The sequence below is a fragment of the Vombatus ursinus genome, unplaced genomic scaffold (assembly GCF_900497805.2).
Source record: "Vombatus ursinus unplaced genomic scaffold, bare-nosed wombat genome assembly UNPS02015175.1, whole genome shotgun sequence".
NCBI classification, from domain to species: domain Eukaryota; kingdom Metazoa; phylum Chordata; class Mammalia; order Diprotodontia; family Vombatidae; genus Vombatus; species Vombatus ursinus.
In genome coordinates this window covers 7,948,593-8,020,681 of record NW_020954953.1, presented here as the reverse complement: position 1 = coordinate 8,020,681, position 72,089 = coordinate 7,948,593, and the positions used below count along the sequence as shown (strand labels likewise).

Sequence of the window (72,089 nt, the reverse complement as noted above, 5' to 3'; positions counted from 1 at the left end):
TGATACAATATTGCACCATCAAAATTTCAATGCAGGAAAAAACCCACAAATTTATAACAAATTATTAAATGTAAAATGTGTCATTTAAAAATATTTTATATTTTTTGAAATGATGCAAATTAAAAAAAAAGCTGTCAAAGCCAACATCTCCATGGCTTCTGTCTCTCCCTATTTAAAGATATCATACATATTTCTCTCAGATTAATCAGCCTACAGCACAACTTTCATCACATCACTCCTTTGCTGTCTATTTCATCCATTCCAAAAATCCTTTGTCTGGTTTCCAAAGTTCTCTCTAATTTTGTTTTATGCTAAATGTACAACTTTACTTAGCACATTACTTCTGAACACAAACCTTATACTGAAACGAGGAAATGCCACATGCATTACCCAATCTATGTTTTTTTTTGCCTGCTCTGGCAAATGAATGCATGAAAAGACATTCATAAAATCCTTACTGTGTGCCAAGCACTCTGCTAAACATTGAGGGTACAGATACAAAAGTGAAATAATTCCTGCGCTCAAGTAGCTCACATTCTAATAGAGGCAGACAACATATATGGGAGGGTGTGACAAGGAAAGTCACAGAGATGGTGAGTGTAGCCATAGGGCAATACATTGACACACCCCTTCCAGAGTCAGTGGAAGCATTGCTTTTATTGCAGTTCTCAGTAGGAGAGGAAGAAAAAGTGGGTTGGAGTTAGGCAGGCTGGGAAACGACCCAGGTGAAGATGAGTTTGTGTGGTGACAGAGAATTCATAGTTGAGTGGCTTACCTCCTCCCAGGCATGACCTGTGGATGTCTGGCGTGGAGGAACAGCAGAAACAGGGTAGAAGATGACTGAAGTGAAGATGAGGTTCCAAAGCCCCAGGGATTGATTTCCCTTTGTCTTGAATGCTCTTCCCATCCCTCTGTCCTCAACCAAAAGCTGTCTGTCCTTCTCAATTCTTTATTTCTGTCAATAGCAATATCATTGCTTCAGCCCCCTAACTTTGAAACTTCAAGTATTTTCGTTTCTCTTCTCTTCCTCATTCCTCAAAGTCAATCATTAGCCACGTCCTGTCAATTCTGTCTTCTAAAAGCTTAACACCCATTACCCCCTTTCTACTCATACTAACATTACTCTAGTTCAGGGGCTCATTACGTTTTACCTGGATTATTTTAACAACTTCCTAATTTATCCATATGCTGTCTCTTCTTCCACCAACATATTTTTCCCCTGGTGCTAAAACATCTATCTAACGCACAAGTCTGATCATATCCTTCCTTTGCAAAAACGAAGCCTAACCAAACCAAAACAAAAACACCTTCAATGCCTACAGCCGCCTGCAGGAAAAATATGAACTCTTGTATGCCATTTGAAGCCCTCCATAATCTGGGCTCTAACCTACATTTCCAGTCTTACTTACCTCCACTTAACACACTCTATACTCTGGTCAGATTGAGCCATTAGCTCTTCCATACATCCTCTTTTCTCTTGCTTCTGAATTTTTCCATGCAAGGTTGGATGCCTTCTATATAACTTCCTTTTAAACTCCTTCCTTTCCATGAAAGTCCAACTCAAATGGCACTTCCTTCGTGGTCTTCCCTGATTCCCCTACCTTGAAATGATACCTCTCTCTTCAAATCTTACATGTGTAGAAGGCCATTCCTGGATCAGGCTAGTCTGATAGTTCAGGTTTGAGATTGGAATAAGATAAGAAATTCATGGTCCATCCTATATTCATCAAAAAGGAGTTACTTTGCTATAACATGAAAAGAGCAGTCAGAGCAGGGAAAGGATATTCAAAAAGAATACAGAACTGATTCATTTGTGCATACGTTCTCTGCCTCTGTGTTACTCATGGTGGTCCACTGGTCAGAAGCCTGAGGGAGGAGGACCTTGGTTTTTTTTTTTTGTTGTTGTTGTTGTATCTAGAGAACCAAGAAACTGGTCAATGACCAGAGCCTCAGTTTCTTAGTTAGTTACAGCTTAAGGATGGTTCAAATGTCTTTTAAGGAAAAACTAGCCCAGCCTGCAAGGAGTAGGACTACAGAATATTATTGCTTCCACCACAACATGCTTCTCTATTTTGACTTTTCTTATGCACTTGACATATTATAATTTTGATACTTCGATACCTAATTTATATCACTCTTATTGCAATTAAGGATTGTACCAGCATGGTGCTGGGGCAGAGTGCTTAATGTGAAGTCAGAAACCTAGATTTGGATCCTAGCTTTCCCATTTACTTATTCTATGATACAGTTTTCTCATATGCAAAATGGGTATAATAATACTTGCACAAAATGTCCTATCCCAGGTTTTTGTAATGAAAATGCTTTGTAAAAGGCTATATAAATGTGAGTTGTTATTATTATCTTGTAAGAATTGTTTCCCCTGCAATTACTTTGTCTTTCCAACTAGATTGTAAGATACTAAAGGACATATATTATGCCTTATGTTTATTTGCATCCTCACAGAGCCTAGCATTTGCTGGGCAAACCTGGGCATTTAAATATGTGTGATTAATAGATTCAATCAATCAATCAACAAATGTTCAAGTATGTACTATATAGTGAACTATGTGTCAAACACTGTGCTAAGTACTAGGGCTACAAGGTGAAAAAAAAAAGAAACTGTTTTTACCTTTAAGGACCTTATACTCTGTCCTGGGGAGACAACATGTACATATAAAACTATAGGCGGTGGGAGGAGGAAAATTATCTTAATTATTGTAATCCTAGTAAGTCCAGATAACTCACTTGAATCAAGAAACCAACCAAGAGAGTAATAAATATTAAGAAATTTTCCCATAAATCCACAATAAATGTAATCATTAATGATTTAATGTGTCAACAAGACTGACTCTATGAAAGAAAAAAAGGACTTTCAAATACCAGGAATTCTGTATCCCTTTACTACACATATTTTCAATATATGTGTGTGTCCAACATTGTATCAAATTTGGATGTATTCTTTCCATGGATGCTGGGTATATTTGTGAGATAATGTGCCTTAGATTTTCATAGAGAATATTTGTATCAATTGTTTTTACTGTATCATTTTAATAAATGCCCTTCCAGAAATCAGATTAAGTATATTGCCTGATTGTTAAAGGGAATCACATCTGTGAGGGCTCAGAAGTTAGTACTAGAAGTCCTTAGAACTAAAAGTAATAGTAGTCACTGCCCTCTGTGTATGTAACCTGTGAGTGTGTGTGAGTTGGGGGAACATTCCAGAGGGATATGTATGTATATATGTATGTATGTATGTATGTATATATATATATATATGTATAAGCAGAAGTATGTGAAATAAATATGTAAATGCAAGATAAGAAGCTACTAGTACCTGGGAGGAATGACCTCATATAGAAAGTGATGTTTAGCTGAGCTTTGAAGGAAAAAAATAGAGATTCTAGAAGGTGGAGGTGAGGCTTTAAATGTCAAGTAAAGGCAATTGTATTTGACCCAAAAAGTAATGAGTAGCCACTGGAATTTGTTGAGTAGTGGAGTATCACGATTAGACTTGTACTTTAAGAAAATCTCTTTGGCAGCTGTATGAAGGATAGACTGGAATGGGAAAAGACTGGATTCTGGGGGAACAATTAGAGAGGATTGTAATAGCCAAGGAAAGAGGTAACAGTACTAAGAGAAGCTCATGGCTATTGTACTCATTTTTTTTGTTCCTCATTCATTTCTTTTTGAAAAGTCACTGAAATTTTCTTTTGAGGTATTGCCCTTGTCTATGGATGATTAATCTTTTGTTAGTCTAAAGGAGAAGTTTTGACAAAATCAGAAATGTCTTTGTCAAAACTTCCCCTTAGCCTGAACAAAAGATTCTGGGAAGATTTTTCTACATATTTTGCTGATATTGTTCCAGAAAGAAGGAGGCAGCATAATGAAGTGAAGAGAATGCTAGATTTGGAGTTAGGGGACCTGGGCGCTGCCACTTAACCATCTGTTTGATCTTGGGCAGGTTGATTGTACTAGAAGTATAGCAAACAGCAGGGTTGCCCTTAGAGTCAGATATAATATGGTCACCACCCTCTGTCTCTGTGCCCTGTGAATGTGTGTGGGTTGGGGGAATATTCCAGAAGGAGTACTACATAACTATGCAGAGTATATGAAATAAATATATAAATGCAAGATGAGAAGCCACTAGCATCTGGGGCGGGGGGGAAGTCAGGAATGGACTCATGTAGAAAGTGATATTTCAGCTGAGTTTTGAAGCAAAAATGAGAATTCTAAAAGGTGAAGGTGAGTCCTCTTTGGACCTTATTTTCCTAATTTGTAAGACAAAGGGGCTGGACTCAATGGCTTCTGTGATCCTTTTCAGCTCTAAATGGAACAACTCTACGGGCTCTTCTTAGTTATAATCGTCCAAGGGGAGGAATGCTGTAGATGGTTATTTGTCTCTTGCCTAAGAGCTTATCATCAGCCTCAGATGTGCAGGAGTCATCCACAAATATTTGTAGAGGTGGCAAGAGAATGCAGGCTGCTGTCTAATGAGCTGAAAGTCTGTGATATTTCTCTGACTTTAGATGGATTCTTGGCTCTTCCTTCCATGGCGCATTCCCAGGGCTTAGCTCTTCGTTGTATAGCTTTCCCTGGATGCCAGATGCTCTTACTGGGCTTTGAGGCCTCAGGGGATAACCCCTAGTTCTTGCTGAGGAGGCCCCAGGAGTGACTGAGAAAAACAGGACTGAACTTGTGGGTTCGCAGCGTAGGTTTGCTTAGTTTCCCCTTTGAAAATTCTGGGTGCCTTCTGCCTCAATTCCCATAGGTTTCCACCAATGCCTTTGGCTTCCTGGAATTCCCCCTTCTCCCTCCTGCACTGGGAGCTGCTGGGTTGGGAAGGAGACTGTTTTCTCCATTATGACTGGAAAGTAGTGCTAGCCAACGAGGTGTCAAAAGAAACCATAATTATGAAAAATACTCCAATACAGGGGAACAATCCTGTCTCTCATCACTTCCTGCTGATTTGTCCTCTGCTATACCTTGAAGATCTGCCCATTTCCACAACTAGACTTGTCTAGAACCTAATCCCCAAGAGTCAGGACCACTGTAATAGCCTCTTGGCCAGCTTTTTTGTCCTCTTGTCCAGTGGTCCCCTTACTATATTAACTATACATTTCTATCAGTTAAAAAAATTAGCAGCTATCTCAAATATGTATATATATAAATTATTTACATGTACTATGTTATACATATATAAATGTAATGTTATTTTCATGTATTTATACATATAATTACAAAAGATGCACAAAAGAAATTTTAAAGAATGAGATAAAAATAAAATAAACTATTTTTGAATGAATGGTACAAAAACCCTTTCAGAGAGTATGCCTATGTCCTGGGGGATGAAGCAGACTTGTAGATAATAACTGTTAATTAATTATTAAATTAATTTGAGCAGTGAAATTAGCCAAGGAGGCACATTATTTTCTTTTTTTTCTTTTTTCTTTCCTTCTTTTTTCTTTTTTTTTTTTTGACTAGGCAAGTAACTTGCCCAGGGTCACACAGCTAGTAATGTCAAGTGTCTGAGGTGGAATTTGAACTCAGATCCTCCTAACTCCAGAGCCAGTGCTCTATCCACTGCCCCCCCTTTTAAAGATCCTTTTTTTGGGGGGGGGTGGAAAAGAACCCAATGCAACAAGAAAGTTATAGGCTCAGCTAGGTAATGCAGTGAATAGAACACTGGGCATGGAGTCAGGAAGACCTGTGTTCAAATCTGGCCTCAGTGACTCTAGGCAAGTCAATTTGTTTGCCTCATTTCTTCATCTGTAAAATGGGGATAATAATAATGTCTACCAAGGTTGTTGTGAAGATCAAATGAGATAATAATTGTAAAGTGCTTAGCATAGTATCTGGTACACAGTAAGTGCTGTATAAATTTTAGCTATTATTAATAGATCACAACAGTCACTGAATATAATAGTATTTTTTTGGGGGGGGGATGAGGCAATTGGAGTTAAGTGACTTGCCCAGGGTCACACAGCTAGTAAGTGTCAAGTGTTTGGTCTGAGGCAGGATTTGAACTCAGGTCCTCCTGAATCCAGGGCCGGTGCTCTATCCACTACATCACTTAGCTGCCCCTATAATAGTATTTTCAATAGGTGTCATGTTTCTCTGCGTATAGATAGCCACCATTCACAATGCAAAAACAACAGGCAAAAGTGAATTCTCTCTAATTTCAATTTAGCAGAAAGTTATCAGTACAAATCCATTCCTTTATGTGATTTTTCTTAATGAATGTGATTGTACCTTAATTAATGTTTAGATCTTTTAGTTGTGTTTTTGTATGAATGAAAAGAACAGCATGAAGGTCAACTTGACTGGACTAGAGAATAGAGAAAAAAAAATTGTTGTTCTGTCATTTTAAAGTCATGTCCGACTTTTCGTGACTCCCATTTGGTGTTTTCTTGGTGGAGATAATGGAGTGGTTTGCCATTTCCTTCTATAGCTCATTTTACAGATGAGGAAACCGAGGCAAACAGGATTAAGTGAGTTGCCCAGAGTCATGCAGCTGGTAAGTATCTGAAGACAGATTTGAACTTAGGAAGATGAATCTTTTTGATTCCAGGCCTGGAGTTCTATATACTGCCCTGAAGGAAAGGGAGTAAGGTATAATTAGGCTGGAAAGGTAGAGTAGGGTCAGGTTGTAAAGAACTTTAAATACCAGAGAGGTTTATATTTTATCCTGAAGTAATAGGGAACCACTGCAGTTTATTGAGTAATAGGGTGACACTGTTAGATCTGTGCTTTAGGAAAACCTCTTTGGTGGTTGTATTGAGGTTGGATTGGAGCAAGGAGAGACTTGAGACAAGGAAACTGATTAGGAAGCTATTGAAATATTGGGGAGAAGGGAGGGGATGGAGGGAGAAAAAATTTGGAACTCAAAATCTTATAAAAGTGAATGTTGAAAACTAAAAAATAAAGAAAGAAAGAAATAAGTAAAATAAAAAAAAACTAAAAAAAAAGAACGAACATTTCCAAAAAAGCTATGAACCAAAGTATCTTAAATCAATCGATGTTTGCATGTTGTTTCCCCCATTAGATTATAAGCTCTTGGAGAGTAGAGACTTTATTTTGCCTCTTTTTGTGTCCCCAGCACTTTGCACAGTGCCTGGCACATAGCCATTGATTAATAAATACATATTGACTAGGTGATTTAAAAAGAGAAAAGGAAGCTATTTCAATTGTCCAGGCAGGAAGTAATGAGAGCCTTATCTTATGGCAGTTGTGGGAGCAGAGAGAAGGGGATGGATGTAAGATGTCATGGACATAGAAATGACAAGATTGGGCAATTGCTTAGGTATTTGGAACCAGGGAGGATTGGGAAGTTGAGGATGGCAATGAGGTTGCAAAACTGTGTGACTGAAAAACTGGTTTGGAAGAAGAGTAGGTTGACGAGGGAGAAGGGAAGAAAATGAGATGTACAATGAAGATCGAAACTTTCCCATGCCTGCCTATTCTGTTTGACTTACTCAGTTTGACACAAAATGAAAATGAACAGGACTGGGCTCTTTTTCACCAATCACTGCCCTGGAGCACAGAGCCCACTCTCCAAGAGGCTATTTCCAAGCCTAGGAGATACCTGTAGGGCAGGAGGTGGTCACTTTGGGGATGGGAGGAAGAGGATTTTTCTGTCCCAGCTGCTTCTGTCCGTACTGGTTAGGTTATAGCTGCATATCTTGCCTTCATTATTTTCCATAAAGCTTTTAAAAACACTTAAGCCCAGATATTTTTTGCCACATATACAAATCAGTTCTACACACATTTACATAGAGTACTAACTCTATGCAAAGCACTATGATAGTCTGGAGGCACAAAGATGAATAAGATATAGCCATATAAATGACTATAAGATATAGTCATATAAATGACATCTACAGAAGTGGGAAGGTTAAAAAATTGCAAAGGGGCCCGAGGGGATGGAGCAAAAGAGCACTGGGCTACAACGAGTGAAATGTATGAGTTGTATTGCAGATAAACATTTGGCTTTAAGAGGAAGATGAGATATGATCCATATTCCCATGGTTGATCACGCACTTTTTGGGGCTATGCTGCAGTACCCACTTTTGAGACCATTGTTCCAGCTTTTTCCCTCTGTCCTATCTCATCTTTCCAGTGCAGATCAGAAATCCAGCCTCCTACTCATGAGAACCCTATATCAACTGGTCCCAAGTTAACTTGATGTTGTTTTCTTCTGCTGGGCATTGGATTTTACTCTTGGATTTCTAACTCTTATATGAGGAGGCAGCTAGGTGGCACACTGGGCTTGGAACTAGGAAGACTCATCTTCATGAGTTCAAAGTCTGCCTTAGATGCTTACTAGCTGTATGATCTTGGGCAAGTCACTTAACTCTGTTTGCCTCAGTTTCTCATCTGTAAAATGATCCAGAGAAGGTAATAGCAAACCAATACAGTATTTTTGCCAAGAAAACTCCAAATGAGGTCATGGACTGAAATGACTGAAGAACAACAAATTCTAACTCTTATTATTATTTTTTTTTAGGCAGTTGGGGTTAAGTGACTTGCCCAGGGTCACACAGCTAGTAAGTGTCAAGTGTTTGGTCTGAGACCGGAGTTGAACTCAGGTCCTCCTGACTTCAGGGCCGGTGTTCTATCTGCTGTGCCACCTAGCTGCCCCCCTTTTTAAAATTTTTTTTAATTTTAATTTTTTTAAAAAATTCTAACTCTTACATGGCCTGTGTTTCTCAAAGTGTGATCTGAAGACTCCTGGGGTCTCCAATACTCTTTCAGGGGAATCCTTGAGGTTAAAAACTATTTTTGTAATAATACTTAGATATTTTAATTTAGAATACAGTAATATAGATAGATATATCCAATATAAATAAAAGTAGATATATCCCATATCAGCAAAAATTCTTGTGGGGGGGTCCTTAATAATTTTTAAGAGTGTTCTGACACCATAACGTTTGAGAACCACCTGCTTCTGCCTCGGAACCTTCAACCAGCATGAAATTTCTGTTGATAAACAGACTGTGTTCTTCCCCTCTCTCAAAAGTGTCCTGTTCTATGAGCTCTCCTATTTAGCCCCAGCTTGCCTACCTGCTTAAACCTCCTCACCCCAATACTCAGTATTTGCATACCTTATCTTTAAGCCGCTGTAATTTGTTGTATGTTGACTTGTGTTAAGTCTGTTAAGCTTTCCTTTAAACTCTCAGAGCACTTTGGTGGAACCTCTCTTAGGCACTTTCATACTCTAATTTCACTATATTTATTTGTAAAAGTGTCATATCTGGCTGTTCCATGAAAAAGACACTCCATCTTTCCACTCTGGGCATTTTCTCTGTCCTCCATGCCTGGAATGCTTTTCCTTCTCCATTCCAACTACTGACACCCCTGGCTTCTTTTAAGTTTCATCTAAAATGCCATCTTTTGCCAGAAGCCTTCCCCAACCCCACTTAATTCTAGTGCCTTCCTTCTATTGATTATTTCCTATTTATCCTGCATATAGCTTGCATTGTATATATTTGTTTGCGTGTAGTCTCCCCCATTAGATTGTAAGCTCCTTGAGGGCAAGGACTGTTTTTTTCCTCTTTTTATATTTCTAGCACTTAGCACAGTGCCTGGCTCATAGTAGGTATTTAATGAATGTTTATTAATTGATAGATTTTTAGCCCTTTGAGGCAAGAGGCTATATCTTACTCATCTTTGTGCCTCCAGACTACCATAGTGGTTTGCATAGAGTTAGTACTCAGTGAATGTGTGTAGAACTGATTTGTGTGTATTTGCGGCAAAAATGTCTGGCCTTAAGTATTTTAAGGAGTTTTATGGAAAACAATTAAGGCAAGATATGCAAGCTTTCCCCCAAAATGTATTTTATTTTTAAAATTTTATTATCTTGTTTTTTACATCACCTACATTTCTCAATCTATTTTTCCTTACAACAAAAAATTTTAAAAAAGATGGGGAAAACAGTTTAGCAAAACTAACCAACAAGAGGTGTATACTTTTAAGTGTGCTGATATGCACTTAAGTTACATGGCTTCAGTGAAAGGGGTCTTCCTTAAATGGTTTTGGGATCTCAAGTCACTCCCATAGAAAGAGAGTCACACACACCTCTAATATTCCTAAAGGATGTATTGATAACATTCACACCTTCAGTGGGACATTCACTCACAAAAAAGGATGCAAGGAGAGTTATGCTTCCCCTCTCTATCACCCTTGAGTTCTAGTTCTGAGAAATGAAGGCGGACACATAACCTTGCTGGTCAATTCTCTCCACCTCTTGGGAGAGGCATATCTATTATTGTCGGTCCAATGACTATTTGTCAAAGATGAGTCAAATTGAAAGCAAAGAGATTTATCAGCAAATTAAGGAATCTACTCTTGCTTGATACCAGATTCATATTTTGGGGTACAGTTTTGATTTTTATAACCTTTAGGCCTGCTTAAAGTACATAGCCAACCAGCAGTATTTTGCAGCAACTTAGGTTAGATAAGTTAAGTATTTCACAGGAAAGGGAAGGGTAGATAAAGATACAGAAAAGAGAGTTGGAACCTTGTATAAATGCACCAGTTGGGGTCAAGCAGGCCCCAGATACCTCCAAATACACAATTAATGAGTTGGTTAAATGAGGTTAAATATAGGCATAGATAGAATTCCTTTGGTGTCAAGGATTGTACTCCTGGATTCTTCAGTCGTTCTTGTTTCTATGTACCTGCTCCCTTCCTCCCTCTCTTTGTGAGTAAATAGCCCAAACTAACCAGCCAGCACCACCCCTGTAAGGAGGAATCTTTAGGCTTGGCTAGATGGGCTAATCACATGATGGTGGTGGTGTGTTGATAAGAGTTTTTAAGAGTTAAGAATTTAAATGCAATTCTGGATTCAGAAAGGGGCTGAGAGAAAGTAGAATAGCTTTCACAGAGGGTGAAGGGCTGAGGGAAAAGCTTGAAAAGGAAGGACACTAAACCTAACCCCCAATTATTCAGTTCTAAAAGGCTAAAAGTTATATGGGAGGGGATGGGGATATAGCAGCCAGAAAGTGTTAATGGAGATGTGACCTGTAGCACAAAGAAACTGAGAGGCAGTGAGGTGTAGTGGAAAGACCACTGGATTTGGAATCAGAAGGGAGTTCAAATTCTTTTTCTGCCACTGATATCCCATATGATGCCGGTCAATAATAATAATTAATAATGATAAAACTACTAATAATAGCTAATATTTATGTAATGTTTGTTATGTGCCAACCACTGTGCTAAGTGCTTTACAATTATTATGTCATGTGATCCTCACAACAACCCTGAGAGGTAGGTAAATTATCCTTATTTTATAGATGAGGAAACTGAAGCAAATAGGAGTAAAGTGACTTGCCCAAGGTCACACCTTGATTTTGTCATGGGCCTCATTGGCCTTCTGTTGCAGCCTATAGTTCTCTTCTCAGAAAAATACTTTTAAGTGCACAAAACAAAATGCAGAGGTTAACAAAGGAGACCAATTGTACTGAAAAAAAAAATTTTTTTTTTGGCAAGGCAATTGGTATTAAGTATCTTGCCCAGGGTCACACAGCTAGGAAGTGTCAAGTGTCTGAGGCGGTACTTGAACTCAAGTCTTCCTAACTCCAGGGCTCATGCTCTATCCACTGCGCCACCTAGCTGTCCCCCAAAATATTTTTAAAATAAGTTCATGGACCACAAGTTAATAACCTCTGCTCTAAAGAGACCTCCCATGCTGGATATTTTAAATATAGAATAAGACATAGCTGTCAGGTCCCTGAGGTATGCCTCCTTCTAAGACTGGGTGATCCAAAGTTTTTGAAACTGCATAAAACAATTCATTTGAATTCTAGTTCTTTATTTTGTAGAATCAAAAAATTCTAGAATTTTAGGACTACAGGGGATTTCAGTGAGTCAGCAGAGTACCCTGGATAGATTAAAGTTCTTGTATGGTGGGAGAAGGGCAGCAGGTTGGTGCATTGGATAGAGCAGCTGGCCCCTAGTCAGGAAGACCTAAGTTCAAATCTGGCCTCTGACACTGTGACCCTGTGCAAGTCACTTCACCTTGTTTGCCTCAGTTTCCTCATCTGTCAAATGAACTGGAGAAGGAGATGGCAAACCTCTCCAGTATCTTTGCCAAGAGAATCCCAAATGGGGTCATGAAGAGTCAGACTGAACAATGACAACAACACAAAAGATAGGAGAAGAGGCATGCACAAAGAGACCCATCCATTTTTTTGCCCAAACACAACCCATTCGCAACAGAACTTTTAATGTTCTCTGGTTTTGTCTTGTATCCAGATGCTCCTGGAGCATTGGAATAATCCCTTAGGACTCTACTTTCTGAGCTGAGTTTCAATGGGGCAGACTCCAAACATTGTCCTAACAGAAACTGGGGAGAGAGGCCCTTTAAAATGCAAAGCAGAGGGGGCAACTAGGTCGTGAAGTGGTTAGAGCACCAGTCCTCGAGTCAGGAGGACCTGAATTCAAATCAGGCCTCAGACACTTACTGGCTGTGTGACCGTGGGCAAGTCATTTAACCCCATTGCCTCTAAAAAATAAAAAATAAAAATGCAAAGCAGAGTACGAATTTTCTATTATGTCAACCGTTCTCACCAGGATGACCTTCTACCCGCAGCAAATCTGACTGAATCTTCTTGGTAAATTCGGAGGCCATGGCCTCTTTCTTTAGGTTCTGCCATTAACTGGAAATGAATTATCTGCGAAAGCAGAAAAGGAACCTTTTTTAGTACCTCTTACCCAACTGAAATAGCAATTAGCCTCCTTCCTTTTTTCTTTCTCTTTCCCATCCACAAAAGCACCCTCACCAGGGTTTTGCCTTCAGAAACAATTTATCTGTTCAATCAATGCACATTTACACATAAAGCGCTGAAGGGGATATAACGATGTGTTAGATCTAGTACTTGTCGCCAGCGAGCTGCCCCTGGAGCCTTTAACCAGTACCCCTTGTGATGAGGGAGCTGACCCTGTTTACATTTTTGTCAATGACTATTAGTTTGAGGCACTTGATGAAAGTGTACTTGAGTTCTTTATTTATTTTCAACAGTTCCTCATGCATAAATGAGCCTAAAATAAGGCCTGCATAATGCCAACCATATGCTAGAGAAATCAGTCAACCCACGGAAGTGCATGTACACCCTCACAGGTCCCACATCAAATCAGTCTGGCCTAATGCTTGGGATATGGAACATACTCCAACTTTGTAGATGAAGCGGATTGACAGAAAGTCCGTATATAAGTTCAAAGTTTCATCCACAAACTCAAATGCGCTAAGTGAAGCTAATGAAGTTGCCTTTGCTGATAACTGGACTATTTAGTGAAAATAGAAATATTGCCTGCATCATAATAATAGTTAGCATTTATACAATAATAGGTAGCATTTATACAGAGATTTAAAGTTTGTGAAGCACTTTACAAATATTTCTCTTTGTCTTCACAACCACTGTGGGAGATAGGTGCTATTATTCTTCCCATTTTGCAGATAAAGAAACTGAGGCAGTCAGAGGTTAAGTGATTTGGTCAGGGTCACACAGATAGTATCTGAAGCTGGATTTGAATGTATCTTCCTGACTCCAGGTCCAGGGCTCTATCCACTAGGCCACTTAGATACCTCAATGCTAGTATAATACCGTGTGATCTCATTAGCAATACAGCTATAACTTACACAGGTAGAATAGGACTCCACTCCAGGGTGCTCCCATCTGGTTTGAGTGGGGAGGGACCTTGCCTTGAGGTCCTCCAATGGCCACAACTACCCTGGCTGCCGTCATTAGCTACCTGTAACCATGGCGCCTCTTCTCTCAATGCTCTTGTCTTTTCTCCAACCCCCATTCCCATGGAGGTATGGGCCACATTCTGGGGAATGGGCAACCAAACCCAATGTTCTCTGTGATGCCATGCCCATGGACTCACTGTTAAACCATCCTCTGCACCATTATTACTTCTCAGTGTAAGACGTTGCTTTCAGTGGCATTGGTCATTTCCAGTTCAAGAAGTTATAAATTAAAATAGGAGAAGAGCAGGGCTTGAGGTAAGGACAATAAGGCCCTAGAATAACTTCACTTTAAAATAATAACTGACACTTACATAGCACTTTAAGGTTTGAATATTTGAGCCTCAAAACAATGGTGTGAGGTAGCTACCATAGGTATTATTATCCTTACTTTACAGATGAGGAAACTGAGGCTTAAAGAGGTTAAGACATTTGCTAATAGTCATGCAGCTAGTAAGTATCAGGGGTAGGATTTAAATTCACTAATAATGCATTAATTTAAACTCATCAATAAACTAATTAACAAATACATTGTGTTATTAACCTGACTTCAGGTTCAACACTTTTCCCACTATACCCTGTTGTTGAATTTTTGTTTCTTGGTCAAGTCTGATTCTATGTGACCCCATTTGGGGTTTTCTTGTCAAAGATGCTAGAGTGGTTTCTCATTTCCTTCTCGAACTCATTTTGTTGTTTGTCCTTCTTTCTCAAAGAGGACCATAACATCAGGGAAGTGATGTCACGACATGCAAGTGAATTAGATTTAAGTGAGGTAGAGCTGTGCCTCACTTTCTCCTCCAGAGCCTTCTGGGCCCAGTGGCAAGATATATATCAGGACAACAGGAGATGGCCCTGGATGCATTGGGAGACTTTTTAAGTTAAGGTCTTTAACAGGTCTCAGTATGACTGAGGCAACACCCAATCGGTGCTTATTTTATAGATAATGTCCCCCCAAAAGTGGTATTGAGATCTTGAAGAGAGCAATATAATAACTCACTTTTCTGGTGATTTCAGGTACCCATGACACAATTTAAAATGGGAAAGAAAGTAAACAAAAAAGATCTGGGGGCTTTCCAAATAATTTACAAAGTTACCACACTAAAAGCTCATTCATTTTACTTACAGGAAAATTCCTTAGATCTTGACTCTGTCCTCTTATTTGTTCTTACTTTAGACACTGTGGTAACAAGATGATTTATCAAATTTCTAACAAATAAAACATTAGAAACAATAAATTAGAAAATGGGAATGGAGTTAGCACTGTCAGGCACAGGTCCATTGACAGCAATAAGAAATTACACCCAAAGCCTGAGATAATTACTCAAAAAAACAGTCTGGCACCATTTTGTATGAGAGTACAGAACCTTATATACACATCTTAATAGGCCTTAAGGATGCCAATATAATAAAGCATAGCACAACCATATTTGTATTCCTGACTGTGAATTGGGGACTGCTATAGCATCCTACTTTGTCTCCTTGTCTGAAGCCTCTCCATTCTCTGATCCATTCTTATGAGACAATAATAATGATAATCATTATTGATGGCTGGCATTTATATAATGCTTTAAGTTTGCAAGGCACCTTAAAAATATTCCCTCATTTTATCCTCATAACGACCTGTGATGTAGGTGCTATTATTATCCCCATTTTATGCATGAGGAAACTGAGGCAGACAGAAGTTAAGTGATTTGCCTGGAATCACACAGATTGTAAGTGTCTGGAGCTGAATTTAAACTCAGGTCTTCCTGACTACAGAGTGCAAAGCTCTAACTGTTGTTCCACCTAAAACTGATCATCCTAAAGCATATCTGATCATGTTTCTCCTCTGCTCAAGAAATTCCACTATCACCTTACTCCCTCTTGGATAAATTCCTCTGTTTGGCACAAAGTATTTTACAATTTGACTCCAGGCTACCTTTTCTGGGATTATTGCATTTTACTCCACTTTATGACACTTATTAGCCAGATTGGACTAATTACCATTCCCTACACAGAGCATTCCAATTTCTCTCTTTTTGCCTTTGTATGGGCTGTCCTCTAAGACTCTCAACTCACTTCCATGTTCTAGAATCCCTTCCTTCAAAGCTCAGCTCAAGTGCTACTTACTACACTAGGCCTTTTCTGATCTAATCAGCTTCCAAGCATCCTTACCCTCCCTCTAGGTTATTTTGCATAGCACCTTCAGGCACCCTTTCCATCTTCTACTATATAGAGCAACCCAGAGAACACTACCCTAGGGTCAAGGTAGCCTAGGGGTCTTTCATTGTTGATGTTGAGCTGTTTTTTTTTTTAAGTCCTATCTGACTCTCTGTGACCCCATTTGGGGTTTTCTTGGCAAAGATACTGGAGTGGTCTGCCATTTCCTTCTCCAGCTCCTTTTACAGATGAAGAAACTGTGGCAAACAGGGTTAAGTGACTTACCCGGGATCACCCAACTAGTAAATGTCTGAGGCCAGATTTGAACTCGGGAAGATGAGTCTTCCTCCCTCCAGGCCCAGCACTCTAACCACTGTACTGCCTAAGTAGGTGCCCAGCCTATTCAGCTACATCCACGCAAAACCATAGTTCACAAATATCTATTAAGAGGCAGCTAAGTGGAGCAGTGATAGAGTGATGGGCCTGGAGTGAGGAACATTTGAGTTTAAATCTGACATTTACTAGCTGATTGACTCAGGCAAATCCCTTAACCTCTGCCTCAGTTTTCTCATCCATAAAATGGGGATAATAACACCTACCTGACAGGGCTGTTGTGAGAATCAAATGCTATAATATTTGTAAAGTACTTAGCATAGTTCCTTGAGCATAGAAGGTTCTTAATAAATGCTTATTACCTTCTCTACTGATGCGTTTATTTTTCATAGTCAGCCCAGAGGGTAGAATTAGGTCGAAGTAAAGCCATTTAATGAAACAAGGTAAGTAACAATAAAACATTTCTTCCATATTCTTTGGTCAAACTCTCTAACAAAAATACACACCTTCAGTAGGAAGAGTAGACACAGTAGGAAATGTAGCCAGGGTACAGGTACGAGGGGAATCTCATACCTCTAGTATTTCAGGGCCACTGATGTCTTCTGGTGACATTGTAGTTCTGCTCCTATAAGGCCTGATTGATCCCTGCTAATCTTTGTTGGAAATGTTATGGTCTGTGGTTGTATATTTTCCATCATATGCTACCATGCACAACCTCACTGGGTGGGAACATGGCTCTGGATTTTATTTCTACTTCCAGCTTCAGCTGAAGTCCTTGGATATGGTGTTATCTCTTATTTATGAGTATAATGAACTTGTGTTATATTCTTGTGTGTGTGTGTGTGTAAAAATGACTGTAGCTTATGAATCAGTGTAATTAAAATACATTTAAAAAATAAATTAAAAAATAAAAACAAATTTGTTGGTGTTCAGTCATTTCAGTCATGTCTGCCTCCATTACCCCATTTGGAGTTTTCTTGGCAAAGATACTGGAATGATTTGCCATTTCCTTCTCCAGCTCACTTTTACAGATGAAGAAACTGAGGCAGACAGTTAAGTGACTTGCCTAGGGTCACATAGCTAGTAAGTGTCTGAGGCCAGATTTGAATTCATGATGATGAGTTTTTCTGATTCCGAGCCTAGCATTCTATCCACTGAGTCATCTAGCTGCTTAAAAATAAATATATACATTAAAAAAATAAAAATAAATACAGTGTAAAAAAGTAATCAATTTTAGGACCATACATTTGAATAGATACCAATAATTTCAATTTTAGAGGCTAGGTTTATTGCAACTGTAAGAAAAATAAACTATTCTTTTGAAAATCCTTTGGAAGCCACTTTGAGGTTCTTTCTGTAGGGCCTTTGTGATTTACTTGATTACAACGGAAATATATGATTCAATTCAACCTTTCAGAGAAGACATTCCAACTTGCATGATCTCATCCGCCTGGAGAATATTGGAGGCAGTCACAGGTCAGGAGTGAAGAAGCTCTTTCTTTACATGATAATTGGTCCAAACGCCAGCTTCTGCCACAATAACCAGCTCATCTATCTTCAAATAGATACCAACAAGTTCTCCTGATTCTGAATTTTCAGCCTGTACCTTAACTAGTGTTTTTTGAACGTCAGAACCAGAGTTCTGAGCAAGAACCTTGGGAGTAATAAACAGTGCATCAAAAGCTTGGACTCCAAGATGGACCCTTTTACAGTGTGCTTATTGGGCTTAATAAGAGCTTTAGCTATGGCTGCTTCCGCTATGGCAGCACCTGGAGCCCCATAACCATCTTTAATAGCATTCTTGATAGCTCTCAGACCATCTCTTACTATGTCCTTGTTGTGGAAGTATGGGCTTATTTGGTCCCTTGTTAGCAATGTGACAGATTGAGGGTTGCCCTGTTTTTCAAGGTGAATTTCTCTTCTCCCAGCGTGTGTTCATAGACAAGTCTCATATGTCCCCGTTAATCAGAATTTCCAGTCAAGAGAATTCATAGCCTTTCTACCACGTGCAAGAGTTAGCTTCCATATTTCCTCTCTGCACAGTGCCATTATACCTTCTTTTGCAAGAGCATCTAAAGAAAACAAGTCCATTCCCTTTTGATTAATAACATATAATAATAATTTTATTATATTATTCTACAATGACTCTCCTTTCTACTTTTACTAGTTTTGCCATATTTTATTAAAAAAATCCAGAATTCACTTCTCTTTTTTCATATTCTAATGATACAAGGCAAATAAGGATGTAAGCATTTTCTACTCTTTTTTTTTCATATCAGGATATCAGGCACCATGGTCCAGAATTAATCCTCTGGTCAACATTATATCAGTTTTGATTTATGTTTCATCTTCACAATCCCTGCCATGAAAATATCAATAGGTTCACCTGGTTTTCTAATGGCCAAAACAGTCTACCACTACCTCTGTCAATAGGTCATTTAGTTCAGCATTAACTTTAGTATGCAGAGATGTTCTGACCACATCTGTAAGTATTTCTCTATTTCCTTGCTTATTTTGACTTGATCTAAATCTTCAAATACCTTTTTTCTTCGTAGCTTCAAATCCTTCTATCATTATTCAAGGGTACAGACTTTCAGAGATATAGAAATTCACTAGTTTCACCAGCTTTCTGATGATGAGAACATTTAAAGCAGCTCTATCACCAGTAATGGCATTCTGGGGTATAGCTATTTTTGCTGTCAAGGAGGCTGTTGGGTGATGAATTTGTATCTCATGTAATAGCATGTTGCCATTTTGGTAGGTGTGATGTCTCCAGCACCAGAAATAATCATCTTTACAGTCAACCAGTGCCACGAGGGCGCTACTGACCTTGGCTTCGGAGTTGAGCACTTTCATGCTCAACATGGATAGGGAAACCACAAAGGAGAAGAGGGCAGTGGAGGAGGAAATGAGTATGAGGGAAATAGCTAGGGAAAATATCACCTCATCTGGGGCCCCAAACTCAAGCACTGCATGAACTAGAAAGACTGCTCTACTTTTTTAGTTCAGTGCTTCAAGACTTTTTTTTGGATCTCTTTTAGAAAACCAAGAACCCGTGTCTCATCCGAAGAAGGAAAGAAGCAAACATTTACTATGAACCAGGACCTGTGCTAAGGGCTTAACAGATATCATCTCAGTTTATCCTCACACCAACCCTGGAGGATAGGTGCTTTGGTTATTTCCATTTACTAGTGGAAGAGACTGAAGCAGACAGAGTCGTGATGTGACTTGCCCAAGGTTACATAGGTAATAAGTGTTTGAGTCTGGATTTGAACTCAAGCCTTTTTGATTCCATGCTCAGTGCTCTATCCATTGGGATGCCCAGCTTCCTGCCCCCAGAGGTTTAAAAAAAAACAACTTGGCTTTTTCCCCTTCTTTATTCAGTGCCCCATCTATTCCTTTTAAGGGTCTTAGCTAGACAGCCTTCTATCTTGCTATTTCCTACCAGCTGAATCCTTGAGATCAGGGATTGTTTTATTTTTTGTTTTTGTATCTTCAGGGCCTAGTACAATGGCAAATACATAGTAGATGTTTAATAAAAGCTTGTTGAATGAATGAATGATCAAGAAAAATGAAAAAAAAGTTTAGTATCCTTAGTTTGAGAAGGCACAGGAGTGCATAATACATTTAGAAATATTTTCATCAGAACTGTGAAGTGATCCAACCATTTTAGAGAGCAATCTGGAATTGTGTCCAAAGAATTATAAAACTGTGTGCACCGTTTGACCCAGCAATACCACTATGAAAGAAGATGCTATCGACCTCCAGAGAAAGAACTGATAAATAGAAGTATATATAGTATGGTTTTACATATATATATATATATATATATATATATATATCTGTGTCTAATGGTGGCCTTCTGTAGTACAGGGTGGGGAGGGAGAGAAAAAAATTAAAAGTGCATAGCAGAGAACAAAGAAAACTCAGAAGGAAGCAAGCACAGAAAAACACAGTAGCTTTGAAAACAACGTATAGTATTTGTTTCATAGTTTTTTTCAAAATAAACAAATAGTGTGAAATGGAGATTTATGATTTAATATTGAATCCTCTTTCTGTGTTGTGGTATATACATGGAAATTTTTTTTTGTCTTTTTCTATTTGAGTTCAAAACGAATAAAAAAGAAAAAAGAAATATTTCTATCAAGATTAGTTCACTTTTTAACAAGTCTTAGCTCTTATGAAAATAAATGTGAAGGAAGGTGTCCTAGTTGTACCAGATCTCAAACAGTATTATAAAGTGGTAATCTCAAAACTTTCTGGTACTGGCTTCTTAAAGATGGTTATGGGGCTCCAGGTGCTGCCATAGCGGAAGCAGCCATAGCTAAATAATAGAGAGGTGGATCAGCGGAATAGATTAGACGTACAAGACACAGTAGTAAATGACCATAGTAATCTAGTATTTGATGAACCCAAAGATCCAAGCTTTTGGGAGAAGAACTTACTATTTGACAAAAAACAAAACAAAACAGGAAAACAGTATGGCAGAAACTAGGAATAGACAAACATCTTATACCATATGTTAAGAGAAGCTCAAAATGGGCACATGATTAAAACATAAAGGGTTATACTATAAATAAATCAGGAGAGTAAGCAATAGTTAACCTGTCAGACCTATGGAGAAGGGAAGAATTTATGACCAAACAAGAGATAGAGAGCATTATGAGATATAAAATGGATAATTTTTATTATATTAAATCTAAAAGTTTTTGCACAAACAAAACCAAAGCAGCCAAGATTAGAAGGAAAGCAGAAAGCTAGAAAACAATTTTTACAGCAAGTGTCTCTGATACAAGGTTTCTTTTCTCAAACATATAGAAAACTGAGTCAAATTTATAAAAATACAAGTCATTTCTGAATTGATAAGTGGTCAAAAGATTTGAACAGGCAATTTTCAGATGAAGAAATCAAAGTCATCTATAATAACATGAAAAAATGCCCCTAACTCAGCATTGATTAGAGAAATGCAAATTAAAGCAACTCAGAGGCACCATCTCACACCTATCAAATTGGCTAATATGACAGAAAAGGAAAAGGATAAATGTTGAAGGGGATGTGGTAAAATAGGGACATTAATGCACAGTTGGTGGAGTTATGAACTGATCCAACCATTCTGGAGAGCAATTTGGAATTATTCCCAAAGGACAGCCAAATTGTGCATACCCTTTGATACAGCAATACCACTACTAGGTCCTTTTAGCAGCCTTTCCTTGTCCACTAAAGGCAGTTTCAAAGCTTGACAGAGAACTAGCAGTTAGAGGAAGGACATTTCTGAGTTTGGTTTTAATAGCAACAACAAATAGAGAACAAAAAAGGGAAAAAGACCTATTCTTACAAAAAATATTTATAGCATCTCTTTTTGTAGTGGCAAAGAATTGGAAATTGCAAGGATGTCCATCAGTTGGGGAATGGCTGAACAAGTCATGGTATATGATTGTAATGGAATACTATTGTGCTATAAGAAATGACAAGCAGGATGATTTCAGAAAAACTTGTAAAGACTTATATGAACTGATGTAAAGTAAAGTGAGCAAAACCAGGAGAACACTGCACACAGTAACAGTGATATTGTTCAATAAAGAACTGTGAATGACTTAACTATTCTCAGCAATACAATGATCGAAGACAATTTCAAAGGATTCATGATGAAAAATGCTATCCAGAGAAAGAATGGTTGGAGTCTGAATGAAGATTGAAGCATACTATTTTTCACTTAATTTGTGTGTGTGTGTGTGTGTGTGTGTGTGTGTATGTGTGTGTGTGTTTTCCTTTGGGTCTGTATCTTCTTTCACATCATGACTACTATGCAAATATGTTTTGTATGATTGCCCATGTAGAATCTATATGAAATTGCTTACTGTCTCAGGAAGGGTAATAGGAAGGAGGAAGGGAGGGAGAAAATTTGGAACTCAAAATTTTAAAAAATGAATATTAAAATTGTCTTTACATGTAATTTGGGGAAAATAAAATATTATTTAAAAAAATAAAAAAAATAAAATTTGACTCTTAAAAGTGGCAAGCTTCAATGACCTGAAAAGTTCATTTACGTAGAACATTTCACTCCATGATGATGCCAGATAAATGAGATGTTACTCTAATCTGAAGGTAATAAAGTTATCCACACCATCTCATTCAAAGAATTTTTCAGAATTCTCAGTAGAAATGAGTGGAGAAATCTATTTCCTCTCCCACCTTTGTATACTCTATCTTGGAGAAAGGGACTGGACTACCCAGTAGTGAGATACATATTTGTTTTACAGGATGGTAAAGACTGGGCTATTCTCACATCTTTCCAGGATGCCATCCACGTGCAGATTCAGCACATCTGTGCAGGTGATGATTAAAAGCACTTCCCAACCCCCAACCCCTTTTCTGTGGTGGTTGCTATTAAAACCAAACTCAGAAATGTCCTTCCTCTAACTGCTAGTTCTCTGTCAAGCTTTGAAACTGCCTTTAGTGGACAAGGAAAGGCTGCTAAAAGGAAATAGATCATAATTAGCCCCAAGGACCTCAAGGCCCCCCTTCCTTTTTGTCACAGGTTGCTCACAATGTATTGGGAGGGAGCTTCCCATGTGCACTGGTAATGTTTGAGAACTGTTTTTGGAGTCAGGAAAGGAGAATTTGGAGATTCAGAAGCCAAGTAGGTAAGGCATACAGTAATAGATTATATATAAAATATTTTAAAATAAGAAAACCCAGCATTGCACTCAGTAGATTTAGCTTTTTGAATTAAAAAAAATGAACATTCATCTTCTTCTCTCCCCTCCGTCTTACCCAGAATCACAGATTTTTAAGGTTTGGGGGGCCCTTTTCTATGTAATTGTGAGGTTTGTGTAGGGAGGCAGCATGACATAGGGGATTTAGGCTATTTATCGCACCCTGGTGAGATAGAGGTAAATGGTACATGGCAGAAGATGTTTATGAATGTTGATAATGACGTTAGGATCAGGACAACAAGCATGTGTAAAACCGTCCCTTTCTAACTTTCTTGACTCTTTTCATTTAGAGAGGGTGGTTATGAGAAGTTTATTTTCTGGGTACTAATTCAAGATTATTACATTTACTTAGAACTGAGTTCACATTCTAGGGGAAGAATAACTATATACCACCACCTCTACCTTTACCCCTATAGCTATAACATTCCAAGCACTAAAAAGAACATCTGAGACTGTCAGGAAGAAAATGGGCTACTTTTTAATTCTCAGAGGTTTGTTCGCTTCTTCATCAGTGGTGGTGAATTTCCAATCACCAGCTCTTGGAAGACTTGTATCGTCTTCTAGGCTGTAAAATTGACTTTTAATTGAAGAAAAGGTTAAAAAAAAAGAATATATCTTACAGTTCCAAATGTAATACGTGACCTAGAAACATGAGGAGACTCGACTCATCTCCTTTAAAACTGTAAGGGAAGAGGGTCAAGCTAGGAGTGAGATGGTGTTCTCAGACCTGGGGAATGAGTTGCTGGATGCCAGGAAAATGCTGGTCCACTGCTTGTGCATGCACGTCGCTCGCTGTGCAGCTGCAGACCTATTCCCTTTGAGTTGTCTGACATCTGAGCCCTGCTGGAATCCTTTCCTGCAGGAATCTTCTTGAACTTACAGGCTCAGCTTGCTTATTTGTCCTCAGAGCTTTGGATTCCTGTGGTGTCTCTGTTACGTGGCTCCCATAACATAAAGATCAAAGGTTGTCTTTGCTAATACTGTGTCTAATTTTGAAATCCAGTCTCCTGAAATTGAGGCAAGTGGAAGAATATGCCCAGAGAATAGTGATGAACTTATCTGAAGACTAGTGGGAAGCATGGCCGTTGCACACATTTGTCATTTTTCTTTTTTGCTGAGGTTGATTTTTTGTATTTCTGTTGGCCTGGGAATGAGGCAAAGAGTACAGAAATGTAGCACAAAAATACTAAGTGAGGAATTTTTCAATTTCATCTTTTAGTATTTCATGTCTGTCTCTTTGCTCTGTATATGCTTTGAAGGATTTGTTTTTGAAAAAAATGTAGTTAATTACTGAAAGGTATCAACTCTTTTTGACCCTCTCCTCTCCTCTCCTCTCCTCCCCTCTCCTCTCCTCCCCTCCCCTTCCCTCCCCTCCCCTCCCCTCCCCTGTCTTTTCCTTTCCTTTCCTTCTCTCTCTCTCTCTCTCTCTCTCTCTCTCTCTTCCTTCCTTCCTTCCTTTCTTCTGGCTGCCTGCCTGCCTTTATTAAGTACCCATCATGATTCTGAGAAGATACTAGGTTCTGGGAATGCAAAGACAAAAACCTTCCCTGAAGGAGTTTATATTCTATTGGGGGCATAAATATAAAATATATAGAGGGTAGATGCAAAGTAATTTCTGGAGGGGAGGAAGGGCACTAGAAATTGGACTTTCCTAGGGAAGTTTCCTACAGGAGATGATCCTTGACGTGAGCTTTGAAGGAAGCTAGAGGTCTTAAGATACAAAGGGTGAGGAGAGAGTGTTCAAAGGCACTGTACACCTTAACTACTACTTGTGGTTGGTCATCAGCCTGAAACAAAATAGTCTGATAAAAGTTGCTGGTCATTTTAATTTTTACACATTTAACTGAAATGCAGAGTTATTGTACTGAGTGGGATCAACAGATGTTAGAATCACTAATTTTTGTAATGGAACCTCACAACAATACTTCTCAGTAGAGCAGAATCTCAAATGAGGGGTTTGCTTAGAAATGGCCAGCTGGATAAACCACTTATTAAGCACTTACCATGTGTCAGGAGATGGAGCAATCAGGGGACTTAGTTGATCTGGGAGTGGAATGAATGATGGTGAAGTTCCTCACAAAATAGGATCCTAGACAGCAACTCACCAAGCATGAGAGCAGATTCCAAGGCAAGGAAAATTGCCAGGTGCACAAGGAGGTTTAGTCATTCAATACTCAAAAGGCTTCAGTATATGGGAGCATTGCCTTTTGGGAGATTTCATGCCTTGAGTTCAAGACTAGAGGAAATGCTTTAGAATCAAACTGACATGGATAATAGTTGAATTACCTTCCTTACAGTGCTGTTGGAAGGCTCAAATGAAATACTATATATAATTTTTCCTTTTTAAACAAACTTTTAAAAGCAACACATGTCAATTGTCATTGTAATTATGACTATTATTAGATTAAAAATTAATGTCTATGACCTTTAATGGGAATGACAGAATAAGTCTTATATTTCAGAAGATTATTAGGGATAGATGGTCCTTGACCATGACTAGAATGGAGCAGTTCCTTCCAAAGCTGTGGCAAGAGGTGACTCTGAATGATTCTTTTGCCACTTTGGCAGCCCAAGATGGTGGCGTCTGGGTGTTGAACCTTAAAGCTGATGTTTGAACAGAGTGTGCTGGAATCCAATAGCTTAGGGAGGGGTCTGCCAGAAAAGCTACACAAAATCAGTTTTTGGACACTGGGCTGGAAATTGTGATTGGCTAAGGCAGTAAGAGCTGTGCTTTCCAACATCTCCATCAAAATAGAGTTCTCTGGGGCCTGAGCATATTGGTACATTCATATATTTTCATATTTTAGCCATCCTTCTCCACTTCCTTTCATTTCTCTTGCTAAATGAGAAAATAACGTTCTCTAGGGGTTAAATGCTTCCCAACTGCTTGGAAATTGTGATGATGACCTATAATACATGAATTATAAGGGAATTTTATGGAGCAGGGTGAGGATTGAAAGAAAAAAGTGCAGACCCTTGTCAACAGACCAAGTAGTTCTAGAAAAACTATTTTTTCTGGTATTTGGAACACTATTACTATATTTATATTTTAGTAATGCCTTCCCTACCCAAGAATTTTCTCCTGTATGCAAGGGTAGAGGACTTCATATTATAATATGCATGAGCAACCATATGTTAACTTTTAATACCACTTTTCATTGGGGAAGTAGCTACCATTATTTATGTTTTTTCTCAAAATGAGTAAGGTTGGAAGCATCACCCTCATTTTTTTTGTAAAAGGAAACAATGTTGTCACTTACCATCCCTAAGATCCCTTGAAAAGTTAGTGGCAAAGATAGGGTTATCACTCCCACCTCAGCAGTTCACTTGCTATACACCTTATCTACTTTTTCCAAAAGAGTTTACATTTCTCCTGAGGTTCTGAAGAAGATTATAGAAGCAGTTGGACTTCTACTGAACTTGGTTATTTCTGAGGGATGGAAAAAACACAGTATGGATTGTGTCCACGTCCAAGTTACTGATATTGGCAAGTCTAATAAATATTCTTGGTAGAAAATATGTCTCCCTTACAAAATAATAATTAAAAAGATAAAACTTTGGGCTGACTTTTTCTTATTTTGGGAGATCATAGAAAAATGGAACCCATAATGCTCATCATCAGTAGTTTTATCTTCTAATATGAAATATAATACCTATATTATTCCTACTTATACTTACTTATCTGTAGACATTTACATAGTACTTCAAGGTTTACAAAGTGTTTTCCTAGCAAGGTCTACATGATGTAGGTAGCACAAGTATTTGTTATTTATAAATAATATATATTCTTATATTATGTGATAGATTATATTTATAAAAATATATTATTATACCCACTTAAAAGATGAGGAAATAGAGGCTTAAAGAGGTAATGTGACTTACTCAAGAACATGTATCTAGTAAATGTTGGAGGTAGGACTCCAGCCCAGGTTTTCTGAATCTAAGCCAGTATTCTTTATACCATCAACCATGCTGTCTTTGCGCATGCACATGTATATGTGTTTGACTCATAATAAAGCGAAAAATTCAGGTTGATGTCTGAAACACAGATAAGTTCCATGGGATAGGGACTTTGTTTTATTTACATTTTCATCTTTAACCTTGTCAAGTTTAGTGCACTGTAGTCACAACACCCAAGGCGGCTACATGCTTCTCAAATTCACCAGACAAATGATGTTGTATGAGTATGATTTTTGCTTTTATCTTCATCACCAACTAATACAAGTTTGAATTGAACTTGGGCAATTATGATGATGATTCTTCTAGAAGGATCTCTGTCCCTGCCTGACAGAAGCCTTTATTTTCTTAAAAAATATTTTGTAATTATATTTATATAAGTTCTGAGTATATCTTGGTAGTTTCACTTCCAGATATATGATGAATTTTATAATTATTTTGAAAAGATTTCTCTTTCCATCTTCTCCAATTGGATTTTTATTAGTAATATTCAGGCTGCTGATGACTTTTATGGATTTACTCTGCTATTTTATAAGTAATCGATTATATTAGATTAATTTTTCATTGAATCTCTGGGATTTTCTATTTAAAATACATATCATTTACAAATAAGAATAATTTTGTCTCAATTTCTCAATTTCTTCTTCTTAATTTATTGGTACAGTTACTTTTTTATACCTATATCTTCTAATGTTGGAGATAATAGAAAACCTTGCTTTATTCTTGATTAGGGAAACTTCTAATGTTTCTTCCTTACCAATAATATTTTTGGTAACTTTAAGGCGGTGTATTTTTACTACTTTGTTTTAGTGCTTTTAACAGAAGTTGCTGCTATAGTTTATTAAAGGATATTTCTATGTTTTTTGATACAATCATATAATTTTTATAGGTAATATGATATATTATGTTTATGTTTTTCCTATGAACCTCCTCTGAATTCTTGGCATAAACCACCCCTGATTGTTGAAGAATACTATAACAATTTATTGAATATAGCCTCTTTGTAGCCTCTTTGTCAATATTTTATTCACTATTTTTATATTAATTTTCACTTTCAATGTTCTGTAGTTTCCTTCTTGACTTTTCTTTCTCCCTATTTTGGTATTAGGGCCATATTTGTTTCATAGCAGGAATTTTGCCGTTTTGTGACCTGTATGTTTTAGTACCAGTATATATAGTAAAATTGATTACTCTTTAAATGTTTCAAAGAATTCACTTAGAAATCCATCTTGACCCAGGTCTCTCTTTCTCCTTCTGTGACCTTCATACTGTTGGAAGGTCATTTAGGGCTTGATCCATTTTCTTTCTGTTTTCAGTTTGCTTAGATTCTGTATTTTCTGTTCTGTTAATCTGGATATTTTACACTTTTGAAAATAGACATTCATTTCATTTAAAATTTTAGTTTTGTTGCCACATAACTAGATGTAATACTTTCTGACAATTTCCTTTAATTTCTTTCCATTCATTATAAATTCTCCCTTTTTAAGTTTTTATTTTGACAATTTTCTCCCTTTAAAAAAGGTTCTTTCATTTTGCTCTTTTAAAGATAACCTTTTAAAAATTTAGCATCTCAATGATATTTGTGTTTTCAATTTTGATTATCTGTTCTTTGATTTTTTGGGGGGGTTTCTTTTTTATTTATTTGGAGTTACCCATCTGTTGATTTTTGAGTTTTTTGGTGCATATTCAATTCATTTATCTTTTTTCTCATCTTGATTTAATTGTTTAGAGCAGTAATGTCAAACTTGAATAGAAACAGTCACAATTAAACTGTACATATGGATCCCTATGGGCAGCATGTTGACTTAGAAAACCATGTATTAATATTATCTTTGTATTTTTATTTATTTTGTTAAATAATTCTCAATTATATTATAATCTAGCTTGGGCCTTACTTGAAAGTGTTTTGGGCCACAAGCAGCCCATGGACGCAGGTTTGACAACTTTGGTTTAGAGGTAATTAGTTCCCCTAAATTTTCTTAAATTTTGTATATTATCTCATTGTTTATAATTTTATTAAATTGCTTCCTCTATAGTTTATTCTTTGACCTATTAATTCTTTAGTGTTATCTTTAGTATTAGTATTTAGGTTCCATTTAAGGAGTCAGTGTGGTATGGGGGAAAGATCACTGGTTCTAGAATCAGAGAACCCAGGTCAAATCCTCATTGTGACATTTGTTACCTATGTGATGTGGGACAAGTCATTTAATTTTTGTGGGCCTCAATTTTCTCATATGGAAGTTGAGGAGGTTGCATTAGATAACATGCTTCTGTGGTCCCTTACAGCTTTAGATCTATAAGTATGAATCATTTATTCTAATTTCCCTTATTGCTTAAAATTTTGTATTGCTGTAGTCTATAGAAGATGTGTTCAATGTTGCTGACTTTTCAAATTTGAGTACTTTATGATCTAGTAAATGATTACAGCAATTGTAAAAGTGACATATAATGCTAAATATATGTACACTTCTTAAGATTCCCATTTAGTAATCCCATGCAGTAATCCCATTCAATAATCCAAGAGCCATCAAATCTCTTCTCTCTGCACCGCCCCCTTCCCCAGTATTTTTTTTAGTCCCTAAGGTTATTTATTATTTATCTTTCTGTTAGATCACAGTCAGAAAGAAGCATGTCAAAGTATTGAACAATTATTATCTCTTAGTTCAGGTAGCTTTTATTTCCTCTTTCCTTAGATGCTATGCTATTTTATTCACATATGTTTAATATCGATATTGTTTCATTACATTTTATTCACATATGTTTAATATCGATATTGTTTCATTACATTACTAAATTTAAAGAATAATGTAGTTTTCCTGTTTATTTCTCAACCATCTGTGTTTTTACAATTGCCTGAGATATGATTGCCATTCCTATTTATTGGCTTCAAGTAAGGCATAATAAATTCTATTCCAATCTTTCAATTTAATTCTATATGAATTTTTGTATTTGAAATATGTTTCTTAAGAACAATAAGCTTTTGTGATTGCTTCCCAAGTAATCCTGTCACCCTCCTCTGTTTTATGGACAAATTGCACTCTATCAAATCATGTTATAATATTTATTCTCCCCACCCCCACCTCCCATATTCTACCCTTAGAAGAAAAAACAATGGGAGGAAGGGAATGAAATCAGCAGTAGGTATCTAGTTTATATCACTTGGAATGTTATAATCCCAAACTTCTCCTTTCTACCCTAACACTAGTTCTTGCCCTACTCCCCCTTTCTTTTTTTAATTAATTAATTTATTTTTAGTTTTTGACATTCACTTCCATAAGCTTTTGAGTTTTAAATTTTCTCCTCCTCTCTTCTACTTCCCTCCCCAAGATGGTGTGCAACCTGATATAGACTCTACATATACATTTCTATTAAACATATTTTCACATTAGTCATGTTGTAAAGAAGAATTAGAACCAATAGGAGAAACCACAAGGAAGAGGAAACAAAACAAAACAGAAGAAAAAAAAGAGCAAATGGTATCTGCATTCAGATTCCATAGTTCTTTCTCTAGATGTGGATAGCATTTTCCATTGTGAGTCTTTTGGAGATTTCTTAGATCTTGCATTGCTGAGAAGAGCTAAATCTATCAAAGTTAGTCATCGCACAATGTGATTGTTACTGTGTATAACATTCTCCCAGTTCTGCTCATTTCACTCAGTATCAGTTCATATAAGTCTTTCCAGGCTTTTCTGAAATCTGCTTACTCATTATTTCTTATAGCACAATAGTACTCCATTATATTCATGTACCACAACTTGTTCAGTCATTCCTCAATTGAGGCATCCCCTCAATTTCCAATTCTTTGCCACCACAGAAAGAGCTGCTATAAATATTTTTGTACATGTGGATCCTTTTCCCATTTTTATGATTTCTCTGAGACACAGTCCTAGAAGTGGTATTGCTGGGTCATCAGTTCTCTCTCAGGAGGTGAAGAGCATTTTTCATCATGGGTCTTTTGGATCATTTGTCATGGTTTTAGATCATTGTCTTGCTCAGAGTAGCTAAATTTTTCCCTGTTGATCATCCTTACAATAGTGCTGTTATAGTGTACAATGTTCTCCTGGTTCTGCTCACTTTACTTTGCATCAGTTCACATAAGTCTTCCCAGGTTTTTCTGAAACCATCCTGCTCATCATTTCCTATAGCACAAAGTATTCTCTCACAATCATATACCACAACTTGTTCAGCCATTCCCCAACAGATGGGCATCCCCTCAATTTCCAATTCTTTGTCCCCACAAAAAGAGCTGCTATAAATATTTCTGTACAAATAAGTCCTTTTACTTTTCTTTGATCTCTTTGGGATATAGACCTAGTAGTGGCTCAAGTTTTATGTTAACAGCTATTTTTACTCCTCAAATCACAGATGTAGACCAAAATAAAATAAAACAAAACAAAACAAAACAAAACCTCTCTCAATTTCTCTTATTAGACATTCCAATTTCTTAAAATCCTTGTGGAAAATGTATTTTCTTTTGGGAGGAATCTTCTTGGAGTTGCTGTGGAATTATTATCTTCTGTAGTTTTATCAAACAGTCAACAAGCATTTATTTGGCACTTAGTATGTTCCAGGCATTGTGCTAGAAGCTACAGATATGAAGAAAAAGCAACCCTAATCCTTTCTCTCAATGAGCTTACATTCTAATGGTGGAGGCAATATGTAAATAACTAGGTAATGCATGATATGTACAGAGCAGATGGAAAATAGCTTTAGAGAGAAAGGCTAGCATCTGAGGGAACTGAAAAAGGCCTCTTGCAGGAGGTAATACTTGAACTTAAAAGAAATCAGGGATTCTAAGGTCAGAGGTTAGCAGGAAGAACATTCTTAGCATGTGGGACAGTCAGTGCCAAGACATAGATAAGAGAAATGTAATATCATGTATATGGAACATCAAATAAGCCAACTATGATGGGCCCATTGAACATATGGAAAGGAATAGTGAGTAAGAAGTTTGGAGAACTATGAAGAGGCCAGGTTGTAAAGAGGTTCAAATGCCCAAAAGAGAATTTTATATTTGATCCTAGAGGTAATAGGGAGTCACTGAAATTGGCATGGTCAGACATACACTTTAGGACAATCACTTTGCCAGCTGAGTGGTGGATGGATTCGAGTGAGAAGAGACTAGAGGTAGGCAGACTGGCCAGAAGCGTTTGATAGCCCAGGCATAAGGTGATGAAGATTAATATTAGAGTGGCAGTTGTGTGAGAGATATTGTAAAGGTAGAAACAAGTTGACAACAAATTGGATATTTGGGGTAAATGCTAATGACAAGTCAACACTGAGGTTAGGAGCCTAGGTGACTGGGAGGATGGTAGTATCCTAAACCCTACTATTACTACTAGTGGTGGGAAAATTCTGAAGAGGGGAGAGTTTGGGATGGAAAGACAATTTCAGACACGTTAAATTTGAGAGGCCCACAGGATATCCAATTCCTGCCAAAAGACAGGTTGGTGATGTAGGACTGGCGTTCAGGAAGAAGACTAGGATAGTAAATATAGATCTGGGAAGTTAAACCAAGTAAATGAAAAACAAATGAAGGCCTCAGAGAATAGATAATTACATTATAAATTGGAAATTTATTTAAATTATAATTTATTTAAATTATAATTGGAAAATTGACCTGGTAAAACTTGATTTGTAAGTAGAACTTCTGAACTAGATGGCAGATCACTGATGTCTGACAAAAGTATTTCATTGCTAATGAGCCTACTGAGAGCTGAGGAGTGACAGGAAAAATTGTCTTGAGGAGAGGGGGGAGGGGAGAAAGTTGGATTTAGGAAATACTAGCAATTAGATTGAAGAAGTTGAGTAAGAAAAGGATAAATGGATAGGTGATTAGGTTAATGGCAGGTTAGAAATGCAATAAAAGAAAATGGGAAGAAGGGAGAAGAAAAAACACTCTTGTGTTTGTGAAAACTTTGGGAATTTTCCCAAATGTTTCGTGCTATATGCAGAGAGTGCTTAGGTTTCTGGAGGGTCTAGTGGGTGACCAGCCCATATTGAACAATAAACCCTGTAGGGTTTTGCCCTCTTGTTTAATACTTTGGCTTAAGAAAGACAAAGGGAAAGAATGACAAAAAAAAATTCACTGACTCAGTCACCACAACAGCATCAACATGTGAATTCCATGAAACTCTAGACAACTCCTAGAACTTGGGAAACTTTAGTGAAGCATTCCATTGCCTTGACTAAAGGGAACATACAGCACACTATAAACAGACTTCCAATTTACAGTGTCAAGAGAAATAGCTGTAGGCATAAATACTGCTCAGGGCAGCCCCTGGACTCTGAGGGGCCCCCAGGAAAAGAGAATCCTTCGCCCCTTCACAACTGGAGATCTGTGTACTTTTTCACAATTAATATGAAATTTCTTTTGGTAATTGCTTCCTGGCTCAGAATTTAAACCCATACCCTGGAATCAGTCAACATTGGCAGGCCTGCGCTATTGTTTTTGTTGTTTGTCCTTCTTTCTCGAAGAGGACCAATGACATCAGAAGGGTGATGTCTTGACTTGGAAGTGAATTGGGTTTATGTGAAGGAGGGCTGTGCAAAGTCACCAGCCTCACTCTCTCCTCCAGGAACATCAAAGTCCAGTGGCGAGACACGTGGCAAGGTCAGGATGATGGGCGACGGCCCTAGGTGCAGTGGGAGCCCTTGCCCTTTTTAAGCTAAGGTCTTTGCCAGGTCTTAGTTTGTCTGAGGTAGAACCCATTCAGTGATTAAAGGCTAGGTTAGAATTGAGGCAGAAGATGGTCTAGTTTGCCTTCTCAAAAGAATCAATCTGAGAGGGTCGACTCTTAGGTTTTCTGGCCAGAACAGAAACAATTGCTATTTATACTCACTCTGAGCCATCAAAACCCAAACAATGAGTAAGTGAGGCTTGGGCTGGGGCCTATTATTGTCTAATCAGTGAGAGCCAGAGTGATTTGGGTTTAAAGGAATAGTCAAGTAGCTCCACTTGAATCCAGATGGGCTTTATCATGCCTGGTTTACCAGAACTATGTTTCAAGAAATCATAAATGAAAACTACATGAGATAAAAGAATTAATTGTCCCAGTTTTTAAAACAAACAAACAATGATAAAATAAATAAATAGGGAAGAAAAAAATCTAGCCCCCAAACCCCAAGATATCTTGTGAAGTAAAATTGATTAAAATTGATATTCCTTTGGACAGAGCACCCACATGTAAGGGTATAACTCCCCATGTGGTCAGAGAGAGACAAGGAGCCCTGCTCTACTAGTTTTCTGATGTCTGGTCAGTTACCTAAGACTTATCAAAGCTAGAGGAAGTCTCAAAAAAGTCACCAGGTCTGTCCTTCCATATCTGGATAAGCGTGTTCCTAAAAGATAGTAACTACTCATTTTAAAATGTGTTTAGAGGAGGAGTTGCTCATCCTTTCCTGGGATTCATTCCATCATCTAAATATCTATCCTTATGTGCTACTTACTACCTATGTGTCAATCACTACCTTTCTGGGCCTCAGTTTTGCTGTCTATAGACAGCAGGAGGGAAGGAAACAAACATTTATCAAGCAGGCTCTGTGTTGTGTTTTACAAATATGCTCACCTTTAATCCTCACAGCAACCCTGGGAAGTAGGTACTTATTATTATTTCCATTTTAGAGTTGGGGAAACTGAAGCAGACAACAGTTGTGACTTGCCTAGGGTCACATAGCTAGGAAGTGTCTGAGGCTGGATTTGAACTCAGGTCTTCCTGACTCCAGGTGGCCCAGAGTCGCCTGGACTTGATAATGATGATTGACATTTATATACCACTTTAAGGTTTGCAAAGCCCTTTATATACATTATCTTATTTATGCTTCACAACAAACCAAATGGGGTGACCACGATTGCCTCAGATTTACAGATGAAGAAACCAAAGTTCCAAAGAAACCAGAGCTACTTACTGACACCCTGTCTCTCCTCAATTTTCCTTTTTTCCTACAAAACTTACCACATTTGAATCATTTTAGTTGTTTCCTTTGGGGTGCTCTTTGCCATCTTTGCCTCTGGCTTCCATTGTGGGCCCAGATGAACACTGTACTCTGTTTTGGGCTCTTCTAGTCCTGTTGTAGGGACTATGTGTTGAAAGCATTCCAGAGAGTATAAGGCACTGGACAGGCAGCAAGGTGGATAGAGTGCCAGGCCTGGAGTCAGGAAGCCCTGAGTTCAAATCTGACCTTAGACCCTTACTAGCTATGTGACCCTGGGCAAGACACTTCACCCTGTTTGCCTCAGTTTCCTCATCTGTAAAATGAGCTGGAGAAAGAAATGGCAAACCACTCCAGTATCTTTGCCAAGAAAACCCCAAAATGAGATCATGAAGACTTGTCCATGATTGGAAAATGACTAAACAATGAAGCACTGGACAAGTGTAAGATATAAGGGAATAAAGACTAGATCTGTGATTTCATTGAGATAGAGAACTTGCAGATGAGGAAACTCCCCCGACTAAAGTAGGTTGCTACCTTTCTTCAACCTTAATGAGCTGTTTATAGCATTGGGAGGTCAAGTGCCTTGTCCAGGGTCACAGAGCCAGTGTGTGTCAGAGGTAAGACTTGAACTCAGATCTTCTTGGTTCCAAGGCCAGCTTTCTAGTCACTGTGTCACATTGCCTCAAGATATTAGCAATGATATTATCATCAATAATTATCATCAACAAATTGCTCTTGAGTGCTCTAAAGATATGTGAAATAATATAGGACCATACTTTCTTCTCAGTTGGGTCATAGATGTATATTGCTTAATGATACTTGGGTTAGCAGGTGAAACTATCAGGGCTTGAATTTTTGAAATTGGAGATTGGTTTCAATAGGAAAAGCTGCAGGTGGGGAGATGAGAATATTAGAATTTAGAATAGAAACCTATATCAGATTGCTTGCCATCCTGGGGAGGGGGGAAGGGAGGAAGGAGAAAAATTTGAAACTCAAAATCTTTCAAAAGATTAAGGTTGAAATTGTCTTTACATGTAATTGGAAAAAAATACTATTAAATTTAAAAAATGTTAAAAAAATAAAATAGATAACAATGAGAAAAGAGTAACACCAGATATGGGGATTTTGGACTCCAAGAATTATGGGCCCCCTAAAAATATAAGCATCTGTTAAGGAGTGGGGAGACCTTCCATACATACTTTGTATGCCTAGGTATACATTGCATACCTGGATAGGGCAGTGGCCCCAAGGGCCCTGGAAAAGAGGGATTGAAAATGTGCTCACCCTTATTTTTTTCATTTTAGTTTTTCAATCGATCAACAAATATTTATTAAGCTCTCATTATTTGGGGTTCTGATACCATGGTTCATAAGCCCCCACCAATATGTTGACCCCGAATCATTTAACTAGCTGATATCTTCCCAATATTAATTCACCAATTAGCTTTTACAAAGGGATAGTCTCTTATAAGATAAAGCAAGGACCAAAGTGTCCCCAAAGTCTGGGACACATTCTCACAAAAGTATATATGGAGCTCAGGGCAATGTGGGCTCAAACTTAGAGAACAAAGGTGACAAAGGAGTGACTCGCTGCTCCTGGCTGACTGGAGATCCTACTCTTCTTTCATGGAGTTCTCATGAAATTCCCCTTTTATTTAGCTTTCTCTCAGGCTCCTTGTAAAATCCTAAAGCATCCTTTCTACGAGGGATCCAGATTGTCCTTGGCTCCCAATTTTAATGATTCCCTGAGCCATTGCTACTTGGAAGGCCTGGTAGGAAGTCTAAATCTTTTGACTTTTCAAAGTTCACAAGACCATCCTCTGGTCAAGGGTGGGATGAGGAGACAGAGACTCCACATGCTCACCTCCAAGTAGTTGTCTCTCAGAGCCTTGGCTGAAGCTACTTCACAACTAGGCTGATCTGCTATTAGAATGCTGGATCCCAACTGGCTTTCTGTTCGTACCCAAGTGCCAAGATGTGACCAATGCTTCTTAACCAAACACAAGACATTTCCTGTGAAGCATTATTTTCTTTTATCTAATGTCTCAAAAGCACTTTGCTTCTCCTTTGACTGATTGGATGCATCTAATTTATGCCTCTAATTGATGGATTCAGTAGAGAAATTTGGACTCTGCAATTAATGAGGTAGGGGCATGAAATACCCTTCTGATATAAATAATATAAAGTGTTTTTAACTGCTGTTTGAACTGAAGTTATCCTGACTCAAAATCCAGCTACCTCTTATGATTATGGGTACAGGCAACTAGTTCAGTCCACATTAAATGAAGATTTACTTCATTGTTCAAGCGTGTCTAGGCAATGACCCTTTTGAAGTCTATGGTTTGGATGCATATAATAAGAGCTTTTTTTTTTCTTTTTTTTTGCTTTTTTGTTGAGGTTATTGAGATTAAGTGACTAGCCCAGGGCCACACAGCTAGTAAGTGTCAAGTGTCTGAGGCCAGATTTGAACTCAGATCCTCCTGACTCCAAGGCTGGAGCTCTATCCACTGTACCACCTATCTGCCCCTAATAAGAACTTTTATTAATCCTGGCTATACCTATCTGAATCTTTCATATAATTCTCACTGATGAAACATGCTAAATATTTGGTGGAAATATATATGATTTTAAGTATATATTTTATAAACATTAAATCATTTTCTGAAATGTTAACTCGATAAAGTAAACTACAACTTTATTTTATTTTTTCTATAAGTTTATGTTAGAATATTATGAAGGCAAAAAGTGCACACAGATAATACATCATAGCAGTTTCCTTGATTTTAATAATATCAAATGAGATAATGTATTTGAAATATAAGAGCTATTATTATTTCTGGTGTTGCCCAATGGTGGAATTGGTTAGCTTTCAATTTAGCTTGATCTTTGAAGCTTTCAGGTTTTTAAAGGGCTAATGACTTTCACATTAGGCAGAGCCTTCATCATGACCAGATTGTGGCAGAGACTTCTCCAGAAATTAGAGTTAGAGAGCTCTGAGGGCCTGGTGGTGGAAGTAGCATCCTCAGGGCAAGGAGAGTTGTCTGGCTACCTATGGCCAATGAGGAAGCTAATACGCTGGTCTAAGAGAGTCATATCAAGGCCTAACTTATTTAGTGGCAGTCAGAATGGAAAGGACAAGTATGAAAGAAAAATCAACAAGATCTGGTAACCAGATATGGGAGAGCTGGGAGTGAGAAGAGAGATAAGTCAAGGAAGACTGAAGTTTTGAGCCTGAATAATGAGAATAATGGTACCCTTAGTAGAAATTAAGGATTAGAAAAGACTGAGAAGGGGGAGGAGAGAGAGAGAGAGAGAGAGTGAGAGAGAGAGGAAGAAGAAGAAGAGAAGGAGGGAGAGAAGGAAGAGAGAAGGGAAGGGAGGAGGAGAGAGAAAGGGAGGGAGAGAGAGAGGAAAGGATGGAAGAGAGAGGAGAGGAGAGGAAAGAATAGGAGTGGAATAGAGGGGAAGAAGGAGAGAGGAGGAAGAGAAGGTGGAGAAAGAAATGGGCGGAAGGAGAGAGAAGAAAAAGAAGAGGGAGAAGGAAGAGGAAGAGAGGGGGGAGGGAAGGAGAGAGAAGAAGGAGGAAAAGGAAGGAGAGAAGGGAGGAGGGAGAAACAGACGGGGAAGGAAGGAGAAAGGAGAAGAAAAGGATAAAAAGAAGAAGAAAAGAGTTTGGTTTTAATTATATTAATAGCTAGCATTTACATATCACTTTAAAGTTTACAAAGTACTTTTTTGTGTTATCTCATGTGATCCTCCACAGCAACCCTGTGAAGTATTATCCCTGTTTCAGAGACGAGGAAATTGAGGCTGAGAGAGACTACCAAGGAAGCCAATTTTGGACCTAGCATCCAAATACTGACTCTAGTCTAAAAAAAAAGGTAGAGAAACAGACTAAATTCCATTATCTGAGAGCCCTGAGAATTTTAAGATAGGAGAGACAGGATGTTCTAAGATATTATTTCTTCCAAGATACTACCTTTACAGCAGGTTAGTTGCTGAGGCACATACCGTCTTAATAGATGAATATAAAACACTATCTTCTCAGGTAGGTGATGTTCTCCTTGTGCCTTAGGAATTGTAGGGTCCAGGGACAGCTAAGTGGCACAGTGGATAGAGCACTGGCTCTGGAGTCTGGAGGACCTGAGTTCAAATCTGACCTCAGACACTTGACACTCACTAGCTGTGTGACTCTGTCACTTAACCCCAACTGCCTTGCCAGAAAAAAACCAAAGAATTGTAGGGTCCTTTGAACACAGCTTTCTGGATACAGAGCTCCTTTTCTTCTATTCCTTTGCTCATTTTCACACAAGGATCTCCTCTTTGTGCATCTGGTCAATAGTTTATGTTTAAGAATGTGAAGTCATCTTAAGCCAGACAACTTCAGACCTTGGTATTTGGTCTTTAACTCCATAGAAGTGTCTGGTTTCATTGTATTCACTGATGACAAGGGAAACATCTCCAAAAGACCACCCACCTATGGACCAAGAGGAGATTGTATCTGTCTTTTTTTTATTTTTTAATTTTATTTTAGTATTTTTTTGTGAGGCAATTGGGGTTAAGTGACTTGCCCAGAGTCACACAGCTAGGAAGTATTATGTGTCTGAGGCTGGATTTGAACTCAGGTCCTCCTGACTCCAGGGCTGGTGCTCTATACTAGGTGAGTCACCTAGTTGCCCCATTTGTATCTGTCTTAAGGAGCCATGTATAAGGAATCCTTGCACGTACTGAAGAATTGTATCTCTCAACCCCCTCCAGAGAGTGCTTCGCATGTCTTCCTTTGTCTGGCCATCCCCATCTCTCACCATACTTAAATTCCCCAGTTCTTGGTGCTTAGGCTCCACCTCGGTCTACTCCCAGGCATGGGGGCATTTAAAAATGCCTTCAATTGTGTAATTGAGAACAACTCCTTAAACACATTTTTAAAGTCTTCAGTTTGAGTCCTCTCTAACATCTCAGACCAGCACTCTGCCTATAGCCATAGGAATGCCTTAGTCCTAATTCTGGCTATATAACCTTTGCTTGGTAAATACAGTCTTGGCTTGTTTTGTGTGAAAACAGTAGGCAATCGTGGTAGCATAACCCAGTCAACAAGCTTTTGTTAAGCACCTCCTATATGCAGGGTGGGCAGCTAGGTGGCACAGCGGATAGACTGCCTGAGTCAGAAAGACTCATCTTTGTGAGTTCAAATCCTGCCTCAGACACTTACTAGCTATGTGACCCTGGGCAAGTCACTTAACCTGGTTTGCCTCAGTTTCCTCATCTGTAAAATAAACCAGAGTAGGATGGTAAATTACTTCAGAATCTTTGCCAAGAAAACCCTATATAGGGTCATAAAGAGTTGGACATGACCAAGAAAGGACTGAACAACAATATGCAAGGCACTGGAGAGTCAAAGACGAAAGTAAAACTGTCCCTGCCTTCAAGAGGTTTCCATTCTATTAGGGGAGGCAATAAGTACATATTTAAATAGATACAAATAATGGGAAGGGGGCAAGAAAGCACTACCTAGCCTTAATCACTGAATGGGTGTTGCCTCACATAAACTGAGACTTGGGAAAAACCTTAACTTAAAAAGGCCAAGGTCTCCCACTGCATCCAAGGCCATCTCCAGTCCTCCTGATCTATGTCTTGCTACTGCACCCAGATGGCTCCAGAGGAGATAGTGCGGCTGGTGACTTCGCAGAGCCCTGCCTCACTTAAATCCAATTCACTTACAAGTCAAGACGTCACCTTCCTGATGTCATGGTCCACTTTGAAAAAGACAGACAAACAACAACCATAATAGCTGGGGAAATTAGAAGAGGTCTTGCCAATTAAATGGTAAGCTGCTCCATGGCTTTTATTTCTGTCTCTTCTCTCTGAGATTATTTTCCAATTACATTGTGTATGTCTTGTATGTATATAGTTATTTACAATATGTATATGTAAGCTTCTTGAGAGTAGGGACTGTGTTTTTGCCATATGTATGTATTTATTTCTGTGTATGTGTATATATATATGTATGTGTATATATACATGTATACATATACACACATACACATATGCATATTTACATAGCACTTAATAGCATGTTTAAAAATGCTCATTCATTGATTTGTATTCTTTCTAACATATAACTCTGATCACATCACTCCCCTGAATAAAAAAGTTCAGTGACTCCATCATCTACCAAAGTTCCAATTCTCCAGCCTGGCCCTTAAGAGCCTTCATTTTCCAGTTCCAAATTTCACACTACTTCCTTCTTCTTTCTCTACACTCTGGCCAAATCGGTCTCCAGAATGCCTTCCCCACAATATCTCTGCTAATTGATATTCCATAATCAGATGCTACCTCCTCCGTGCAGCCTTCATTGATTACCTCTCACCAGAATATCTCCATATTTTAAACTCTCATAGTATTTTGTTTATAGTTCTCAAGCATCTTTATATTCTTTTTCATAGCAGAGTCATTTGTATATATGTGGTCCTGGGAAAATAGTAGTTTATAAAATGTCCTTCAAATTCTTGGCCAGCCTATAGAGCTATGCCTCGGATGCCTACTTGGAATCATGCCTAGTCAACAAAAATTTTAGCCACCAAAAGTTGCAATTTAGACTTTTCCATGGAAATTGTTGTTGCATACTCAGGGTCAGCATTTCTCACAACTGATTTCATGAATGAAACATTTAAGAGCTCCTCACAGGCCCAACTCACTTGACTAACTTTGAACAAATAAATCCTAATCTTCTTTGCATCTCCAAAGCCAAATGTAATTAACCGTGGGACCAATGGGTCTTCCTCAGAGCCCTTTGGGCTAAACTTGTCAGGAGGAAGAGCTTTTCAGAGACTCTCCTCCAGAGTCCAGCTCTCTGGCCTCCTGAAGATGGTGAAAAACCTAGGTTTGTTTGGCATTTTAACTGAGTGACCTTAGAGATTTTGGGTCTTTATCTGTAGGGACCCTGATAGGTATCTGTTAGTTTTATTATGAATTCGTTTTGCCTCGGTGAATGCTGCCCTATAATGCCTTGATGAAACTTTTTTATCTCAATTAAAATGGAAAGAAAGGACTCCTTAAGTTGTGTGCATCATAAATAGCATTGAGTGCTAGGGAACTGGAGAAGAAACAGAGCTATTTTGGGTAGCATTTTTTATTTTGCCCAAGGAATTTTTAGTTCCACAATCTCTACCAGTTCACTTTGGCTGACTGGCCTGATTCATCTGCCATTGGAAAAGCTGAAAAAAAAAAAGCTGTAAAAGCTAGAGGATTGGGTCCAGAAAAGACCAAGACGAGGGCAGTGTGATTTAAAATGGAATCCATACTTGTTACTTCAGGCTTACAGCCTGAATGCTCACAACCTGAAACTTCCAGAAGGGGCCTCCTGGTTCTGGGACTGAGAAATATACTTGGGGCCAGACTCCAAATCCAGCCTTGAATTACAGAGAAATTCTTATCAGCTTGTGTGTGGATAGGCAAAAGTAGGAGAGCCCACTAGGTACAGGGTTCATATATTTTTGTGGAGAACGGTTTAAGCAGAAAGATTGGGTCTAATTCATAGTTTGGAGATAATCCAAGGGAAGGTAAGAACTATATTAAGGGAAGAGGGAGACAGAAATATTAAGGGAGGGGAGGGAGAAAGATTAAGGGGGACATGGAGAAGAAGGGAGGAGGAGATAATGAAGAAAGATTGAAGGAAAGAGGAAGAGAGAAAAAAAAGAGATTGAGGGAAAGAAGTAAAGGGAGAGAGATATTTTCTAACTCTGAGATTTCTACGATCATGTGATCATGCTCCTAGCCCAGTCCATTATGGATGGAATATACTGTGCTGAATTACTATAATCAGAGGAAGTGCCCTGGGGGTATCTCAATAGCAGAAAGAGTCCAAATAGTAAACGCTAGATAGACTCCTGGAACTGTTCTCCCCTCCTGCCCTTAACCCCACCTTTCAAAAGCTGGATCATTAGGCCTATTATTCTCTGGCAAACCCAACTTCCTAATTTAAACTACCGCAGTTGCAAACTGTTATGCATCATGGTAGGATCCACGGCAGTGTGAGATAAGATCACAAAACCACAGGGCTAGAGATGTGATCTCATCATTGCTCCTAATAAGAATGGGTTTCTGCACATCTGGAGCTACCACATAATATTTATTTATATTTATTGGAAGCAACCATGCTTATTAGCCCCTGAGGGGAGGTTTGCAAGTACCATAGAATGAAAGACAGACCTTCCTGTCATGAGTTACCACCTAAAACAGAACCTGAAAACAAAACATGTTCACACACACTACAGAAAAAAAAACAACTCTTGAAGAATGAAGCCTCCAAAGTATAAAAGGAATTGAAAAAGTATTAATTGGCAACTTATATTAACCTTCCCAGGTTCCAACCTTCTCATGGGTCCCAAGGTTGAGAGAAAATGTTAACCTGAAAGCTAAAGCGTGGTGTGAATTTTTGGGTTGCCATTCAGCTGAGTTCAGTAGAATTTTATTAAGCACCTATGTGCCAGGTACTATGCCTTCAATTGTGTGCTGTTTATAATTAATGGCAGAAATTGTGCAAAGAGTAATTAAAAACTATGCTCAATCAACAGGTGTTTCTTAAGTACCTGTTACATGCAAGTAAGTGTGCTATGTATCAGATAATACACAATTGAAAGTCTCTGCCCTCAAGGAGCATACATTCTATCAGAGGAGACAACATGTACATTCACAATTATATATACAAGAGAGATGCAGAATAGTTACGAGATAGGTTTTTTTTTGGGGGGTTATTAGGAGACTTGTAGTTATGGCATGGGGAGTGTCTCATAAAGGCTTTAAGTAGAAGGTGATGCTTGAGATGAGTGTTGAAGGAAACTACAGATTTTATGAGATAAAAGTGAGGCAAGAATACATTCTCAGCATCGGGGCTAGCCAGTAGAAAAAAACAGAAATGCACAATTCGATGTCAATGTATGAGGAACAGAAAGAAGGCCAGATTGAATAGATGGTAGAGGGGGCAGTTAGGTGGGGCAGTGGATAGATCACCGGTCCTGAAGTCAGGAGGATCTGAGTTCAAATCCAGCCTCAGACCAAACATATGGCACTTACTAGCTGGGGTCCAGGATTCCTGCACTGCGATCACCCCCACATTAAGTAACTCCCTGAGTTACTGGAAGTCCTAGATTTTATAGTGTTGAGGCTGTTTCTAGCTCCAGTGAGTCTGGTTGGCTTTTCATCTTTGATGCCAAATGCAAGGAGATGCTAACTACTGAATAATGTGAGAGAGACAGATAAAGCAAGTACGGAGTGGAAGTGTGGGCTATGGAAATTTCCAGAAAAGAAAAAAAGCAGGTGTTAGCCGGGAAGAAGGGACATTGGGGCAGGAGCAGAGGCAGTCTGCCCTTTAGTAAGTCTCATGGGTCTCAGAGTGGCCTAAAGGTTCTAGGGCTTTGGGTACTATCAGTAAATGCAGAATGTGTATACTTGATTCACAGGCTTTCTTCAGTATCATCATGGGCTGTGGGGGGCATCCCCTTTGAGATAATTTTCACTCTGGATTTTTTATTTTGACACCTTCTCATGATTAACTAGAATACATTGGCTCTGATTCTGGATTAATTCCTTTTGATTTTGCCATCCCTCACCTGCTGGATTCTGACAATTTAAAAATGATCCCAAAAGAAAAGAACTATTTATAATATTTAAACAGCCTTTTATTTTTTTCCTTTGAGGCAGCTAGGTGGCATAGGAAATACAGAGCTGAGACTGGTGTCAGAAGGACCTAAGTTCGAATATGGCCTCAGACACTAATTAGCTGTGTGTGGTCCTCGGCAAGTCATTTAACTTCTGTTTGCCTCAGTTTCCTCAACTGTAAAATGAAGATAATAATATCCCCTAGGGTTGTTGCGAGGATAAAATGAGACTTTGTAAAGTATTTGGTATAGTACCTGGCACATAGTAGGAGCTGTATAAATGCTAGTTATTATTATTATTATTATCATTATTATTATTATTATTATTATTTCACATATAGAGAAGTAGCTATGTGGTTCAATGGCTAGAGCACTGGATCTGGAGTCAGTTAATTAAAAACCAGCCTCAGATACTTACTAGCTGTGTGACCGTGGGCAAGTCACTTATTACCTCTAGGCCTTAACTTCCTCATCTATGAAATGGGGATGATAATAGCACTTACCTCTCAGGTTGCTGTGAGAATCATGTGAGTTAATATTTGTAAAGGACGTTGCAAACCTTAAAGCATTATAGGAATGTTAGTTATCTAGAAAATGTAGATATTTGTTGGTTTCAAACAACAATAGACATAATTTTTGTATTTTCTGAATCCATTTTTTTCATTTACAACTTTAGGAAGCCCATTTATTTTAAAAAATGAAAAACAGAAGATTGTTAATCTTGATGTACAACTTAAATTATTGAAAACAGCATATAAATAAAATAAATGAATAAACCTGTTTTTAATTTTTAAATGGCCCTCTTATTAGAAACTTAATGTTTTCAGTATGACACCATAGTGTTGGGTTTAAAAAAATATTATAAATGGCAAAAAAGGGCCTGAAAAACCTTAGTGTCTAGAAGTTTTAGAGCATCTTAACCTATTCTGGTTAGATAGTCAAGGCCTATATCAGGGTTTATGACAAAGGGAAAACTCCTATTAAATAATCAGGCTTTTGAGTTTTCAGTTTATGGCCCAAGCATGTTTGCTTTTGAGGTTACAAAGAGTTTTCTTTCCTGAGGCCAGGGATCCTGTCTTGTGTGTCTTGTGAGGAGTAGGGGCACATTGGCACCCCTGCATGTAACGTAGTCTTATGAGATGGGACCATGAGTGGGAGACAAAGGCCAATATGGATGAAACTATTGATGTTCTTGTACCAAAGGGTTACCAAAAGCAAGACTGCTAGAGAGTCTTCAGAGGCTGAAAGGGGATATTTTACAGGCTGGCTAAAAAGCAAGAATTCTCCAGCTCTGGGATAAAATGAATCATAAACATCTGATGAAAATATTCCTGACATAGTCCATACAGCAAGAAGTCTCTGAGGAGACTTAAACACTGCAGTCATGCCTTTGGTATAAGAAGGTGCTGCTCCTGAATCCTCAGGACTCCCTCAAGGTGGGGATGGTTTTTGAATTGTCTTTCTAGCAGTGGTGATGACCTGGCCAGAGTCATCATCTGTGCTTTTCTGCCTGCTTCCCCTTGTGACCAAGGGCACAATTCACACAGCACAATAGCTGGATTGGGGCTAGGGACGCAGCCATGATTTAGGACCATGCAATAGACTTGTTCATTATATGAAGAAAACATGTCATTCCTCTGCTGAAGAAGCTTCCACACTGCCTTATTACCTCTAGGATTAAAAGACAAATCCATCTGTTTGGCATTTAAAACCTTCACAGTCTGGCTCAAACCTGTCTTCCCAAATCTTTTATGTTACAATTTGTCACATATTCTATGTTCCAGCCAAACTATGTTTGCTATTCTTTGTTTACCAGTCAGTCAGTCAGTCAATAAGCATTTATTAAGTGCCTACTATATATCAGGCACTGTGCTGAGCATTGAGAATGCGAACCAAAGCAAAAGACATTCCTGTCCTCAAGGAGCTCACAGTCTAATGGGGAAGAAAACCTGATCATATAAGATTATAGCTATGTCTGTCACTACCTCTATCTACTACAAAAGAATATATCTACATCTCTCCAAATCTATATCTCTATCTCCATCTATCTCAATGTATAAATATAGAATATAATATACCAATATAGTATATTAGTATACCAATAATTAGCATAGTATACTAATATAACACAGTATTATACAATATGTTATATTATACTATATTATATAAATTATTTATTATATTATATTGGTTATATTATATAATTATGGTACATTATTAGTATGCTATGCTATGTTATTAGTATACTTATATAATATACTCTATTAGTATGTAACATACTATGTACAACATAGGTAATTACATAGGTAATATAAATAATATGTTATATATAGAGATAGAGATTTAGAGAAATATAGATATATACACATATATTACATGTATGATAAATTGGAGCTAATAAATAAAGAGAAGACATTAGAATAAGGGGGACTGGGAAAAGTTTTGCCTAGAAGGTGAGATTTTAACAGGGACTTGAAGGAAGCTAGGGAAGCCAGGAGGCAGAGGTGAGAATGAAGGGCATTCCAGGCATGGGGAACAGGGAGCGAAAACATCCTGCTTAGAGAAGAAGTGTCTTTTTTAAGGAACAGGAAGGAGGCTATTGCCACTGGATAAAAAAGTACATGCGAGATAGGTGCCATCATTATCTTGATTTTATAGATGAGGAAACTGAGGCAGGCAGAGATCAAATGATTTGCCTAGGGTCCCATAACTAATAGGTTTCTGAGGCTGGACTCAAGCTCAGATCTATTTGACTCTAGCTCCAACACTGTTGCCACCTTGCTGCCTATTATGTATGTTATTTCTTTTGATTCTCACAGCTCCATGAGGTTAGACTGTATAGGTATTCTCCTTTCGTAGATAAAGAAAATGAAGAACAGAAACACTCAGTGAGATGTCCAAAGTCACATGTCCAGTGGGTGATCAAGGTTGGGATGGATCCCAAGTGTTCTGACTCAACATCAGTGACAAACACAAATACTAGTAGCCAAGGGAAACACTGCAATAGGAAGAGCCATTAGGTTTCTCTTATATCACAGCTGGCTCTAATCAGAAAGGCTCATAGACTGAGAATCTTGGAATTAAGAGAACTTAAAAAGACCTAGAGACCATCTAGTCTAACTCCCTCATTTTGTGAATGTGCCCAAGTACACACACTAGCAAATAGCAGAGATGGGATGGATAAGAACCCAGCTCTTCTGATTCCCACCTCAGCTCTTTCCTCTTCCCCTACTTTCATTTTTTTTCTGTTATTTTTAATGTTGTTGCCCATTGTGGGACTGATATAATTAGTGTTTCTGAGTCATTGACACCCAGATTTGAAAAGAAAATGTTGGAAGGGTCTCTCTATATCCGGGAAATGTTCAACGTCTTTCTATAAACTTTTCGAGCCTGTTTTTCTTGTAAAGTTGAAGTGGTGTGAATGGATCTCTTGGGGTTTCTCTTCAAATCAACCAGTTAACAAGCATTTATTAAAACTTACTCTGTGCCAAGCACTGTGCTAAGATCTGGGGATACAAAGAAAGTCCTCCAATTCCACATAATAGCAAGAAAATGCAAGTCAAACAGAGTCACCTACTAGCCCCAATCTGGGCTTATGTGGCAATCTTTTGGTAAGAATGCAGCCTCTTCTTTCCACTGCCATGTTCCCAACATAGCTCTTTGACTGTGTGGTCAGTAAAGCCTTACCCCTTCTTTGTAGTCCCTTGGAGACTCTGAAAGGAAAAGGGAATAGTAGACTGTTTTTGGATAGAATCGTTAGGGAGGCTGAGTCAATAGGAGTGGCATTATCCTTATAAGGTAGGGAGAGAGATTGTATTAATCTTGGAAGCAGTCTCTCAAGACTTTTGCAATCTCTATGGAAGTATGTTAGAGAATTTGAAATCTATCCCAAAGACAATGATTTTATCCAGGTGTAAAATGAATGTAGATGAATTTAAAATACAATTGTAATTTAGACTTGAAATTTCCTTCAAATAAACAAGTAGATAGTGTTTATATTATGCAAAGCATTCTCCTTAAAATAACCCTCAGGTAATGGCAATATTGTTGTATCTATTTCTTTTTTAAATGAAATGTTTTGTTAAAACATATAAAACATTCAGTGATAGGCCAAAAGAAGACTTTTCAGTGAATTATCTGATTCTTTGGTAGCATAAAGATTTGTGCATCAGAATAAAAATAATAATAATTGCTTCTTTGTATATCTCACTTGATTCTCACAACGACTAAGAGCTGAGGATATACCCAGATATCCCCAGGCAGGTATTATTATTCTCAAACTCAGGGTAAGCAACATTCTCAGAGTCACAAAGCTAGCAAATTATAGAACCAGGACCAGAATTCAAGTCATCTGATTCCTAGCAGAATGTACTCCCTTTCTCTGTATATGATGAAGGAAAAACAATGCACATAAATATTCTGGGGATTTTTGTAAGAGCACTTTCTACATCTTCAAATGCCTGTAATGATAAGACTTTGTTGTCCCCAAAACAACCAATGACATCAGGAAGTGATGTCTTGACTTGCAAGTGAATTGGATTTAAGTGAGGCAGAGCTGTGCAAATCATCAGCCTCACTCTCTCCTCCAGAGTCATCGGAGTCCAGCGGCAAGACATAAGTCAAGAAGACTGGTGATGACCCAGTGAGACATTGTAGATTAACACAGAAACATCCCCGTCACTTAACAAAAGTACTTTTCTCTAGCCAACAAGCATTTATTAAGCACCTACTATGTGCCAGGCACTGTGCTTAGCACTGGGAAATAGCAAAAAGAAAGACAGTTCTCATTCTTGAAGAACTTACATTCTGAGGGAAGACAACACATAAAAGAAAGCTGAGAGGAGAAGGATAGGTGAGAGGGCTAATGGTGAAGTCAGAAGTCAGGAGAATCAGGACAAGGTGGAGAGGAATGAAGGAGTGAACATGGCTGGCCTGGGGGCTCAACCTTACAGTGAAAGTGCCAAAGGGAGGTGATCAATTAGTTGAGGGGGGATCTTCTAGGATGAGAAGGCTGTTGGAGTGAAGTGACTAAGGCAGCTTCCAGAGTCAGAAGGTTGTCGTGGTATGACTTCTACAGAATTATGACTCCTTTGGGCTTTCAGTTCCTCTTTTCACAAAATCTCCTATAAACTCAAGTCATTCCTTGAAAATCGTTAGTTGTAGGTATGTATGTCTATTGAAAGTCTCTGAACTTGAAAATAAAGAACCCAAATCCCACAAAGACCTTGGGATCCAACCTAAAGTTGGGTAAAAAATCCCACTGGGCCCAACTGGTTGTAAATCAATTCAAGATGAAGACGATTCAGGCATTTCTGCGTCTTTCAGAAGATAACCCTGAATTGACCGACAGTAGCATCCCCAACCCACTCTGTCCGACAGCTGGCCAGGCACGAGCTCTGGTATCGGTGTTATATCTCTGTCTTCCCGTCTTCCCAGATAAAGCCCCTCAATAGCAGGTCTCCCTTTCCCAAAAGTAAGTGACCTTCTGTGCTCTTCTTTCTCTCTTTCTCCAACAACTCCAATTATTAAAGCAAAGTTTATGAAGGAAGAGCAGAATCAGGTCCCATGTTGTCGATTCATTTAGCTTTTTGACAGGCCTCCAAGTGGGTGTGAGAGAATGTATAGAGTGTTCATAAATTAGAGAACTTCCTTTCCAGAGAGCTATAATAAAGTGTTGGTAGCCGCAGCCAAGACCTCTGGAGTAAGGGGAATGGAAGATTGCAAAATGGTCTGAATACTGCAATCAGTGTTTTGGTTATTTTCAGGTTCCAAATACTAAGTCTAGGTTTTATATCCCAGCCCTACCTGGATCTTTTTTCTTTCTTTCTGCTTGGTTTGGGGCCATTTCCCTAGTTTTATCAACAGCTACTATAGGCTTCACTGGGGAAGTAAAATACAAAATGTAAATAGTTCCATTTTGTTATTTAATTGTAGCCTTCTTGGAAAGTTTGGTGGAAAAAGAGGTTGTAGTCATCTGAAATGAAACCATTGGATAAATCAGTGGATTATCTTTCAATTTTCTGGTCTAGCTATATTCCTACTTCTTTGTGGTTATTCTATATTATTGTACTTTTTCCGTAGACACAGAAGCTCAGAGTTGGAAGGGACCAAAAACATGGAACCCATTTCTAAAGAGGAATCTCTTTTGTATCATCCATAAGTTATCATCCTTTTTCTGCTTGACAACCTCTAGGGAAAGGGAACTCACTACCTCCTCAGATAATCTATTCTGATTTTGGACTGTTCTAATTGTTAGGAACACAGGATCATGAGAGCAGACATTTATAACTGGAAGGGCCATGTAATCCAATCTCCTAAATTTACAAATGAGGTCAAGGGGTTAAATGATTTGCCTATGGTCATATAATTTGTGGCAGGGACAGAATTTGAACCCAGGTTCTCATACTATGAAATTTTTCTTTATATTGTCAAAATTGACTTCTTTATAGCTTCCTTCTGGGGCCAAGCAGACCTGGTTTATTGTCTCTTTTACATGCCATCTCTTCAGAAGGCAACTTTTATAATGTTTTACCCAGGTCTTCTCTAGGGTAAATATTCCCAGTCTTCTGAACTAGCCATCGTATGGCACTGGACACAATATAAGCAGATATTTATCAAATAACGGAACCAATCATCCCACAACATTATTCCCTCTTTCCAAACATATCTGTCTAAACAACTAACCATTGAGTCATCAGTGAGAAGAGCACTGGTATTGGAGACTAAGAACTTGGGTTTGAGGACTGATTCTGATGCTTATTGGTTCTGTGACCTCTGAAAGCTAGTAAAGCCCTTCCACTTAAGTCTCAGTTTCCTCAGCTGTAAAACAGGGATAACAATTCCAAAGGATATAGGATAGGTAAAATGTAGGGCAGGGGGAGGGAGGGACACACACACACACACACACACACACACACACACACACACACAAAGACGGAGAGCGCAGATTAGCATCATACATTAAAAATATACTCATCTAAGTAAATCTAGGAATAATAAAAGCAAGGAAAATGTAGTAGAAAACATTGGGGTAAAGCTCCATGGAGGCAGAAACATAAGTCACTTGATTTGTTCCTCTCTAGTGAAATTATCATGTATTATTGGGAATTACAATATCAATGTACAGGCCATATCTCTTATTAGACTGTAAGCTTTGTGAGGGTGAGGGTGTGACTTCATTAAAATCTGAATCTCTTGTAGCATAGCATTCTGCACAAAATTAGTACCTAACAAATATTTGTTGAATAACACTAACTCACATTGCTTCTGTACTTTAGGATTTACAAAGCACTTCTTTCACAGCAAATCTCAAAGGTAGGTAGTTTGAGTATGATTATTCCCATTATGTGGTTGCAGAGTCTGAATGACCTCAGAAATTGGCAAATGCTGCAAATCAGGGCTTGACTTAAACTGTAAACACTATTTACATGTAAATTATTATTATGAGGAATTTAAAAATCTGAATTAGAATTGTATTTGAAGTTTACCAAGATCTATTCTCCACTAAGATAAAATAATTATTTTTACAATAGATTTCAAATGCTGTAATATCCTTCAGGCAGGACTGCAAAAGGGTTTCAATATAAATACAACATAAGTTTTCTCCCTGCCTATAAGGATAATGTCATTCTTATCTCAGTTACTCCAAGGCAAGTAGTAGAAACGATATTAAGTGGGGAGTACGGGGAGGGAAGTGAAGAAAACCTCCTAGGCAGGATAATGCATAAAATATGCATAGACAATCAAAATAACCACTGCCAGCATTTAGCCCTGGTGATAAGGCCTCCTTAGGGGCTTCATTAAATGAGTTACTCCAGATGGTTGGCATCAGTTAGCCCAAACAACCAGTTGTCGGCTGCATTTTAAACTCTTCAACTGCTTGCTTCGGTATGGGCATATGAAGAACCTAAGAACTGTTCAGACATCCCGTCACAACTCTCTCTCAAATACATGGGAAATGATGGCTATCTGAAAGAGTATGGGATAGTCTCGAGATTTTCATAAAGGGATTGAGCAGTACTATTGAATGCTGAGTTACAGGTTGTGAGCAGAGGAAGGAAAACATAATTTGGACATCTTTTCTATGCAATTAAAAGCTTCCTATTGCTGGTTTTGGTAGTTTCCTATTCCATAGGTCTAACCTTTGCAAGAGAAACATAAAGGTTATGATCTTTAGTGATAAAAAGTCAATGGTCAATAGGTGATTATACAAAATTAGTAATTCATAGGAGCAAATAAGGAGAGGGAATCCAATTTCAATCATTCTTATACTATATTAATTTAGAAAGAGTAGGGATGAGTTCCTAGGAGAAGTGTCATAATTATGTCTTACTCCTCAACACCTACTTTTCAATCTAGTAACACTGGCCTCCTGGTTCTTCCATGAACAGGACATTCCATCCCTCAGCTCCCGGCATTTTTTCTGATTGTTCCCTATACTTGCAATGCTTTCTCTCCTCCACTCCAACTACTGACTTCCCTGGCTTCCATTAAATCTCAACTAAAATCCCACCTAATAGAAGCTTTCCCCAAATTCCTCTTAATTCCAGTGCCTTCCCTCTTTTAATTATCTCTGATTTATCCTAGATATTTGCTTTGTAAATATTTGTTTTCATGTTGTCTCCCCCATTAGACTGTAAGCTCCTTGAGGGAAGGGACTATCTTTTGCCTCTTGTATCTATCTCCAGCGTTTAGCATAGTGTCTGGGACATAGTAGGTACTTAGTAAATGTTTATTGATTGATTGAATCAATCAATAAAATCATCAACAAAATCTAGTTGGGATGAACCAAAATCTAAAAATAGCAAGAGTGTAATTACACAGCACAGTAATTATATACTTTGTAGCTATGAGTTTTTGATAATAGTTTGCAATAATAGAATGAGGCAATGTATTGAAGCAGAATGAGAACTATAATTGAGGTCAGAAGACCTGGATCTTTATCCTTACTCTGCCACTTATGGTCTGTGTGACTTTAGGTAAGTCACTTAAATTTGCTGAGCTACAGTTTTCTCTTATGGAAAAGGGACTGGCTAGAAATTTCTTTCAGTCCAAAAGCTTATGAAATACATACAGACTCCCTTTATAAATTCCCCTTCCCTCCCTTTTTACAATGCTATGGGATCACAGACCAGAGCTCAAAGGACCTTTAGAAGCTATTTAGTTTAACACCGTCGTTTTACAGATGAGGAGTGAGACCATGGGAGATTAAGCGATTTATCCAAAGTCACAGTTAGTAATCAATGGTCTCTTTACCACAGAAGCCAGGCAGCTAGGTAAAGCAGTGGATAGAGAACTGGGCCTATAGTCAGGAAAGATCTGAGTTTATATCTAGCCTCAGACACTTACTGTGTGACCTTGGGCAAGTCACTTAACTCTGTTTGCCTCCATTTCCTCAACTGTAAAATGAGCTCGAGAAGGAAATGGAAAACCACTCCAGTATCTCTGCCAAGAAAATCCCAAATGGGAGTCATGAAGAGTCTGACACAGCTGAACAATGACAAATAAACTCAGAGTTTCTTCATAGATGATAATTCAATATTGTTATAACACTTCACAAAGCACTTTCTTCACAACAATTTTGTGAGGAAGGTAATAGAAATATTATCATTCCCATTTTACAGATGGTAATTAGATTCAATAGATAAATATACTGAAAGGTGAGGACTTGCCCATGCTCCCACAACTAGTAGGTGCCAGAGCTGAGACTCAAACCCATGCTTCCTGACTCCAAGCCTGTTGCTGTTTCATTCAGCAGACGTTAAGTGCTTACTTTATGCAAGGTACCACGTCATGCTTCTTCTTCTTCTTTTTTTTTTGGCTAAGCAATGGGGTTAAGTGACTTGCCCAGGGTCAAACAGTAAGTGTCAAGTGTCTGAGGACAGATTTGAACTCAGGTCCTCCTGACTCCAGGGTCAGTGTTCTATCCATTGCACCATCTAGCAGCCTTCCCCCCCAAACCCCCATGCTGCCCCTTTAAAGATAAGGGGTCCCAGGTTCTTATTAAAATTTTGCAAAATAAAACGAGAAAGGCATGAACAGATTTCTCTAGCTCTTTTAATGTCCACTTCTGTGTGTTCTTTAGGTCTGTGCCTGACTTTCTTAAGGCTTAATGACATGCCAGCTTGCACTGTTGTTTCAATTACTGATTAGTGTCCATGCTGTTTATTAATGTCAGGTGCATAGTTAGGATTTCCTCAAAGTGCTAATTCCTTCCAGTCTCTAGGACTTCAGCCTAATGGGCTCCATATTGTCTTTTCATTTTCATGCTTCTTTGAGCCTCGTGCTAGGATTTGTGATTCCGTGTGATGTGGAAACATCAGGCAATGGGAGGCAAAAGCCAGTTTTGCTTTGTGTGAGACAACCAAGCTAAGCTGGTTAGAAAGGTTTATCTGCTTACAACACAGACAGAAATGGTGTTGATCCTGTGATTGGGATGCTTCAGGGCTGGGAGACGGCAAGGCCCAGGCAGATCTGACCTTGTGTAGTGTCAGAAGGAAAGTTCCCTTCACAGTTTTCACCACTGGAGGAGGAACTGAGAAGTATATCAAGGGATTACAGTTCTTGGAAGGCACCACAGATTTGGAGTGAGAAGGGATTTAGGAAACCATCTAGTTCAACCTCTTGCATTTTATAGATGAGGAAACTGAGGCCCTGAGAAGTTAACTGACTTGCCCAGGGTCACACAGGTAGCGACAGAGATAGGATTTGAACTCTGGTCCTCTGAATCCAAAGCCGGTGTTCTTTCCACGTTCTATGTCCTTCAGGGTTGTCAGGAAGTAGGTATATTGCTGTTGTACTGCAAATGATGACCTATGTCGTTCAGTCATTTTCAGTTGTGTCTGACTCTTCATGACCCCATTTGGGGTTTTCTTGGCAAAGATACTGGAATGCTTTGCCGTTTCCTTCTCCAGCTCATTTGAAAGATGAGGAAACTGAGGCAAACAGGGTTAAGTGACCTCTTCAGGGTCACACAGCTGGTAAGTGTCTGAGGCCAGATTTGAACTCAGGAAGAGGAATCTTCCCAACTTCAGGCCTCTATGCACTATGGCACCATCTAGCAGCCCTGTATGTATACATACATACACACGTACATTCATGAATGTATCTATATACAATTTCTTACAGGGAGAATAATTAGTTTTTAATTTGTGCTCAGTACACCAATCACCACTTCTTTACCATCAGGAAACTTTTCCATTTCTCATCTTCTGTCTTCATTTTTGCTCCTAGCACAGTACAGAAAAAATCTCCCCATATGGTCCTCTTCTTAACTCATTTGTTTCTTTTGCTTCTTCAGGGCAGATTTCCTGAATGAAGGACATATCTCAGAGTTTATTTCCAGGGGCTGGCCTTCCTTTTAAAACAAAACAAAACAAGAGTCTACAGATTTTTCTCCACAGACTTAACGTCTGAAACACACCCTGTTCCCTCTCCTGAATAGTTTCCTCTGTACGTTTCTCCATGTGTGTTTCATTCCAAGCAGAACTAGGGCTGCCACAGTCCAAACAAGATTCATTTTGGAGAGCCTGGGTGTTTCTATACATTCTGAGCTTCATTCTCCAGCGAAAAATTCCTGCCAAACTTCTCACTTCTGTGCGGCAAATAATCTTCCCAGATCACCTCATGGCATTCAAGTTCTCCTGAACCTCCCCTTGAGGTTTTATTGATTGATTCAACAATCATTTATTTATTTGAGATGCACAAGTCCAGGGAGGATGTGGAAAGTTTCATGTAATTTATACGGTCTCAAGAAGTTCAATATGACAAAAAACACAAGTTAGATAAAATGAGAGACAAAGCTTGTGTATCATTAAGATAATAAATAATAGAATAGCTATGCTAAGGAAAGTGACTGAAATTCTAACTTTACTGCAAAACTGGAAAGCAGCAAGTTCTGATAAAATCCTAAATTGTTGGCTCAAAAACCTGACAGTGGTACTTTAATTACTAGCAAAACACTTTGTAAGTTGCCTTTCAAATGTAAGCCTGAGCCCACCTTTTCTTAATAGAAGGTATCACCTATCTACTACGAAAAGATGAAGATACTACACATGGGTCAGTTACATGTTATATACTTTAAACAAAGCATTCACAGCTTGCATCATAAACAAATCCATATGCATTTAGAAGATTATGATACACAAAACCCTGAGAAGGAGAAGGGGTGTGGTCAGAGGTCTGCTAAGTGTAAAGAGCAACTTAATGATTTAATAACGATTCAACAAATTGCCTGAGAGACTATAATATTTATTCTATCATGACTAGTTCTTTTATCTTTACTGGGGTGTATGCGGTGTTGCAGGAAGACTTGCACCTCTGGTGTGAGGGCTTGCCAAATCCTTTTCAGGTCTGTTCAGCCCTCTTTGTTTCTACCTAGCACTCAACTCTCACCTGTGGCTTCAAGAAGCTATAGCATGCACAGCAGCCACACCTGGGTAAACTGTCTTGGCAGATGGGCTAAACTGGGTTGAGAGTAACTGAGAGTCCTCAAACCCCTCTATGAATTAGGGGGATGTCTACTCTAAGCACGTAAAGATTTCCCCCAGAGCAATGGGAAGATGAGAACAATTTTTGCAATGTGGAGTGCTTAGAGCTTGGTCAGACATCAAAGACGTCAAGGTCATCTGCTGCATCCTGGACCATCACTGGTCATCTTGACTTTTATCTTGCCACTAGACTTTGATGACTCTGGAAGATAGGGTGAAGCTGATGATTTTGTGCAATTCTGCCTCACTCAAATCCAATTTATTCACAAGTCAAGACATTACCCATAATGTCATTGGTCCTCTTTGAAAACAAAGGGCAAATAACAGCAACAACTAATTACTGATAAGTCTTTGATTCATATTCATGGCTTATTCATATACTGTAAATATTATATTTAATATATTATAGATAATACATTAACACAACATAAAATATTTATGTTACATGTGTTATACACATGTACTACATATTATGTAACATAATATAATACATATAAAATTATATTATAATACAGACCTGAGTATAGTGAGAATGCTAGGGTATTGGTCTTCACACAGAGTAATGTTCTCGATTTAAAACATACCATGTTAAGAATGGTTGACATAAAGTATAGTATCTTTCAGGAATAGAGTTTAAGCTCTTTATGGTTTGGCCTAGCTCTAAACCCATCATTATCTCTCCTAAGTAGAATTGAGGATACCTTCCAAGTAAGAAGGATATCATACCAAAAAGTCTTATTAATTACTTGATAGATGACATCAAGTTATATGACTTACCAAAAAATACATTAAATTGCTTTTTCTTCTTGTGGAATCTTTCTTCAATGATACTGAAATGTTATTTTGACTGTATATGTGTATAATTCTTAATGTATGCCAAGGAAAGATGGAGAACAAAGCTTTGCACCTGAATTTGAAGATCAAATTGACCCAAAGGATGAAGGTGACATTAAAAAAAACCCTAATGCCCTGAAGGAATCAAGCATAAAAGTACATATAAATTTAGATATATAGATATGTATCAATATATCAAGGAAAAAAACCATGGCTATGTAAATCAAGAGATAATAATATTAGATATTATATAATATCTATATTATATATCTATATATAATCTAGATATATATTATATATCTATATATGAGTTATATAATATCTATATATAATCTCTAATATAAGAAATAAGAGCTAATAATAATAGCTAACATTTCTGTAGTGCTTACTGTGTTCCAGGCACTGTGCTAAATACTTTATAATTATTTTCTCATCTGATCTTCCCAACAACTCTGGGAGGTAAGTGCTATTATAAATTGCGTTTTACAGTTGAGGAAATCACTGATATCTACAGTCAATTCTCAGTGGGAAGAATGTGCTTAAAACAATTAATGCCTATGCAATTCCAGTCCTCACGTCCTTTTCAAAGTGTAAAAAAGCACCGTAACATCTTTGGAAAGTATTCTAAGAAGAACACATATAGTGTTAATGAAGCACAAGGCTCATTAACCTAAGACAATTGTGGAAAAATAAACACTTCTTCACTACAAAGGAGGAAGAAGACCAATGAGAATTCTCAGAGGTCATGATATGCAGATTAAAAACTTATAAAAATCCTTTAGAAATAGACATCACTTTACCCATCAGATCAGAAAGGAGGACAGTACTTTGATGCTATTGGATCTGTTTTATGTAACTAAAAGTGGTTTATCTCTAGGTGCAGCTTATGAGTCAACTCAACAAACATTGGAAGAGCTCAGATTCTAGAATGGAATCCAAAGGGTCTCCATAGGTGGCATTCACCCGAACTCAACCAACAATAAATTGACAAAGAATCATTGAACAATGGCTGAGTCGTGCAGACTTCTTTATGGAAACAGAAGGGTTTATGATAGCAATTCATTACCAGGCTGTCATCACCAAAAAATTTAGATATAAAGATCTTAGACTTATCAGTCAATGCAGATTATGCAAAGGAATGGTAGAAACTACACATGACAGTAGGCAGCAAAAATTTAGCACCTACTGAATGCCTAGCAAGATATGATCTAGTGGTTTGTTGATCAGAAGCTTGTTATATTTCATAAACTAATAGAAAACAAACCCCTATTATACTATGCAACTACAGGTTTCAAAATATTTTTGGGAATTCAACAAATAAACTGTACTAGAAGTAGACTACGGTCACAGTTGAAACTGTTGCCCATAATTCCCTGCTCAGAAATCACATCAATCCTTAAAAATTTATGAACCACATTTTTGGTTGTTGTTGTTGAATTGTTTTTCATTTATGTCTGACTCTTTGCGACCCCGTTTGGGGTTTTCTTGGCAAAGATATTGGAGTGGTTTGTCATTTCTTTCCCCAGCTCATTTTGCAGATGAGGAACGGAGGCAAACAGGGTGAAGTGACTTGCCCTGTGTCATGCAGCTAGTAAGAGCCTGAGACCAGATTTGAACTCAGGCAGATTAGTCTTCCTGATTACCAGCCCAGTTCATTATCCACTGTGCTACCTAGCTGCCCCACATTTTTAGTGGATGTTCCCATACAAAATACTCATAATTTTATGTTCCTTTCAAAAAGATGTTAAAATATAGAGACCTAAGGGGAAGAATCAAAGCCAAGTGGGAAGTGGGTGAGTTGCATGCCATCCCTGTCATCCTGTTTGCTCCTGGAGTTGTCTCTAAGCTCCTTTCTGTGAGCCCACAAAAGATGAGATTGCATCTATACACTGTTATTAATTACAAAAAGCAGCCATTTTATTCTCCTGTGTAAATAGTTCACAGAACATTACATATGAAAGAATAAAAGCAGGATAGTGACTTGTCCCAAGACTATTACTCTTTGAGCACCTAAAAAGAGGAGAAGAACTGAGATCAACATAATGGACATTTCTAAAGTGCTTTAAGGCTCACAAAGTACTTTACATAGCTAAATACTACAGGAATTAGTAGTTCCCCCATTCAGATGAGGAAACTGAAGCCCAAGGAGTTTGTTATTTGCTCATGGTTTCACAGTTAATGAGAGGTGGAATCATTTAATCAGTCAATAAACATTAATTGTTTACTGTGTTCTAGGCACTGTGCTCAGTGCTGGGAATACAAAGATAGGCAAAAAAAAAATAGTCCCTGCTTTCAGGGAGTTCACAGTCGAATGAGGGAGACAACATGCAAAAATTATATTTGTACAAGCTCTATACAGGATAAATTGGAGATAAGCAGCAGAGGGAAGGCACTAGAACCAAAGGGGATCAAAAAAGGCTTCCTGTAAAGAGTGGCATTTTATGTGGGACTTGAAGGAAGCCAGAGATGAGGAGGGACATCGTTCCAGACGTGAAGTGACAAGGCCTGGAGCTGGGAGGTGGAGTATCTTATTCAAGGTCTGACCTTTGCTGGCAGGGTCAGTGGATCGCTGGGGATGTGTATGTGTGGGGGTAAGGTATAAAAAGACTAGAAAAGTAGCTGGAGGGGGACGGTTGGCTAGATTATGAAGGGCTTTGAATGCCAAATAGGATTTTATATTTGATCCTGAAGGTAACAGGCAGCCACTGAAGTATCTTGAGTAGGGAGCTTAGACGAATTAAATGGTGACATCTTAACTTTAGGAAGATCTCTTTGGCAGATAAGTGGAGTAGGAAGAGATTTGAGGCAGGCAGACCCACCCACAGGCAATTGTAATAGTCCAGATGTGAGGTGCTGGCAGAGTCGGAGGAGAGAAGGAAGTGTATGCAAGAGATGTTACAAAGGTAAAATCGACAGGACCTGGCAACAAGTTGAATACAGGGGATGAAAGAGAGTGAAGGGTGGAGGATGAATCACTCAACTGAGGCGCCAGGGTGGCGATTAGAGTTGACTCAAAGACATCATAAGACCTATCGGACAATGTATTTAAATGGTGGTTGGCTGGCCACTTGTTTGGGATGTTTAGGACCATTTGTAGCTGGGGACTCAATGACCTCAAGGGTCCCTTTCCATGCTGTGAGTCCACGATCTACATAATTCACTCATATTAAAGTGTAAATAAGAGACAAAACTTAATGAATCACCTCTCTCTTTGGTTTTTTCACTTTTATTGGGGCACAGTGTGTTACAGGATCATAGGATCATAGCCTTGGAACTGGATGGGCTGTGCCAGGCCACTCAATCTAATCATTTTTCCTCTTTGTGACCCCATTTGGGGTTTTCTTGGCAAAGGTGCTGGAGTGTTTTGCCATTTCCTTCTCCAACTCATTTTACAGATGAGGAACTGAGGCAGAGTTCAGTGACTTGCCCAAGGTTACACAGTTAGTGTCTGATGTCAGATTTCAACTCAGAAAGATGAGTCTTCCTGACTCTAGGACAGCATCTTATTCACCACGCTACCTAGCTGCCCGATTATTGGTGGAAAATTATTGGAAATACTCATTCAATATATTTGAACCTGAATAAAAACTAGATTAAAACTGCCTACAAAATTCACTGCAGAAACCAGTTGAAAAAATTAGTAGTCAGATCGAGGGAGAAGAATAATTGCATACTATTTACAAACACAACTGAATAGTCCAAAGAAAATAGTATTTGTAAGGGGGTTATAAAAAGGTTATTGAAGAACTTTCCCCTCCCCTTTTGACCTATGGCATGAGTCATTCCAAGATAAGACTCTGTGTGTGGGTCAATCGTATGGGAGAATGATGTGGGAGACATTCATATCAAAAAGAGAACTTTGTTCAAGAGAATTAAATAATTAGCTGGGTTTTTTTCTTTTAGAGGAAAAAATGACTCATGATTGAGAAATAACTCTTATAAAGTGACAGAAGTGGCACCATGTGTTTTTGGTTTAGATTTCCTTCTTTAACCCAGGAGCAACCAAACTTAGGGGAAACTAACCAATAGCCTCTCTATATAAGGAATTGAGGACAGACATATCTCAAGCACTCAGGTGTGGCAGCAGCACCTTTATGTAAATCAATTTATTTGTAAATGATTTGTTCAAACTTTAGACCTCTACTTTCTTGGATTTTTTTTTTAACCATGTCAGTGTGAAATATGGGAATTAAGAGGTTAAATACCTCTACATTTTAAAATCCAATGATGTGGTTCTTCAAAGCAGATGCTAACTAGCCTTTGGTTATTCCATACTAGGCCTTAAGAATTCCTATGCTCTTTATTGCAAGCACTCTCTCATCATTTGGCTTCAGTTCAATGACTCAAAGGCTAGTGTTAAACAACCAGCCGTCTATGAACTAAAGAATGACAGCTTCTTTCTGGAAGACAGTAAATTAGACTATGAGAACCCTAGGGAATTATGTGGCAATCTATGGATTTGGCTGCAAGACAAAGCATTAAGGGAAAAATTAAAACTGTCTATAGATTATTACGCCTCTTTTACTGAACTGCTTGGTTTAATAGCAAAGAATCATGGTGTTAGAGCTGGAAAGGATTTTAAAGGTCATCTAGTCCAAAACCTTGCACTTTCCAGAAAGGTAAAATTACTTTCCCAAGGTTGCGACACTTCACAGTAGGTATGGGACTGATGTATTTGGTTATATCATCCTAATTCTGAAATGACTGGCTGATTAAGTCAGTTCATTTAGCTTTATATTCTCAATATTAGCGACAGGAACTATGAATTTGTTTATGAATCTGTTTGTCTGAGAAAATACTCCAAAAAGCTAAGATAAATGAGGTGACATTGTCTTATTTGTTCTACCAACTTTGTTGAATTGAATGAATATAATGCTATAAACATGAATATAATGCTATAAACAAGTTCCTTGTGGGGGAAGAATCATTACCAATTTTTCATTTGTGTTACCTTCTGTCTACCTTGGATGTTTAAATACTTATTGACTTGAATGTGGATTACATCTGCTCTCCATGGGCAGCAGGAAATTATGGACTATTAAAATTTTTGTGGGATGGTAGTTGAATAGGGCCACAGCTTATCAAAAACAAATACGTATATTGATAGGAATGTATATTTTGATATGTATGTATACGCATATATATGTGTATACGTATATGTATGATATATATCTATATCTGTAAAAAGACAGACAGAAAGAAAAAGACAGAGAGACAGGGAGAGAGAGAGATGAAGACTGGGGCTAGGGCCCTTAAGGTGAGTTGATTCAAGATTGGTTCCTAGGGCTTCTCCTGCTGACAAAAGCAGTCATACTATACATACATACATACATACATACATACATACATACAAATACACAAAAATGCAGAATATGTATATATATCCATACATATAGATATATACATATATAGTCTCAATTCTATATTTATCTATTTGAATTTATTAAATACAGCTATAGATGGATATCCATTCCACAAAGAATTTGGTTATAGCATTATGTTCAATTGAACAAATGAATGATAATAATCATTATAATCAATAATGATGATGATTATAGCTTTATTATTATTATTGCTAACCTTTATTTAGTGCTTTAAAGTTTGCAAAACACTTTATAAATATTATCTCATTTTATCCTCACAATACCCCTGGGAGATAGGTGCTATTCTTATCCCATTTTACAGATGAGGAAACTGAGGCAGACACTGCCAACTCTTATTACCGATGCAGATTGGGAACTCACTTGTAAATTATAGTCTTAGAAAGTTGCCTTGGAGGCATTGAAAGGTCAAGTGACCTGCCCAGATTCATACAATTTATGAGTGCCTGAGGCAGAATTTTAATCCATTTCTCCAACACTTTTTCCATTAGGCCACACTGGCTCTAATATAGTAGTTAATAATGGTCAAAGGACCATAGGTTTAGGGCTGGAAGATACCTTAGAGGTCATGTTGTCCAACCCCCACATTTTACAGATGAAGAAAGGGAGGGTCAAAGAAGTTGCTGAGTCAAGTCAACAAACCTTTATTACGGGCCCTACGTATCCTGCAGGCATTGTGCTAAGTGTCCTGCCAAGGTTACACAAGTAGCTAAGCATACATAGAGTCAGTCTTCAGTCTATTGCACCAAGAAAATACTTCGAACTAAACATAAGTGTGCTTGATACTAATTCCTGGTTTAAAAAAAATTTAAGCATGAATTTTTAAAGGAATAACTTGTCAATACTCAGAAAATAGAAGTGTTCCCTAAGAGGCCAGAAAGGTTAATTAAGAACAAATCAGTCAAGCTAACTTCATTTCCTTTCTTGCCAGGTTTACTAGATTAAAGGATTAAAACAGTGTGGATAGGGTATATTTTATAGGTCATCGAGGCAGGAATCTGATGAAGTTTCTCAAAACATCACTGTGGATAAAACCATGATCTTTGGCAAACTTTTTATGCAGTGCTTTAAGGTTTGCTGAGAGATTTCCCTCCTCTGGGCCTTAATTACCTCATCTATAAAATGAGAAGATTGGACCTAAATGACTTCCAAGCCTCCTCCCAGCTCTAAATATATGCTCTTATGACATAATTCAAAGGTGAATTAAATGATAGTAGAATTAAGAAGTTCTGAACTGGTTGACAAACTGAACAGAAAAATTAATGAATGGATGTTAATCCTAGATAAAGCAGTCTGGCAGAGGTGTCTCTGCCCCTGCACTTGTCAATGGTTGTGTTAGTGACTTGGGCCAAAGCATAGATGACAAGCTTATTTTTGTGACAAGGCCAAGGGTCACATGGCAGCCAAAAAGCTAATGTAATCCTAAACTGCATTAATAAAACAATGGTTCTCAAGATGTGGTTTGGGGACCCTGGGTAGAGGTGGCCCTGAGATACTTTCAGGAGATCTCTGAAGTCAAAACTGAAGAATTTAGCATAATAACATTAAGACATTTTAATTTTTATGTGGTAAACACAAATATGACCCATATAAGCAAAAGCTAGGGAGGTGGACAGAGGCTCAATAATTTTTAAGAGTGTAAAGGGGTCCTGAGACCAAAAGAGTATGGGAACTGCTATAATAGAAGAATCTTTTTCCAGAGCATTGGAGAAGATGGCCTTGGCAGATTATACTTAGAATATCATGTCCAATTGTGGGTTTTGTATTTAGGAGGCATATGTACAAATTGAAGCAGGTTCCAAGAAAGATGATCATAAATACAGCAAGTTTTCCTTTGGGCCAAAATGCCAACACAGCATTTTTGTAGCACAGTGTAGCTACAGATTCCAACAATCCCAGAGTGAACAATGCACAATTGTGGCTTATGGTCTGTAACAGAAGTCATAGGCAACAAGTGAAGAAGGGAATGAATCCCTATTGACTTTTTGGGCACTGAACCTTATACCATCATGTGATACTTCTTCTACTGCTGCTAAGTTCTTATATTACTCAGTTTTCTAAGTACACATTCCTTATATATACAATTAGATTGTTAAGTCCATCAAGGGATTGTGTCATATTTCTTTATATTAAAGTTCTAACTCTGTGTTTCATCTTGTGATGGAGGTGACTCTGGGCTCCTGAAGGTCATATTAGCATATTACAAACTCTGGTAGGGCCTATCATGATGGAAAGGCCTTGGATATATACCTCACATAGTGTAGGTCTGTTCTCTGAAAGTCAAACTAGTCAAAATAGTAAGGGTCATGTCAATAATAATAACTCACATGGTTTTTCAAGGTTTACATAGGGCTTCTCTGGCATTATTATCTATTTGAGCTTCTTTGATATGGGTATATGCCATTATAGCCTTTTACAGGTATTATCATCCTATTTTACAGATTTTTAAACTGAAATTCAAAGAGAAAGAAAGATGGATGGACAAATAGATGATAAATGGATAGATAGGTAAATAGATGAGTGGATAGATGGACAAATAGGTAGTTAGATAATAGATGGGTAGAAAGACAGATAGATGGATAGATAGATAGATAGGCATTCAGATAGATAGATAAAGCATTTATTAGGAATAAGTGATTTGCCCATAGTAACAGAGCTAGCATCAGAAGCAAGATTTGAACCTAGGTCTTTTTGACTCCACTCTATCATTGAAAAGTTCAGCATTAGAATATTGATATGAAGTGATTATTTTAGGAAGGGTACAACAACTCCTGAAGAAACTATTAAGACAGGTAGAAGTAGTGATCTGCATCGGTGGAGGGAATAACAATATACTGAAGAAAGCACAGACTTCTTGATATCTTTCCCTGTAAGCAGTAATTGCTCCAGGTGGGCAGGGATCATGCCTTATCAAAACTTTGTAATTTCCTCAAAGTCAAGCATTGTGTTCTTACTGAGTAAGTACTTTTCATGTTTGCAAAATTGAATCCAATGTTTTGAGTTGAATAGTAGGCCCTCAATAAATACTTTTTAGTAGACTTAGAACCTGACACACTTCCTGGCATAGAATGAATGCTTACTAAATGCTTGTTAACTGACTGGACAAAGACAGTTGGACTAGATTGTTGGATCAAAGAACTGAAGGCATGCAAAGAAACCGTTGTCTTGTATTCTCTTATTGAACTCTACTCATGGATTTTAAGGTCTTCAATAGGTTTGCTCATAACAGACATAGTCACCATTAAATAAAATATTGTTGTTGTTCAGTTGTTTTTCAGTCATGTCCTACTCTTCATGGCCCTAATTGAGGTTTTCTTGGCAAAGATAACTGGAGTGGTTTGCCATTTCCTTCTCCAGCTTATTTTACAAATGTGGACACTGAGGCAAACATGGTTAACTGACTTGCCCAGAGTCATACAGTTAATAAATGTCTGAGGTCATATTTGAACTCAGGAAGATGAGTCTTCCTGGATCCAGGCCCAGCATTCTATCCACTGTGCCACCTAGCTGTGCTGATCACAGCTACAGCAATTAGGATAAAATACAGGAATCCAGAAAGCACACATAATGAATAATGTATCTTTGCATGTTTTGTGTTGTAGAGGTAGCCATATCATGGTCTTCTTCATCTGAAAGTCAGATTAACAGTAGGCTGCCTGTTTCCTGCAGCAAAAATTGCCATCAGGGATGCCCAGGGTTTCTGGTTAACACAATCTTCTAAAGGTCATGAATGAGTAGACTTCCTTCTATTCTGGACACCCCACACTGTTTGATTTAGTCTTCAGCATGGGTTGATTCAAGGGCTTCTTTTGCTGACAAGGACAGTCCTACCAGTGGCTTTGTGTATACATAGTCCATTGGGATTGAGCAAGGCTAAAAAACATCCTTCTCATTATTAATAACACGGTGATAATGCTTTGGGGCTACTTTACTTAAGAGACGATCCATGAGAATATCTTTAGAGATATTTTCAGTTGGAATGGGCAAAGTTTCTTGGGGTCCTATCCCCATCATTTAAGGTATACTGTAAGAATGCAGCTCCTTCTGATATCAAAATAAGCTAAGCAGTGTTAGAAAGGTAACTGATTCAAAAGGGAAAAATTTGACACATGCTGATATGTAATACGGCTTACGGTAGACATTACCCTAATTCACCAATGGGTTTGAGGCCTGTCAGTTACCCTCAACCTGGGTTAGCTCATCTGAAAATTACTTTTGTCAACATTTATGTGCTAAATGCTAGGTATAAAACTTTTTTAAGTTCAAAAAACATGCAAAAATTAAATACAAAGTAATTTTCACAGGACGTACTAGTAACTGGTGGGAGTTGCAAAAAAACTTATGTAGAAGGTGGGACTTTGTCTGAGTTCTGTTGAAAACTAGGAATTCCAAGAGAAGAAAGTGCTAAGGGAACACATTCCATGCATATGGAAGAGCCCATAGAAAGGCATAAAGATGTATGTTATTTTATTTTATCATTATGACAACCCTGTGAGTCATGGGACAACTATTATTTCCTTATTTTATAAATGAGTACACTGAGTTTCTGTGGTTTACCTGTGATCACACAGCTCATGTCCTGACACTAAATCCAGCCTTCCTTCCACCATACTACCCAACCTCTCTATTAGGAAGTTGGACTTCATGATCTCCAATGTCCCTCTCAGCTCTACCACTCTATGATTTTAGATGAGATTTTCATTTGCAGCTGATTTCACAGAGAACGCACAGTAAGGTCACCCAAGGTCAGTAAAACATTCTAAAAGCCTCTTCTCCATCCAAGAGTCGGACTGACAGTAGGCTGCCTGTTTTCTGGAGCAAAGATTGCTTTCAGAGATGCCCCTATTTAACATAATCTCCTTTTTGTTCAAGCTCTATCTACTGAGCTCAAAAAAGTCTTGAATGACCAGGCTTGCTTCCACTCTGGACATCCCATACAATTTAATTAAGAAGAATGAACTAAAAAGAAGTAGCACTCCTTAATGTCAGGTGACCATTAAATGTACTTTTCTAGTTTTAAAGACATATGTTTACAATTCCAAATGGGCACCTGGGTGGTGCAGTGGATAGGGCACTGGGCTTGGAATCAGGAAAGTTTACCTTCATGAGTTCAAATCGGTGTGATCCTGGGCAAGTCACTTAACCCTGTTTGTCTCAGTTCTTTAGCTATAAAATGAGCTGGAGAAGGAAGAAAACCCCAAATGGGGTCATAAAGAGCCCCTCGTCGGACATGACTGAAACGACCGAACAACAAATTACAATTCCATTGTAGCCAAGTCAAATTCAATTATTTCAGTTAATCTCCACTCTTCTTGATATGTAGGATCATAGATCAAGAGTTGAATAGGACTCCAGTGACCATGTAATACATTTTACAGATGAGGGCACTGAGACCCAAAGAGAAGTTAAATGACTCATGCAAGGTCACACAGGGAATAGGCATCAGAGCTAATATTTGAATATAGGTACTCTGACTGCAAAGTCAATGCTTTTTTTTTTTTTTGGTACTATTCTGATATTTTAAGTGTAGTGTGATGAAAAAAGAGCCAGAGGAAGGGAATGAGAAAGTCTCAGCATAAGTCCAAGCTTCATGACTAACTAGCTGTGTGATCATGGGTAAGTCTTTTTTGTTTCTTTGTTCCATGACTTCCTCGTCTATAAAATTTGGATCAGATAATCCATGAGGGCTCTGCTAATTCTGACATTACGTGATTCTATGAAAAGCCTTCAGGAGGTTGATGGGTCCCATCTTTGTCCTCTCTATCTTCTTGATTATCTTCCAATAAATACAACAAATGTGCATTTCCATTCTGGACAAAGAAAACTTTAGGTCACTCTCCCTACTTAGTCTACAGTCAGAACGACGGCATGTTCTCCTTCAACAGGGCTGTCACAAGTCAACAGGAGAGGGAGAGGGGGCCCACTCTTCATACAGAGCTCCCTGGAACAGATTGGTGGCTGAATGCCAGGTGTGGTGTTGACTTGACTTTACAGAAGTATGGAATAATTTTATACCAGCCAAAAGTCACATAGAAACTCCATACTGTTAGACTCTTATTCCAATCCCTAGACTTTCCTTCCTCTTATAATACTGGCTGAGATGGGTTAGTGCTGTGCTATTGTCCACAAAATATTATGAGAACCAAAAGCAAGGCCTCTCGCATTTTGGAGAGAAAAACTTAAAGATTTTCTGTTGATAATTATAAAAAAGAGTCTTCTCTCCTACATGGTGCTTAAACTGTGACCAAAAATGAAGATTTAATGAATTTTTCACAATCATGAGAAATTATAGCGACTAATTTATGATGGCATCGTTGCCATCAAAAAACATTGGTTAAATCAATGGAGGGAGTGAGATTGTCCTTGTCTTTCTACAAAAAATATTCATAGACACAGTCCTTGATCTCTAGGAGTATACAATCTGACAGCTACATTGATTAGATATAACAAGTTCAGGACGCACAGATATTCTTCTTCTATGGTGGTGCATGAAAATGCTTCATGACTACTTGGGACCAATGTGATCACAAAGACATTAGAACAGAAATTTCCTCTAAGCGGCTGCATTTGACACTGCTCACTACCTTTTCCTCCCAGATATTCTCCTTTTTTGATTTTTGAGATACTATGCTGTTCCTTCCACCTGTCTGACCATTCCTCAGTCTCCTTTGTTGGTTCAAATCAACAAACATTTATTAAGTGCTTACTATGTGCATCATGGTACAGTGGATAGAGAGCTGGGTCTGGAGTCAGAAAGTCCTGAGTTCAAATTTGGCTTCAGAACTTCCCAGTCATGTGATTCTGAATGAGTCAATTAACCCTGTTTACCTCAATTTCCTCATCCATAAAATGAACTGGAGAAGGAAATGGCAAACCTCTCAAGTATCTCTGCTGAGAAAACCCCTAAAGAAGTTGCAAAGAGTCAGTCATGACTGAAAACAACTAAACAAGAGCAAAAGACGTGCATCATGTCCATTAACTGTGGGTGTATCCCAAGGTTCTGACCTGGTCCCTCTTTTCCTTTCTAACTACACTCTCTCTCGGTGACCACATCAGTTTCCACAGGTTTACCTGTCATTTCTCTGCAAATAATGACCAGATTTATATGTTTCTAGCCCTAGTCTTTCTCCTGAGCTTACACATCATCAAGTACCCATTGAACATTTTAAATAATATATCCTGGAAGCATCTCAAATCAACATGTCCAGAACAGAACTTGCTATTCTCCTTACACTGTAGTTCTAGCCATCCTGGCATGCTTAGTATTTTTCATCCATGATGTTCCATCTTCATATTTTTTCATTGGCTGTTCCCCATGTCTGCAATAGATTCTCCTATCAACTCCCTGTCTTGAAATTTCTGCTGTCCTTCGTGATTCAGCTCATCCACTTTCTAACTAAATGGTTTTCTGGTGCCCTCTCATCAGCTGCTAGACAAAACTATTGTATTCATTTTGTATATACTCTGTATACCCTCATATGGGTACATGTTATCTCCTGCATTCAAATGTAAGTTCCTTGAAGACATGGACTCTTCACTTTTGTCTCTATATTATCAATGCTTGGCACAATGCCTCAAATAGTAGACTCTTAGTAAATGCTTGGGGTTTGATAGATGTCAAGGTTCCTCAGATGCTTCTGTCTGCAGATGACATTGTGCTTAACACAATGAGCCCCTGAACTCTACAAGAGCCTCCTAATAGAGGGTCCTTTTCTTTTTTCTTTGAAGTGGAAACCTAGCAGTGGCATGGCTGGGTTATAGGGTTTGCTCAGTGTAGTAACTTCTGGGCATAGTTCTAAATTGTTTTCCAGAATGGTTGGACCAACTGATTCCACCAGTAGCGCATTAGTGTGCCTATTTTTTTGGCAGCCCCTCCAACATTTTTTGCCAGTGTGATGTTTATGAGATGAAACCTCAAAGTTGTTTCAATTTGCTTTTCTGTAATTATTAGTGATTTAGAGCATTTTACAAGAGCTTCCTCAATGAGAACCACAACCATTTAAAAGAGACTAACTTAGCTAAGTGTGCTGGAAAATTAAGATTGACAAAGAACACATATTATCTAATTCATGACATGTTGTTAAAGAGACAACCTACTGAGTTAATCCAGAAGTACATGCACATACATATTTATCTTGGAGAGGAGCTGCAAGGAGAATGAATTGAGACCAGGACCATGAAGACGGGAGAAGGTTGTATTGAAGTGGGAAATTATATAGCCCTTGAAATGATCCCATCAAGATGTAGAGGAGTAAGACACAAGATAAACAAGGAAATTGCCTCTATTAGTTCTAGTAGGATGGTATGGTGAGAAGAGTGCTGAATATGGGACCAAAGGACACAGAAGACATGAGACTGAATCCTGACTCTTCCTGTTGATACCTGTGTAACCTTGAGCTAGTCATTTAATCTCTTTGAACCTCAGTTTCCACATCTATAATGAACCCCATAGCCTTTGCCTGCAACTGATCCTGTTTGGGAGTGGGGGTGGGATAGTATATGAGGCTCTCTGGGGATAGGGAGACCCTGGAAGTCTTAGGCTCTAGGTTTTGGGATAGAATCTAAACATCAGGAAATTTTAAGATTTATGAGGGTTGGAGTGCTTTAGGTTTGGAGGATTGTGCAGTCCTCCCTCCTTTTGCTCTGTCCCTGTCACCTCCTTTCTGTCTCCTTGGTGGTCCTGTTGTGAGTTAAAGCTTATATTTCGGATTATTGTGCTATAAAGAATGACAAGCAGGATGATTTCAGAAAAAAAAACTGGAAAGACTTAACATGAACTGATACAAAGTGAAGTGAGCAGAACCAGGAGAACATTGTACAGAGTAACAGCAATATTGTATGATGAAGAACTGTGAATGACTTAGTTATTCTCAGCAATACCATGATCAAAGGCAATCTCAAAGGACT

The 72,089-nt window shown here is 38.2% G+C and overlaps 1 pseudogene; it reads right to left on the bottom strand.

Moving 5' to 3' along the window:
• Positions 1-17,621: 17,621 nt before the first annotated feature.
• On the bottom strand, positions 17,622-68,931 carry LOC114031446 (annotated as a pseudogene).
• Positions 68,932-72,089: the final 3,158 nt, after the last annotated feature.